General features: G+C 47.4%; 1 protein-coding gene and 2 long non-coding RNA genes across 3 annotated transcripts; 2 read left to right on the top strand and 1 right to left on the bottom strand.

The window, feature by feature from the left end:
• The first annotated feature begins 22,306 nt into the window (after positions 1 to 22,306).
• Positions 22,307 to 23,233, top strand: LOC109781415 (cell number regulator 10). Its single transcript, XM_020340014.4, has 2 exons — positions 22,307 to 22,554; positions 22,665 to 23,233. Exons 1-2 carry the CDS (start codon positions 22,389 to 22,391, stop codon positions 23,024 to 23,026), a joined length of 528 nt encoding a protein of 175 aa, XP_020195603.1. The 5' UTR covers positions 22,307 to 22,388; the 3' UTR covers positions 23,027 to 23,233.
• Positions 23,234 to 23,818: 585 nt separating this feature from the next.
• LOC141022640 (uncharacterized) lies at positions 23,819 to 35,720 on the bottom strand. The gene is made up of 3 exons (XR_012183792.1): positions 35,551 to 35,720; positions 35,201 to 35,427; positions 23,819 to 24,443 (listed from the first exon to the last, which is right to left on the bottom strand). It is a non-coding gene; the product is annotated as an uncharacterized lncRNA (long non-coding RNA).
• On the top strand, positions 30,308 to 31,672 carry LOC120965428 (uncharacterized). Its single transcript, XR_005758380.3, has 4 exons — positions 30,308 to 30,698; positions 30,785 to 31,080; positions 31,170 to 31,434; positions 31,520 to 31,672. It is a non-coding gene; the product is annotated as an uncharacterized lncRNA (long non-coding RNA).
• Positions 35,721 to 72,089: the final 36,369 nt, after the last annotated feature.

The raw sequence follows: 72,089 nt of genomic DNA, 5'->3' as shown, positions 1-72,089 counted from the left end.
CTGTGCGCGCGGACGCTCGCCTGGTTGCGGTCGTCATTGCTTGCATCCTTGGAACCTCGCGAGGTTTGCCCTGCCTTGATCTCTCCGCTCCTCGCAAGCCAGCCTGGTGAGGCCGCTCCTGAGGAGGTCTTGTGTCATCTGCCTCGCGAGGCTTGGCCCCTCGCGAGGGTCTTGAGTGCTTGCTGGTGAAGATGGGCCGTACGGGCCCGCTGGTGGAACCACGTCATGGGCCGCAGGCAGGCAAGTCTGGGGACCCCCGTTCCCAGAACGCCGACAGCTGCTGCGCTCCAATTCCACGCTTGGTTTTCTTCAAACACAACGTCGCGTGAAATCCGTAGACGCTTGGTTCGTGGAACGTAGAAGCGGTATGCCTTGGTGTCGGAACTCCTCTCATATCCGATGAACACCATCTTGGTGCTGCGGTCGGCAAGCTTTGAGATATGCGGCTCCGCCGTCTTCACATGTGCCACGCACCTAAACGTCCGTAGATGAGACACATTCGGCTTCCGTCTATAAATTGCTTCATACGGAGTCTTGCCGATCACTGCCTTCGTTGGAGCCCGATTGAGAAGATAGACCGCCGTCGAGACAGCTTCTCCCCAAAAAGTCCCTGGCAAGTTCTTGCTCTTGAGTAAACTTCTCGCCATGTCAACGACGGTTCGATTGCGCCTTTCAACAACCCCGTTCTGCTGCGGTGTATAAGGTGCCGTGAGGAACCTCTTTATGCCAATCTTCTCACAGTAGTCATTGAACTCGTTCAACGTAAACTCTCCGTCGTGATCTGTCCGTAGAGCGCGAACCTTCAGCTTGTGTTCCATCAATGTCGCAGCCTTCAGCTTCTTGAACGCTTCCAATGCCTCATCTTTAGATCGTAGGAGAACGACCCACATGTATCTTGAGTAGTCATCTAACACAAGAAAGAAGTACTTCTTTCCTCCGTGAGTTGCTGGGTGATAGGGCCACATAGATCACCATGGAGCAGCTCGAGTGCATCACTTGCACGATAGGTAGACTGAGCAGGGAACGGCCTGCGGTGCTGTTTTCCAACCAAGCACCCATCACATACTCGATCAACATGGTCGATAAATGGCATCCCAGATACCATCTCCATCTTCGACATCTTCTTCAAGGCGTAGAAGTTGACGTGTCCAAATCTAGCATGCCATAACCACGAATCATCATCACTCTTGGGGAGCCAACACTTCGGTTGAGAGTGATCAAGGTTGAGGATATAAAGCCTGTTCCGTGTGCGATTTACACAGGCTAGCACGTTTCGGAGGTTGTCGAAGATCGTCATCACTCCATTCTCAATATCCACCTTGCATCCATTCTCGTCAAGTTTCCCGACAGAGATGATGTTGTTGCGAAGCCTTGGGATGTAGTACACTCCGGTGAGTATGCGATGTTCTCCTGTGAGACCTTCGAAGAGGACAGAACCTTGCCCGCAAATCTCCACATTTGAACCATCACCGAACTTGATCGAGCCTTGAACATCATATTCCAGCTCAAGGAACTTTTCCTTGCACCCCGTCATGTGGTTACTAGCACCTGTGTCAAGATACCATGACACATTCTGGTTTCTGGATAACTTCGGTATTACTTTTTTCTCATGAAGTAGCACCTTCCGGCTTGGTTTGACAACCGCTGTTTGGACGAGATCACAAACTTCGGCCATCAAAAGACCTGGACGTTCGTCTTCCTGCTTCGCCAAATTTGCCTTGATCTCCCGTTTGTTAGGCTCCAGACAATCCTTCGCAAAGTGACCCATCTCATTGCAGTTATAGCACTTGACCTCGGAAATATCCAAGTTCTGTGGCTTCCGCTCTTTAGATCGGTCCGCCTTACCATGACCTTGTGGCTTGCCTTTTCCTTTGCCTTTTCCGGTTTGTCCGCCGCGCTTCGCGTTTCTTGAGCCTTCACCACCGTCACGCCTTCCTTTGCTAGTTGGGGCCTCCCAATCTGTGCACGAGTACATGAGTTGGTCACCACCTCCTCCCACTACTAGGAAATGGCTAATTAGTGCCGCACCTATTTTTGCCATTAATGGCGCACTATAGGTGTGCCACTATTATCACGCCATTAGTAACAAATAGTAATGGCGCACCTCTGGTGTGCCATTAGTATCCCGGATAGTAATGGCGCTGCGCACCAGAGGTGCGCCATTACTATGCCTATCTGGTGCGCCATTACTATCTGACTTAGTAATGGCGCACCACATAAAAGTGAGCCATTACTAACAATTTTTTCTCAAAAAAAATTTCAGAATTTTTTTTCAATTTTGTTTTGTTTTTTTCTTAATCTCAGGTCACTATGGCTTAATCTCGGGTCAATATGCTTAATCTCAAGTCAAATCGCACTCCATGGTCAAACTTCCCGAAAGGTCACCCATCCTCACACTACTCCAGCCCAAGCACGCTTAACTTTGCAGTTCTATCCAACCCCAGCACCAGCTCACTTCACAGGCACTTGTTGATATATCTATCATATCAATCCTATTAAACCTTGTTGATGTCTATGACTTTGTTCATGTTCATGAGTGTGATGAAATTTTGAAAAAATATTTCAAACTTCCCGGTCATATTACGTACCATATTTTGAACATTTTTTCCAAAAAAAATCGAAACCAAATTTTTGTTTCTGTTACTAGTGGCGCACCTAGCAAATGGTGCGCCACTAGTAAGTTTGAATTTTTTTTCCATTTTCCCCCTCTAGATCTTAAAAGCCCCGTATCTTTCGTTCTGTTAGGTTTTTGGGGATTCTGTAAATCTTGAACGAGTTCCCCCCGTTCAATTCGGATGGAACTTTTTGAGTAGATGATTTTTCATAAAAAACCTTTTTAATCCGAGTTAGTATGCAAAAGTTATGCCCATTTTACTAAATTCCAGAGAGATTTTGCAAATAAAGTCGAAATTCATATTTGTAAATTTTCCCGACAACTAGACCACATATCACATGGGAAACTTATTTTCTTTTATTTTTTTGACATTTCCATCATTTTTTTTAATTTTTTCTAAAACTGATAAGACGGTCCACAGGGGGGTGCAAAGAAAGTTAATAATGGCGCACCACCTAACAATGCGCCATCAGTAACCAGGGTTACTAATGGCGCACCTGTTACGTGGTGCGCCATTACTAGTTTTTGCAAAAAAAATTGTTAGTAGTGGCGCACCGTGGTTGTGGTGCGCCATTACTAGTTTGAACTAGTAATGGCGCACTATACACTGGTGCGCCATTACTAGTTTCTAAATAAAAGTACAAAAAAAATTGTTAGTAGTGGCGCACAGAGTGTGTGGTGCGCCATTACTAGTTAAAACTAGTAATGGCGCACTATGCCCTGGTGCGCCATTACTAGTTTTGAAAAAAAATATTAGTAGTGGCGCACCGTGGGTGTGGTGCACCATTAGTGATATGGACATTAATGGCGTATCTACACATGGTGCGCCACTGCTATACAGCAGTGGTGCATTAATGTCCATATTAGCTATAGCCCTTTTCCTAGTAGTGTCCTTTTCCTTTCCGACAGCCACGAGCATTCTCTTCCCATGTCCGCAAGCGTCCGATCACCTCTGTTATGGTCATGTCCTAAAGCTGCTCGAGCGTGCCGATGATGTACGTGAATTTATCAGTCACCGAACTGAAAAACTTCTCCACAATTTTGGCTTCCTCCAGCTTTGCACCAAGCGCGCGGATCTCTCCCACCAAAGTAGTCAGACGCATGGCATAGACGTTCACCGATTCAGTTTCCTCCATCTGCAACTTGTGAAATTGGCGCTTCAGCACTTGTGCCCGAGCCTTCATGACGCGATCTTCTCTGATCCTCATCTCTTTGAGTGCGTTCCACGCCTCTCTTGCTGTCTCGAACTCCGCCAATGTCATTAGCACGGAATCCAGCATAGACTGGGCTATGGCGGCCATGGCACCTTCGTCACACTCCTCATCGACGTCGTCGTCCGTGATGGCCTCCCACACTCGAAGGGATCGGGAAATAATCTTCATCTTGACCGCCCACACGCCATAGTTGGTGTCGGTGAGCATCGGGTACTGGATGGGGATGTTGCGATGCGCCTGCATGTTAGTGCCGCCCGTTCCGCCACCACTGGTGTGATGCCCCCGATTCAATCGTACACTAATCATACACGCAAACGTGTACGATCAAGATCAGGGACTCACGGGAAGATCTCACAACACAACTCTAAAATAAAATAAGTCATACAAGCATCATAATACAAGCCAGGGGCCTCGAGGGCTCGAATACAAGTGCTCGATCATAGACGAGTCGGCGAAAGCAAAAATATCTGAGTACAGACATAAGTTAAACAAGTTGCCTTAAGAAGGCTAGCACAAACTGGGATACAGATCGAAAGAGGCGTAGGCCTCCTGCCTGGGATCCTCCTAAACTACTCCTGGTCATCGGCGGCGGCCTGCACGTAGTAGTAGGCACCCTCGGTGTAGTAGGGTTCGTCGTCGACGGTGGCGTCTAGCTCCGGGCTCCAACCTCTGGTTGCGACAACCAGGTAAAAAGGAAAGGGGGGAAAGAGGGAGAAAGCAACCGTGAGTACTCATCCAAAGTACTCGCAAGCAAGGATCTACACTACATATGCATGGGTATCAGTGTAAAGGGGCAATATCGGTGGACTGAACTGCAGAATGCCAGAATAAGAGGGGGATAGCTAATCCTGTCGAAGACTACGCTTCTGGCAGCCCCCATCTTGCAGCATGTAGAAGAGAGTAGAAGGTAAGTTCACCAAGTATCATCGCATAGCATAATCCTACCCGGCGATCCTCCCCTCATCGCCCTGTATGAGAGCGATCACCGGGTTATATCTGGCACTTGGAAGGGTGTGTTTTATTAAGTATCTGGTTCTAGTTATCATAAGGTCAAGGTACAACTCCAAGCCGTCCTGTTATCGAAGATCACGGCTATTCGAATAGATAAACTTCCCTGCAGGGGTGCACCACATTACCCGACACGCTCGATCTCCCTTTGGCCGGACACACTTTCCTGGGTCATGCCCGGCCTTGGAAGATCAACACGTGCAGCCCTACCTAGGCACAACAGAGAGGTCAGCATGTCGGTCTAAATCCTATGGCGCAGGGGTCTGGGCCCATTGCCCATTGCACACCTGCACGTTGTGAAGGCGGCCGGAAGCAGACCTTGCCCCCTTAATACAAGCGCAGGCTTACGGTCCAATCCGGAGCGCGCCGCTCAGTCGCTGACGTCACGAAGGCTTCGGCTGATACCACGACGCCGGTTGCCCATATCTTGTCCCACGTGGCGGTTAGTGCATATAAGGTCAACGACCCAACTTAGATCAAATACCAAGATCTTGTTAAGCGTGTTATTATGAAGTAACCGCGGACGCCGACCAGGGCCAGGCACACCTCTCTCCTAGGTGGTCTCAACCTACCCTGTCGCTCCGCCACAAAGTAACAGTCGGGGGCCTTCGGGAACCCAGGCCCACCTCCACCGGGATGCAGCCACCTGTCCTTCCAGCCCCCACATCGGAATCACTTGCGGGTACTCTACGAGCCGACCCGACTTTAGCCACCACATGTATCATATAATATGTATGTAAGTATATACCCGTGATCACCTCCCGAGCGATCACGGCCCGGTAGTATAACATAGCAGACGGACAAGAATGTAGGGCCACTGATGGAATACTAGCATCCTATACTAAGCATTTAGGATTGCAGGTAAGGGTAACAACTGTAGCAATAATGACAGGCTATGCAGCAGAATAGGATAAACCGAAAGCAGTAACATGCTACACTACTCTAATGCAAGCAGTAGAGGGAAGGAATAGGCAATATCTGGTGATCAAGGGGGGGCTTGCCTGGTTGCTCTGGCAAGAAGGAGGGGTCATCAACACCGTAGTCGATCGGGGCACCAGCAGCGGCGTCAGTCTCGTAGTCTACCGGAGAGAAGTGGGGGGAGAAACAATGAATACAAGGCAAACAGATGCATATCAGTGCATGACATGACAAGTAACGGTGCCAGGTGTGCCCTAACACAATAGGAGGTGATACCGGCGAAGGGGGGAACATTCGGGAAAGTATCCCGGTGTTTCGCGTTTTCAGACAGATGAACCGGAGGGAGAAAGTTGCGTGTTTGCTATCCTAGGAATGTGTGGTGGACGAACGGGCCGCGTATTCGGACTCGTCTCGTCGTTCTGAGCAACTTTCATGTATAAAGTATTTTCATCCAAGTTACGGATTATTTTATATTAATTTTTAAAGTTTTAATTCATTTTCTAAATTATTTTAATTCGATTTAAGTAGTAAAAAGCTATGTGTACACAGTAGAGGCCAGCCACAGCCTATGACCTGTGGGGCCAGGAGACCCAGTTGACCAAGTCAACTGTTGACTGGTCAATGGTGTGAATAGTACATGTGGGACCCACATGTCATTGTCACATTTTAGCTAAACAGATAATTAGGATTAAGTAACAAGGTTAATTAAGTTAATTAAGTAATTAATTATTTTGCTTACTATTATTATTTTAAATTCTTATTTTTTTCTTTTTCATTCCCCTTGGCAGTGGCCCATATGGCCACTGAATCGGGCGCGTCTAACGGGCGCGGCGGGCGAAGGCCGAGCCCGCCCGGGTGCGGGGCGCGGCGGAGCGCTGGCTGTAGGCGGGAGGCAGCAGCACCGGCGGCCACCGCAGCGAGCAGCAGCAGCGGATAGGAGGCCAGGGGCGGAGCGCGGCGAGGGGAAGCGGAGCGGGCGCGAGCGGGCACCGGCGAGCATGGCTGCGGCCAACAGGAACAGAGGCGGGGCGTGGCCCCAAGCGGCGTGCGCGGGTGCGGGGGAGGAGGATGCGTGCGGGGGAGGCAACTCCGGCAGGCGCGGGCGCTAGGCGGCAGGGGAGGCCCAGCGGGCGTGGCCGTCGGTTCCGGTGAGCACAGGCGGGAGGTGAGCTACGACGGGGGTGGGCGCGGCCTGCAGCAGGAGCAAGGGCGCGGGTAGCATGCAGCGGCTAGCGGCGAAAGTAGCAGCAGGGCGCGGGGCTGTAGCGAGCGAGGGCAGGCGCGGTCACCGAGCGGGAGCGGGGGAAGCGGGCGCCGCGAGGAACGGCGGCAGTTGGCTAGCAGCAACAGCAGGCAGGGCAGCAGGTGAAAGCAGCAGCGGGCGGCGACAAGTGCGGGCGGCCGCGTGCGCTGTACAGGAGCGTGCCGGCAGCGGCGGCCACGGAGTGAGCTATGGGTGGCCAAACGGAGTGGCGCAAGCTCTTATAGAACCAGCGCGATGTGTTGCATCGAACCACGCCACAGGTGTAGGCTGAGGCGGACTAAAACAATGGCTCCGGCGAGGTCCCGCGGTGGTGGTTCGTTCCTGACGAAGAAACTAGCTAACGGGCGCGTGAAAGGCCAAGGAGAGAGGGGAAAGACGCGGAGCTCACCAAGGGAGCTCAAGGAGGCTCTTCAAGGAGTTTAGGAGCTGCAGAGGCGTCAATTCCGGCGATGGTGTCGCGGTGGCCGAAGGTGGAAGACGGCGTCGATCCGGTCGATGCGGTGCCTCCGGGCTTGATCTCATGGACGAGGAAGACGAAGAAGATGATGGCGGAGCTGCTGGACACCTTGGCGGGGCGCGGGGACGACGATGGTCGCCGGATCGACGAGGGCGCGACGTCGACTACGCCCAGGGTGTATGTGAGAGAGAGAAGCGGCGCGAAGAAGGGGGGAATGGGGCTAGGGTTCTCGGGGGAGTGCAAAGGCGATGCTCTTAACCTCCAGGGAAGGCTGCGGGATGGCCGGCACGTGGCCGGTGGCCATGGCGGATGGCCTCCACGGCGTCCTCTGCTTCTGTAGCAGGAGGTAGGGGAAACAGGGGGGTTGTTGGGCTGGTTTTAGTTAGTTGGGCCAAATGGCCCGGTAGGATAGTTTTTGTTTTGTTTTGTTTTGTTTTATCTTTTCTTTTTCTGCTCATTTACTATTCCCTATAGTTTTCAATTTATCTTTGACTTTAAAAATACGAAAACAACTCCTTATAGCTAAATATACTACTGCCACATTTAATTATGGCACCCAAATAAAATAGTCTAACATTTTATTAAGTACAAAAGGCATTAATTAATTGATTAAGCCATTGTTTTATTTATTTCAGTGCATTAGTTACTTTATAAAAATGTGGTTCTCCACCATATTACTTATGAATTATTTAACACATTTAGAACTTTTTAGTTTTGACTTTTGAAAACTTCAACTGTTTGGCTTGATTTTAAATTTGAAATTTGAACGAGATTTGAATCATCGCAAGATTAACAATAGTAATCGTGTGGACGTGGCATCATTAGCAAAGGGTTACTATAGCTAATTATTGTCGCCGTTCTTGTTCGCCTTCGAACCGCCGTTGCTGGACTTGTTCCCCTTGGAACCGCCGTTGCCGGACTTGACTGATTCAGTGTCGATGTCCGTCATTATAAATCGTCGAGGCTCTAGATACCAATTGTTGGCTTTTGATCGATAGATCAATTCACCTAAGCAGCAGGAGCGGTACGTGCAAGCTAGCTAGCAAGCAAACAGACGCGCTGCTTAATTGATGAACAATAAACCAGCCTGCGTACATATCTTGAGCTGGCTTGCGATCGGATCGATCGATTTACTTCGGCGGAAGCTGTTGGAACAAACCCGGATAGCTCTCTGCTCTTTATCTCACACTCGCTCAAACGTAGGTGGAAGAAGGAAAGGAACTCAAATATTTCTGGCGCACAAACGCCCCGCCGCACGAACGGTGCCTCGACCACACGAACAGCCTCAATTTACTAGGCACATACCCGGGCGTGGCAACACACCGCAGCCTACCCAGAGGAGCTCTCTCACAGCCGACCGGGCGCATACCACGGTCCCGGCGGAGACTACCTCATCTCTGACTCCTAGGCTCGGTTCATACCGGCGCACCGCAAACAATACATCAGGGGGCCTTTTTATACCTGACTGCACACACAGGCCAGCGGCCACACACCCCACGCACGCACGCACGCACCGGCCACTAACCAACTAACTAACTAGTCTACATGCACGTCCATATCCATGATGACCGGCTGCTTCACAGCTTGTGTGGCTAACTAACTTATCCATGCATGACTAGATAACAAAGTAGCACTAACTACTTTTATCTACATGCACACTCAACAGTCCACGACCGGGCCAGATCAACACACGCACATGCATGAACTGCCGCACGCATGCGCTATGTCAAGATTATGGCTGACAGAAGCTGTCGCAGCGACTTGCGTAACTCGGCGAGGAAACACAGCGAACACAAACGAATCAATGTATTGCCAAAGGCTCTTGACGTGCCTTGCTTTGTATTGCTTTTCTCGTATTCTGATTTTCTGGTTACAAGGAGCACCCCTGGGGTGCTTTTTATACACGTCCATAAGGGACTATGGAAATAGACTAGGACTAGGAATCCTAATACTAGTGACGTAGTGGTGGTGAAGACTTCACTGCTTGGGCACATGAGAATTCAGGCATTTACTCTGTTAAATCAGCATATCGAGCTCTAGTGAATCACAAAGAGCGATTGGCTCTAGGTGAGGGGCAGATTACCAGCACTTCAGTTGATCAACAACAGTTGTGGAATGCAGTTTGGAAACTTAAAGTAGTCCCTAAAGTCAGAGTTTCCTGGTGGCGGGTATTGAGGGGCATCTTGCCCGATGAGTGCACTCTTAAGTTTCGCCACATGAGAACAATCAGCACATGCAAGATTTGTCTTGCTATGGAGGAGGATATGGAGGATGCGATGTTGCACTGCTCGCATGCACGCAGGTTCTGGGAGGAGGCAAGATTGCTCTTTGATGTTCATCTACCTCGCCTCCACCCGCAAACGTGGACAAAAGATATTGTCTGTGATTCCCGGTTTTCGGACAAGGAAAGGGCGATCTTCGTAACCCTGATGTGGGCTATCTGGATGTCACGCAATCGCCTAACGCATGATCGGGAAGGATGGGATCCTGCAGCTTCTGTGAGGAGGATCCGAGAGGACCTAGCCATCCTCGAGCTACCCCGGCAACTTACTTCAACACTGCCAGGCTATGGTTGGCAACCCCCTGATGACTCGCATATAAAGATAAACACAGATGCTGCTGTCCATCTAGATGATGGGAATGCGGGGCTGGGTGGTGTTGCTCGTTCTTCATCAGGATTCAAGGGTGCATGGTGCAAGCCAGTTCCAGGTGTCACTGATCCTCTAATTGCAGAGGCTCTTGCGCTGAAGGAAGGAGCGGTTTTTGCTACACTTCGAGGCTACACATATGTGATCATGGAGACCAACTGTCTAGAGGCAGTTGACCGCTGGAATTCTCGCTATACCGATCGTTCGGTGATAGCACCTATTCTGTTAGAAATTGGAGAGCTAGCTCCTAGTTTTATGTCTTTTTCTATTCAACATGTAATAAGAACAGCAAATGGTCCAGCACATCTCTGTGCTAAGCGTGGGTTGATGCTTACAGTGACTGAAAGTTGGTTAGACTCTACTCCAAGCTTCCTGATCAGTAGCCTGTTGGCGGACTGTTCGGTGAATGCTTTCGTTGAACAAAGCTCTCACAAATTCCCTATTGGGGAACGTAGTAATTTCAAAAAAATTCCTACGCACACGCAAGATCATGGTGATGCATAGCAACGAGAGGGGAGAGTGTTGTCCACGTACCCTCGTAGACCAAAAGCGGAAGCGTTAACACAACGCGGTTGATGTAGTCGTATGTCTTCACGATCCGACCGATCAAGTACCGAACGCACGGCACCTCCGAGTTCAGCACACGTTCAGCTCGATGACGTCCCTCGAACTCCGATCCAGCCGAGTGTTGAGGGAGAGTTTCGTCAGCACGACGGCGTGGTGACGATGATGATGTTCTACCGACGCAGGGCTTCGCCTAAGCTCCGCTACGATATTATCGAGGTGTAATATGGTGGAGGGGGGCACCGCACACGGCTAAAAGATCGTTGATCAATTGTGTGTCTAGAGGTGCCCCCCTGCCCCCGTATATAAAGGAGCAAGGGGGAGGCCGCCGGCCTAGGAGGAGAGGCGCGCCTAGGAGGAGTCCTACTCCTACCGAGAGTAGGACTCCCCCCCTTTCCATGTTGGAATAGGAGTGGAAGAGGGGAAGAGGTGGAGGGGAGGAAGGAAGGGGGGCGCCGCCCCCCTCTCCTTGTCCTATTCGGACTGGGGGGGAAGGGGGGCGCGGCCCTGCCCTGGCCTCCTCTCCTCTCTTCCACCTAGGCCCACTAAGGCCCATTAAGTTACCGGGGGGTTCCGGTAACCTCCTGGTACTCCGGAAAAATCCCAATTTCACCCGGAACACTTCCGATGTCCAAACATAGGCTTCCAATATATCAATCTTTACGTCTCGACCATTTCGAGACTCCTCGTCATGTCCGTGATCACATCCGGGACTCCGAACAACCTTAGGTACATCCATACATATAAACTCATAATATAACTGCCATCGTAACTTTAAGCGTGCGGACCTTACGGGTTCGAGAACTATGTAGACATGACCGAGACACCTGTCCGGTCAATAACCAATAGCGGAACCTGGATGCTCATATTGGTTCCCACATATTCTACGAAGATCTTTATCGGTCAGACCGCATAACAACATGCGTTGTTCCCTTTGTCATCGGTATGTTACTTTCCCGAGATTCGATCGTCGGTATCTCGATACCTAGTTCAATCTCGTTACCGGCAAGTCTATTTACTCGTTCCGTAATACATCATCCCACAACTAACTCATTAGTCACAATGCTTGCAAGGCTTATAGTGATGTGCATTACCGAGTGGGCCCAGAGATACCTCTCCGACAATCGGAGTGACAAATCCTAATCTCGAAATACGCCAACCCAACAAGTACCTTTGGAGACACCTGTAGAGCCTTTATAATCACCCAGTTATGTTGTGACGTTTGGTTGCACACAAAGTGTTCCTCCGGTAAACGGGAGTTGCATAATCTCATAGTCATAGGAACATGTATAAGTCATGAAGAAAGCAATAGCAACATACTAAACGATCGAGTCCTAAGCTAACGGAATGGGTCAAGTCAATCACGTCATTCTCCTAATGAGGTGATCCCGTTAATCAAATGACAACTCATGTCTATGGCTAGGAAACATAACTATCTTTGATTAACGAGCTAGTCAAGTAGAGGCATACTAGTGACACTCTGTTTTTTCTATGTATTCACACATGTATTATGTTTCCGGTTAATACAATTCTAGCATGAATAATAAACATTTATCATGATATAAGGAAATAAATAATACTTTATTATTGCCTCTAGGGCATATTTCCTTCAGTCTCCCACTTGCACTAGAGTCAATAATCTAGATCACACAGTAATGATTCTTATACCCATGGAGTCTTGGTGATGATCATGTTTTGCTCGTGGAAGAGGCTTAGTCAACGGGTCTGCAACATTCAGATCCGTATGTATCTTGCAAATTTCTATGTCTCCCACCTGGACTAAATCCCGGATGGAATTGAAGCGTCTTTTGATGTGCTTGGTTGTCTTGTGAAATCTGGATTCCTTTGCTAAGGCAATTGCACCAGTATTGTCACAAAAGATTTTCATTGGTCCGATGCACTAGGTATGACACCTAGATCGGATATGAACTCCTTCATCCAGACTCCTTCATTTGCTGCTTCCGAAGCAGCTATGTACTCCGCTTCACACGTAGATCCCGCCACGACACTTTGCTTAGAACTGCACCAACTGGCAGCTCCACCGTTCAATATAAATACGTATCCGGTTTGCGATTTAGAATCGTCTGGATCAGTGTCAAAGCTTGCATCAACGTAACCACTTACGATGAGCTCTTTGTCACCTCCATAAATGAGAAACATATCCTTAGTCCTTTTCAGGTATTTCAGGATGTTCTTGACCGCTGTCCAGTGATCCACTCCTGGATTACTTTGGTACCTCCCTGCTAAACTTATAGCAAGGCACACATCAGGTCTGGTACACAGCATTGCATACATGATAGAGCCTATGGCTGAAGCATAGGGAACATCTTTCATCTTCTCTCTATCTTCTGCAGTGGTCGGGCATTGAGTCTTACTCAATCTCACACCTTGTAGTACAGGCAAGAACCCTTTCTTTGCTTGATCCATTTTGAACTTCTTCAAAACTTTGTCAAGGTATGTGCTTTGTGAAAGTCCAATTAAGCGTCTTGATCTATCTCTATAGATCTTAATGCCTAATATATATGCAGCTTCACCGAGGTATTTCATTGAAAAACTCTTATTCAAGTATCCCTTTATGCTATCCAGAAATTCTATATCATTTCCAATCAGCAATATGTCATCCACATATAATATCAGAAATGCTACTGAGCTCCCACTCACTTTCTTGTAAATACAGGCTTCTCCAAAAGTCTGTATAAAACCAAATGCTTTGATCACACTATCAAAGCGTTTATTCCAACTCCGAGAGGCTTGCACCAGTCCATAAATGGATCGCTGGAGCTTGCACACTTTGTTAGCGCCCTTTGGATCGACAAAACCTTCCGGTTGCATCATATACAACTCTTTTTTCAGAAATCCATTCAGGAATGCAGTTTTGACATCCATTTGCCAAATTTCATAATCAAAAAATGCGGCAATTGCTAACATGATTCGGACAGACTTAAGCATCGCTACGGGTGGGAAGGTCTCATCATAGTCAATCCCTTGAACTTGTCAAAAACCTTTCGCAACAAGTCGAGCTTTATAGACAGTAACATTACCGTTAGCGTTAGTCTTCTTCTTGAAGATCCATTTATTTTCAATGGCTTGCCGATCATCGGGCAAGTCAACCAAAATCCATACTTTGTTCTCATACATGGATCCCATCTCGGATTTCATGGCCTCAAGCCATTTTGCGGAATCTGGGCTCACCATCGCTTCTTCATAGTTCGTAGGTTCGTCATGGTCTAGTAACATAACCTCCAGAATAGGATTACCGTACCACTCTGGTGCGGATCTTAATATGGTTGACCTACGAGGTTCAGTAATAACTTGATCTGAAGTTTCATGATCATTATCATTAACTTCCCCACTAATTGGTGTATGTGTCGCAGAAACTGGTTTCTGTGATGATCTACTTTCCAATAAGGGAGCAGGTACAGTTACCTCATCAAGTTCTACTTTCCTCCTACTCACTTCTTTCGAGAGAAACTCCTTCTCTAGAAAGGATCCATTCTTAGCAACGAATATCTTGCCTTCGGATCTGTGATAGAAGGTGTACCCAACAGTCTCCTTTGGGTATCCTATGAAGACACATTTCTCCGATTTAGGTTCGAGCTTATCAGGTTGAAGTTTCTTCACATAAGCATCGCAACCCCAAACTTTAAGATACGACAACTTTGGTTTCTTGCCAAACCATAGTTCATAAGGTGTCGTTTCAACGGATTTTGATGGTGCCCTATTTAGAGTGAATGCAGCCGTCTCTAAAGCATAACCCCAAAACGATAGCGGTAAATCAGTAAGAGACATCATAGATCGCACCATATCTAGTAAAGTACGATTAAGATGTTCGGACACACCATTACGCTGTGGTGTTCCGGGTGGCGTGAGTTGCGAAACTATTCCGCATTGTTTCAAATGTAGGCCAAACTCGTAACTCAAATATTCTCCTCCACGATCAGATCGTAGAAATTTTATTTTCTTGTTACGATGATTTTCAACTTCATTCTGAAATTCTTTGAACTTTTCAAATGTTTCAGACTTATGTTTCATTAAGTAGATATACCCATATCTGCTCAAATCATCTGTGAAGGTGAGAAAATAACGATATCCGCCACGAGCCTCAATATTCATCGGACCACATACATCTGTATGTATGATTTCCAATAAATCTGTTGCTCTCTCCATAGTTCCGGAGAACGGTGTTTTAGTCATCTTGCCCATGAGGCACGGTTCGCAAGTACCAAGTGATTCATAATCAAGTGATTCCAAAAGTCCATCAGTATGGAGTTTCTTCATGCGCTTTACACCGATATGACCTAAACGGCAGTGCCACAAATAAGTTGCACTGTCATATCAACTCTGCATCTTTTGGCTTCGACATTATGAATATGTGTGTCACTACTATCGAGATTCATTAAAAATAGACCACTCTTCAAGGGTGCATGACCATAAAAGATATTATTCATATAAATAGAACAACCATTATTCTCTGATTTAAATGAATAACCGTCTCGCATCAAACAAGATCCAGATATAATGTTCATGCTTAACGCTGGCACCAAATAACAATTATTCAGGTCTAATACTAATCCCGAAGGTAGATGTAGAGGTAGTGTGCCGACCGCGATCACATCGACTTCAGAACCATTTCCCACGCGCATCGTCACCTCGTCCTTAGCCAATCTTTGCTTAATCCGTAGCCCCTGTTTCGAGTTGCAAATATTAGCAACAGAACCAGTATCAAATACCCAGGTGCTACTGCGAGTATTAGTAAGGTACACATCAATAACATGTATATCACATATACCTTTGTTAACCTTGCTATCCTTCTTATCCGCCAAATACTTGGGGCAGTTCCGCTTCCAGTGACCAGTCTGCTTGCAGTAGAAGCACTCAGTTTCAGGCTTAGGTCCAGACTTGGGTTTCTTCTCCTGAACAGCAACTTGCTTGCTATTCTTCTTGAAGTTCCCCTTCTTCTTCCCTTTGCCCTTTTTCTTGAAACTAGTGGTCTTATTGACCATCAACACTTGATGCTCCTTTTTGATTTCTACCTCCGCTGCCTTTAGCATTGCGAAGAGCTCGGGAATTGTCTTATTCATACCTTGCATGTTATAGTTCATCACGAAGCTCTTGTAGCTTGGTGGCAGTGATTGAAGAATTCTGTCAATGACGCTATCATCCGGAAGATTAACTCCCAGTTGAATCAAGTGATTATTATACTCAGACATTTTGAGTATATGCTCACTGACAGAACTATTCTCTTCCATCTTGCAGCTGTAGAACTTATTGGAGACTTCATATCTCTCAATCCAAGCATTTGCTTGAAATATTAACTTCAACTCCTGGAACATCTCATATGCTCCATGACGTTCAAAACGTCGTTGAAGACCCGGTTCTAAGCCGTAAAGCATGGCACACTGAACTATCGAGTAGTCATCAGCTTTGCTCTGCCAGACGTTCATAACTTCTGGTGTTGCTCTTGCAGGAGGCCTGGCACCCAGCGGTGCTTCCAGGACGTAATTTTTCTGTGCAGCAATGAGGATAATCCTCAAGTTACGGACCCAGTCCGTGTAATTGCTACCATCATCTTTCAACTTTGCTTTCTCAAGGAACACATTAAAATTCAACGAAACAACAACACGGGCCATTTATCTACAATTAACATAGACAAGCAAGATACTATCAGGTTCTAAGTTCATGATAAATTCAAGTTCAATTAATCATATTACTTAAGAACTCCCACTTAGATAGACATCCCTCTAATCATCTAAGTGATTACGTGATCCAAATCAACTAAACCATGTCCGATCATCACGTGAGATGGAGTAGTTTCAATGGTGAACATCACTATGTTGATCATATCTACTATATGATTCACGCTCGACCTTTCGGTCTCCGTGTTCCGAGGCCATATATGCATATGCTAGGCTCGTCAAGTTTAACCTGAGTATTCCACGTGTGCAACTGTTTTGCACCCATTGTATTTGAACGTAGAGCCTATCACACCCGATCATCACGTGGTGTCTCAGCACGAAGAACTTTCGCAACGGTGCATACTCAGGGAGAACACTTTTATCTTGAAATTTTAGTGAGAGGTCATCTTATAATGCTACCATCAATCAAAGCAAGATAAGATGCATAAAAGATTAACATCACATGCAATCAATATAAGTGATATGATATGGCCATCATCATCTTGTGCTTGTGATCTCCATCTCCGAAGCACCGTCATGATCACCATCGTCACCGGCACGACACCATGATCTCCATCGTAGCATCGTTGTCGTCTCGCCAACTATTGCTTTTACGACTATCGCTACCGCTTAGTGATAAAGTAAAACAATTACATGGCGATTGCATTGCATACAATAAAGCGACAACCATATGGCTCCTGCCAGTTGCCGATAACTCGGTTACAAAACATGATCATCTCATACAATAAAATATAGCATCATGTCTTGACCATATCACATCACAACATGCCCTGCAAAAACAAGTTAGACGTCCTCTACTTTGTTGTTGCAAGTTTTACGTGGCTGCTACAGGCTTAGCAAAAACCGTTCTTACCTACGCATCAAAACCACAACGATAGTTTGTCAAGTTGGTGCTGTTTTAACCTTCGCAAGGACCGGGCATAGCCACACTCGGTTCAACTAAAGTGAGAGAGACAGACACCCGCCAGTCACCTTTAAGCAACGAGTGCTCGCAACGGTGAAACCAATCTCGCGTAAGCGTACGCGTAATGTCGATCCGGGCCGCTTCATCTCACAATGCCGCTGAACCAAAGTATGACATGCTGGTAAGCAGTATGACTTATATCGCCCACAACTCACTTGTGTTCTACTCGTGCATAGCATCAACGCATAAAACCAGGCTCGGATGCCACTGTTGGGGAACGTAGTAATTTCAAAAAAATTCCTACGCACACGCAAGATCATGGTGATGCATAGCAACGAGAGGGGAGAGTGTTGTCCACGTACCCTCGTAGACCGAAAGCGGAAGCATTAACACAACGCGGTTGATGTAGTCGTACGTCTTCATGATCCGACCGATCAAGTACCGAACGCACGGCACCTCCGAGTTCAGCACACGTTCAGCTCGATGACGTCCCTCGAACTCCGATCCAGCCGAGTGTTGAGGGAGAGTTTCGTCAGCACGACGGCGTGGTGACGATGATGATGTTCTACCGACGCAGGGCTTCGCCTAAGCTCCGCTACGATATTATCGAGGTGTAATATGGTGGATGGGGGCACCGCACACGGCTAAAAGATCGTTGATCAATTGTGTGTCTAGAGGTGCCCCCCTGCCCCCGTATATAAAGGAGCAAGGGGGAGGCCGCCGGCCTAGGAGGAGAGGCGTGCCTAGGAGGAGTCCTACTCCTACCGGGAGTAGGACTCCCCCCTTTCCATGTTGGACTAGGAGTGGAAGAGGGGAAGAGGTGGAGGGGAGGAAGGAAGGGGGCGCCGCCCCCCTCTCCTTGTCCTATTCGGACTGGGGGGGAAGGGGGGTGCGGCCCTGCCCTGGCCTCCTCTCCTCTCTTCCACCTAGGCCCACTAAGGCCCATTAAGTTACCGGGGGGTTCCGGTAACCTCCCGGTACTCCGGAAAAATCCCAATTTCACCCGGAACACTTCCGATGTCCAAACATAGGCTTCCAATATATCAATCTTTACGTCTCGACCATTTCGAGACTCCTCGTCATGTCCGTGATTACATCCGGGACTCCGAACAACCTTAGGTACATCCATACATATAAACTCATAATATAACTGTCATCGTAACTTTAAGCGTGCGGACCTTACGGGTTCGAGAACTATGTAGACATGACCGAGACACCTGTCCGGTCAATAACCAATAGCGGAACCTGGATGCTCATATTGGTTCCCACATATTCTACGAAGATCTTTATCGGTCAGACCGCATAACAACATACGTTGTTCCCTTTGTCATCGGTATGTTACTTGCCCGAGATTCGATCGTCGGTATCTCGATACCTAGTTCAATCTCGTTACCGGCAAGTCTCTTTACTCGTTCCGTAATACATCATCCCGCAACTAACTCATTAGTCACAATGCTTGCAAGGCTTATAGTGATGTGCATTACTGAGTGGGCCCAGAGATACCTCTCCGACAATCGGAGTGACAAATCCTAATCTCGAAATACGCCAACCCAACAAGTACCTTTGGAGACACCTGTAGAGCCTTTATAATCACCCAGTTATGTTGTGACGTTTGGTTGCACACAAAGTGTTCCTCCGGTAAACGAGAGTTGCATAATCTCATAGTCATAGGAACATGTATAAGTCATGAAGAAAGCAATAGCAACATACTAAACGATCGACTGCTAAGCTAACGGAATGGGTCAAGTCAATCACGTCATTCTCCTAATGAGGTGATCCCGTTAATCAAATGGCAACTCATGTCTATGGCTAGGAAACATAACCATCTTTGATTAACGAGCTAGTCAAGTAGAGGCATACTAGTGACACTCTGTTTTGTCTATGTATTCACACATGTATTATGATTCCGGTTAATACAATTCTAGCATGAATAATAAACATTTATCATGATATAAGGAAATAAATAATACTTTATTATTACCTCTAGGGCATATTTCCTTCGTGCCCTACAAAAAAAGGAATCCTAATACTACTAGGACTCGTACTTACTCTTTTTCCTAATCCTACGTGTACTGAGGCGGCGTGGTTAACTTCTACAGCGACGAGAGGTGTAGCGACGGGTGGCTCGGGCGTGCCTCTGTTCTCACAGGGACGATGCCCTGATCCGTCTCTGGGGTCTGACCTCGTCGCACTCGTCCTAGCGGCCTCCTGGTGGCATGGTTGAGTTGCCGAGCGAATGCTCCGCGCCTTGGTGCCGATAACGGCAACACCCATGGGTGACGCACTCTTCCTGAAGACTTCGCCATGGTTCTTCTCTCCGTATCAGGGCTTCGGGTGAAGACCTTTGTCCGTTGTGGACTCGGCAGCGGCGACGCTCTGCGCCGTTTTCCCTCTTGAGGGCGTTGTCGTGGAGCTTAGGCGGTCTAGTTTGTAGTGTGACGGTGTATTCATTTGTTCCTTTGTTCCTTGTTGGTAGCGTAGGCGCGTGCATTCTGCATGATCCGATTATCCTGTGATCGGCTGTGTAAGAGGGTGACCTCATCATCTTGTATATCCTTTAAATGTGTACTTTTCTTTGTTGTTGCTTTATCTGTAAAGAGGGTGAAAGCCTGTTTCAAGGCTGCTTTTCTTTGTAGATATAAACCGATCTTGTGCAGCTGGAGTGTATGGACGTGTTCACGAGCAGATTATAACACTGATGATTGGTCTGCCAGAAAGAAATTCAGTTGGTACTAATTAAGCGTGAACGTACGTACTCACATGGACTTGAAAGTTGGCGCAAAAACCATTACCTACTACAGATTATTTAGAGAGCTTTTAGAGTAATAGTCAGCTGATGTTGAGCTAACTACCCTGCAAATAAATGATTAGGAGTTAGCATAGACGTGAGAGCGAGAACACAATCATATACGAACATTATTAACAAGCCAAGCCGTTGATCGAGGAGGAAAACAAGCGCGCACGTAGGGGAAACTCCAACGCTAGCCACATACATTTTCACAACAACTCATATCAACCGGACGAAATTGTTCAAACAAGTTCGGGTTTAATATAAACACGGCATGATTTCATATAAACATAACAGATTTCATATAAACATGATGGATATTATTACAAATACATCAAAGCGGTCCTAGGCGGGCTCTAGAGTATAATTAATACCTAATCTAAATAATCGCCGGCGTCCGGTCCCCGTCTCCGGCCATCAGCCCTGAGAACTGAGACTTTACCGTCTCCAGTTCCGCCTCGGCGCTCTCCAGTTTCGCCTCCGTGACCTCTGCCTCCGGAGCCCCAAAAACTAAAGTTGTTCGCCTCGACATCGCCGCCAAGCGACTAATCAGCCAAAGATGCTCAGCCCACCAAGCTTGGCGTCGACGGGAGGGGAGGAGTGGTGGCCTTCCTGGGACACGAGCGTCGGCGATCTATCGTGCAATACTCTTCCTCGCTGCCGGCGGCCCCGCGGACATGCCTGCTTCTTCGTGGTTGTGGCGCCGGGGTGCGGTCTCGGCGATGTCCTCCTCGTCGGTGTCGCCGAACAACGCCTCGCCCGCGTCGTCGTCACACCCCTTACTAGCGGCCGCCAGCTGCACCACCCGCTGTCGGTACTGCCAGCGGGCGAGGTGGATCTCGCGGGCGGAGCAGTAGAACTCGAGCAGCCCCTCCTGCTCCTCCAGTCCGCGTCTGGCGCGACCACCCTGCCGGCGGCGACCTGCTCCTCCGCATGTAGATGCTCCTGGAAGAGGTTGTGGTTGTAGTTGGCGTCGTCTTGTGCCTCCCGGAACTACTCCTCCCGCTCCTCCCGCACCATGTCCATATAATGGGCACGTGCCTCGCCGATGGTCATGCTGCAATGCACCGGCGAGGGTGGAGCGAAGGAGGAGGGCGCCACGGAGGAAGAGGGGGGTGGCGCTGGCTCGTCAGAGGAGGCGTCCTCCGGGTATCATTTGCACCTCCTCCAGTCGGTAGCAATGGCGGCCATGGCCTTCTTCTGCTCCGACGTAAGCCCGTCCCAGAGAGCTTTGGCCGTGGAGGGATCCATGACGGGGAGTGGTGTGGAGAGGGATGACTGTGACTATGGCCGGGGCACCGGGGCAGCGATTTATATACCACCGGTGGGCAGTAGAGGGACGGACGGGTTGCGCCGGAGGAGACGCATCGGCAACCGTGTGCCAATGCGGGCGGCAGACGGACGGACGGGCGACCGTCGTGTCGTTTGAACATGCGGCAGTCGCCTGCACTTGGAAGCTGCGCATGCGACGCTCTCTCGACCGGCGCGCTGCTTCCATGCCGGCACTAGTGAGAGGTCGCGCCTGCTCTGGCCGGGCATTAATGAAGGCGCTGACGCTCTGGAGCTGCGCTGAGCAAAAACGCGCGGGGGAGGGAGGGGTTTTTGGTGGGTCAGGACAGTCAGAAACGGGCTTGGGATCGGTCCAGACTCCCATAAACCTCTCCCATTTTTGTCTTCGGTTTGCGGGACTAATCGCGTCCGGACCGCGCTGCGGAGTTGGATTGCTTCCGAGAGCCGGACGGTTGCTGGAGGTTTGCGGGTCGGTGTTAGAGATACCCTAATTACTCGTGTTTTCTATCTCTAGAACATATTGAATGTTCAATGAAGAAGAAAAAACAGATGGAATGTTTATACAGGCACGTGCACCAAGGTAAAGAATTGTTCGGATCAAAAAAGTTACTGGGTCCATCGAGGAACACCGTTTACCACACGCAGAAGAATTGATCAGCCCTACGGTGTGAGCTTCCAGGCAGCTTGGCTGTCACCTTCAACGACGCGTGTACACTGCATACATACGGCTACTTCGGGCCAATGGAACGCCGCTTTGACCTGGCAGCTAGTTTCCCTGGTCTAGTGGTTATCGCCAATCAAACGCGGCTGGATTAATTAACACGCTGAACTTTTCGGGACAGCACACGCAGTCCTACCCATCTCCGCCCGGCCACGAGCCCACGATCGACCTATATATATATATATAAGCACCCGAAGCTTGCTCATTCCCGGCGCAAAACAACAGCTAGCAAGCCATCGAGATCACCAACGCACGTACAGAGACCTCGTCTCATCTTTCCAGTTCACAGGCCGTTGTCAAGAATGAAGGTGAAGCCCGGCACGGAGCCGGCCACCGGCGTCCCCGTCGGCGGCGCACCCGGCACCCCCACCGCCTGGTCCTCCACCGGCGTCCCCTTCGGCGGCGCACCCGGCGCCCCCACCGCCTGGTCCTCCGGCCTCTTCGACTGCTTCGACGACTGCGGCCTCTGTATGCACGCGCACACCATCTTCCTCCACGATACATGTCTTGAACTCTTGATCGCCATGAAACATACTCGTATCTGAATCTAATACATGTACTATATGATTTGAATGCAGGTTGCCTGACTTGCTGCTGCCCGTGCATCACGTTCGGCAAGGTGGCGGAGATCGTGGACCGGGGCGCGACGTCGTGCGGGACGAGCGGCGCGCTCTACGTGCTGCTGGCGTCGCTCACGGGGTGCCACTGGATCTACTCCTGCACCTACCGCTCCAAGATGCGCGCCCAGTACGCGCTCCCGGACGAGCCCTGCTGCGACTGCTGCGTGCACTACTGCTGCGAGCCCTGCGCGCTCGTCCAGGAGTACAAGGAGCTCAAGGCCCGCGGCTACGACCCCGAGATCGGCTGGCACCTCAACGTCGAGCGCCGCAACGGCGGCCCCGGCGTCAACCCGCCCGGCATGCAGCAGATGGGCCGCTGATCGAACCCGGCTGCTCAATGCCTTGCTCTACGTGTGAAGGGAGGGTCGATCGAGCAAGCGTTCTTTCGTGCTTGGTAAATTGTCGCATAGACTTGGTTAAGTTCATAATGTGGAGGGGTTTACGTTGTATGGTGAGTTCATGTGATGTCATGACCAGAAACGTGTGTACTTTTTTTTGTTTGCGATGGCAGAACGTGCGTACGTTAATGTCGCTGTGCATTTCATGATTGTACTTGTATGGCTGGCCAGCTGGCCGGCCTCTGGTTTTGAATAAAAATCACGTTTGCTATTCCTTAGACAACTGAAAAAAAGTATCATAAAAAAAATCAGTCGATTCTTATAGAGAGGATGAACGCACGAGCTCATAGGGATGACGTAGTGTAATTACCGTTGCGGTAGGGAGGGGGACAGTGGCGGAGCTAGATAGGAAATGCTGGAGGGGCAAAACCGCAAAAGGCAGGAGCTTTGCTACTCCCTCCGTCTAAGTGTGTAAGTCACCTTACGAAAACCAAATAATCCCAAAACACTTAGGCACGATACATTAACTCCCTCTTCGTTTATTGTTTTGTGACATATCAACCAATAAAAGATGTGGACGTGCATGCTTTTAATGACTTGAGACTATCAAACATGACATGCAGTGGTCAGTTCATTGCATGGAATGCTATTAATTAGCAAAACGACATTAAGTTTTCCCGTTTTCCTCTCCGCCTTAGTCGTGGTGCACAACGTAAAATGACTTACACACCTAGACGGAGGGAGTATACCTAGGTAAACATATGTAAGAAACTTATGAACGAGCTGATTTGGCCTTATTTGATTGGGACAATGCTACACCTATGTAATGGGTTAAGAGGTAGCTTTTGATTAGATGAATCAGGGAAGAGGGACCCACCCAATTAAAATCAGGGGGGATTTATTGATTAGGCAGTACTCTGCGCCGGCGCACCGGCGCAAAGTTTCGGCCGGTCCAACTCGAGCCGCTCGATCTGGACGCGCGGGACCGTCAGATCTGTCCCGCACCCCCTTTCGTCATCCTCCGCACAGGGAAAAAAGGGGGGGGAAGCGAGCGCCGCCACCGCCCGCGGGATCCCGCACGCTAGCCCCCGCTGCCCTCCTTTGGACCCTCGTTGCTTCTGCTCGCCGCCGGTGCTCGCAGCCTAGCCGCCGCCTGGCGAAGCAAAACGCCACCCGCCTTCACCGCCACCGGCGAAGCAAAAAATGCCGGTTCCAGCAAAATCAAACGACGGTTGGAGCAATTTTTAGGCTGGTTCCAGCAAAAATCGAAACAAAAATAAAAGGGGGTGGTAGCAAAAACTCCTGATGCTTCGAGCAAGGCTCTGGTAGTAGCAAAATGGCAACTCCTGTAGTAGCAAAAAATCCGAGACGGTTGCAGCAAAAAGAAAGCCATCGCCGCCTGGTGGATGTAACAAAAATTATCTTCGGTTCCTGGAAAATCAAAAAATGATTGTAGCAAAAATTGTCTTTGTTTCCAGCAAAATCAAAGCATGGTTGTAGCAAAATTGACTGGGAAAAACAGGCTATGTTATGGAGATGGATGTAGCAAAAAATCACAAAACAAACAATAGTAACAAAACCCAAAACGGTTGTAGCAAAGTGGTTCGCTGGTTCCAGCAAAAAATCACCATGATAGCAGATTTGAGGTGAGTGGGTGGTAGCAAAAACATGGGTCCGTTCCAAAAAAAAAGAATATGGTTCCAGCAAAAATTCAAGCTTGTTCCAGCAAACCAGAAAATTAGTGCTAATTTTTTTAAAATAATACATTTTTTTAAATTACAGAAATAATACGCAGAAAAAAGAATTTACAAAAATAATACACCGTCGGCCCACTGCAGGCCGACTGAGCCCAGTCGGCCCACAGCAGGCCGATCGGCTAGCAGGAGGCCGACTGCAGGCCCGGCTGGCACGCGGCGGCATGTGGTTGGTCGGGCCACGTCGCGAGGGGGAGGTAGTGGGCTGTCGGCGTGGTGCGCCCCTGTCGGCCTGCCGCCCGCCGATCGGCCACCTGGTGGCCGACAGGGTGCTGCCCACCTGACGTGCTGGCCGGCCCGGCCTTATCCTCTCCTTCCTCCATTCTTCTTCTCCCGTGGCTCATTTCTTCTGTGTTCTTCCTCCTCCTCTCTCTACAGAAAAATGGCACACATTTGTACACCTAAATGAGCTACATTTTCGCGATTTTGGCACCGTGAATGGGTTCAACTCATTTAGGGCAGCCAAAAGAGGTGTCGATCTACTGACGGGGTAGCTCGTGGTGGTCGTGGTGAGCATTTTGGTGGAGGTGGTGGTGGTGAAGTTGGGGCAGTGTGGTGGTGGTGAAGTTGGGGCAGTGTGGTGGAGGTGAAGCTGTTGTTTGTCGTTCTTCGTTGGAGCCGGAGCAGCGGCAGTTTTTCGTTTGTCGTCGTTCGTCGTTCGTCGTTCGTCGTTCTTCGTTCGCACGCACGCTTCAAGGGTATATTTCAGCCCACATTTTATTTTTCGTAGGTGCTCCGGTAGTATACGTAAATATTGTTATTTGCCCCGGTAGTATACGTAAATATTTGTGTGCAATTATTGTTATTTGGCCCAGTAGTATACGTAAATGTTGTTATTTATCCCGGTAGTATACGTAAATATTATTCGTTCGCACGCACGCTTCGTTCGATGTGAAATTAAATTTGTGTGCGATTATTGTTATTTGCCCCGGTAGTATACGTAAATATTTGTAGTTGCTACGGCAAATATTCGTAATATAGTTGTAGGTGTGTGAATTGTATTAGTTGTTAGTGGGGATAATAAGTCGTTGCTTAATACTTGACACGTACACAGGTGCGTGATAAGAAGTTGGAAACATGAATAAAAAGTTGGAAAGAAGAGACAAGTTTTTTTTAAAGAGTTCGGGTCGGCATGTGCATAGCATGTCAGTGTGATGGAAATTTAACAAGCAAACAAAAAATGAGAAAAGTAGAACTACATGTTGAAAAACGTTTCAGTCCGTATCCGATGCCAATATGAAGCGGATTACCCGCTAACCTTTATTATGTGTATTTTCTAAAGTTTAACCCATAACAAGCAATGCCACACTGTTTTTTTTAAACAGCCACGCTGTAGTTTAACAAAAAAACTTCGGATAAAAACTTCTTGAAGAATTTTACATGATCGTAGAAATAAGACGCATGCCTTTTTCTAAATTATTCTTAACATAGATTAAAATAAAAAATACATCAACATGGGCCATATAATTCAAATAAACTGAATTATCATATTTGTCGGTTATATTATTATTATTATTTGAGGCCTATTTATTATTAGTAAACATGGGCCTATTTATTATATTATTATTAAAACAAGAGTCAAGCAACTCATCATAATCGTCCACATAGATTAAATTATATTGATCGTGAAATTTACTATGGTCCTGGTAATATATATATATATATACATGTCTAATACTTGTATTTCGTTGTTGAAAAAAAAATAGGTGAGTTGAGATGTCCGATGTAGTGAAGTTGAGATTTTACTATGGTCCTGGTACTGTCCAAACAAATGAGTTGGGAGCAGATTTGAGTGAATTTACTCACATAGAGGTGGCAATCAGCGCACCACAAACATGGTCTGTTAGTCAGTTGAAAGAATGGATTGCGGCAAGTTTAGGTCTTGATACTGAAACACACACCGTCGGTGTTCATGCATTGTGGACACGGTCAAGTTCAAAAATTTACTTTTATTTGAGGCCAATAGAGGGAGACTCCGATTGGGTGCGGTAGTTACAAGGTTGTGAACGAAGGGGATGCAATCCTGTTGCTTTAGTGCTTCCCGTCGTGAAGGAGGTCACTGCACATGAAGGCGAGGGTGGCTACGAAGGACAGAGCAGTCATGTAGAAGGAGGAAATGCTTATGGTTACGAACAAGGATAGAGCAGTCAGGTAGAAGGAGGAAATGCTTATGGTTATGAACCAAGGCAGAGTAGTCAGGTAGAAGGAGGAAATGCCGATGGTGATTACAATGGCGAGGTGGACGCTGACGAGGTAGATGGGCACATGCAGAACCAGATGGAAGAAGAAGACATCGATGTTGAAAGGGGTCATGCCGATGATTCTGACGAGTCAGATGAAGAAGAAAATGCAGAGGAGGTCCCGAATCCTGCATGGTGGAATCATGACTTATCATCTGCAATGGCCGTGAATGATGGACATGATTCAGCCTGGCAATATCACCAGAACAATATTGCGACGGGTGCTATGTATCCGAACAAGCAAGCCCTGAAGGATGCAATAATTAATTGGGCAATGTCCACGCAAAGGGTTTTCAAAGCTGAGGTGTCCAGTCAGAAATTCCTCACAATGGTATGCAAGAACGCAGATTGTCCCGCAAGGGTGCACGGCTTTCTCCCTAAGTATGGCACAAGTTGGGTGATAAGTGACTTAGTTAATCACACTTGTCTTATTCCCTGCATCCCTCAAGATCATGCCAACCTTTCATCCACTCTTATTGCTCGATTGTTTTACGATGAGATAGTGCAAGGCAAAGCTATGGAAGTGAAGACAGTGCAGACAAAAGTGTTCGCCAGGTTGAAGTACAGAATTTCTTATGGCAAGGCTTGGAGGGCTAAGCATGCAGCGCTTGAGAGGAGATTTGGTTCTTATTTTGATGCATATGACTCTGTTGTCCACCTCCTCCACACCCTGCAGCAGCGGAATCCAGGCACCTATATCGATATCCAAGACATGTTCATGCCAGAGTTCCCAACTGTGAGGGTGTTGCATCATCTCTTCTTCTCTTTCGGTGTATGCATCGAAGCTTTCAGGCATTGCTGACCGGTGATATGTGTTGACGGTACTTTTTTCACAGGCAAGTACAAGGGTCAGATCCTGACAGCCATAGGTCAAGACGGCCAAAATCAAGTCGTCCCACTGGCATTTGCTTTTGTGGAGAGTGAGAACATTGAAAGTCGGACATGGTTCTTCAGGCAGTTGAAAATATCAGTTGTGAAGGAGAAGCCCAATGTGTGCATCCTTCATGACAGGCATGCAGGTATACTCAGTGCGATAAGGACACTGACAAACCCAGGCCCTGAGGAACAAGTTCCATGGCAGGACTTGCAGAGCCGTTGGTGCATGCGCCATCTCGGGGCTAATTTCTTCTCGCAGTTTAGAAATAAGAACCTGATGAATCTGTTCAAAAAACTCTGCAAGCAGAACCAGTTATGGAAGTACAATTTGATACGTGACAGACTTAATGTGTGCACGCAGAGACACGTGAGGGACAGGAAAGCTGCAAGAGATGCAGCGATGAGGGCACATGTTGAAGCAGTAGCTGCACAGTTGGCAACAGGAACAACGGCCGTGGAGGAGGAGGCTGTTGGGCTATGTGACCTGCCAGGCTTTGACCCACCTGGTACTAGGAGAAGGCTCGGGAGGTCGATTAAAACCTTCGAGCAGTGGATAGAGCATGAGCCTCTGGAGAGGTGGTCTTTGCTACATGACACACATGGAGCAAGGTACGGTGTCATGACAACGAACCTCGCGGAAACATACAACTTTGTCCTCAGAGGAAACCGGGCATTGCCACTTACAGCCATCGTTGAGGGTATTTTCTATGGCACCGTCAAGTATTTCAGAGACAGACGTCAAATAGCAGAGCAGCATATCTTGAACAACCCAAATACACGGTACTGTGAAAGAGTCACGAAGTACATGGACAACAAGATGCAAAAAGCTAGGTCACACACTGTAGTCGCCATCGGTAATCAAGAAAGAAGGTTTGAGGTCCGCTTAGCCAACAACAAATTCGGATGTGCAAATGAGTTGAGGACGCATGAGGTGAAAATTGGCAATGAAGCCTGGCCAACGTGTGAGTGCACATGCAATAAACCGAAATTGCTTCACCTACCTTGCTCACATGTACTTGCTGCTTGCGGGCAGCTAGGAATGGACGCAATATCGTTTGTGTCTCCATATTTTCTGAAAGAGGCTGTCCTCAATACCTGGACAGGTGAGCTGATGGGTTTTTGATCAATGGGTAATTTCAACAGCGTCAACCCCGTTGAAAGGCGTTACATTCCAAACCCAGAGCATATGCGTACAAGTAGAGGCAGACGGCAGTGTCAGCGCATCCGAAATGATATGGATGAATCTGAAGCAGGAGGTCCGACTAGGCAATGCATTCTATGCAATGAATTTGGCCATAGGGACACTAATTGTCCCACTTTCGTCACTGGACGTGGACGAGGCAACCGGGGAAGAAGAGGAGGTAGAGGCAGTAGAGGAGTAAGGGCGAGAGGAAGAAGCTAAGCTAGCACTAGTTTGTTCTGAATTTGTATTAAGTGTGGTGTGGCACTATGTTCTGAATTTGTATTAAGTGTGGCACTATGTTCTGAATTTTTATTAAGTGTGGCACTATGTTCTGAATTTTTATTAAGTGTGGCACTATGTTCTGAATTTTTATTAAGTGTGGCACTATGTTCTGAATTTGTAATAAGTGTGACAGTATGTTCTGAATTTTTATTAAGTGTGGCACTATGTTATGAATTTTTATTAAGTGTGGCACTTTGTTCTGAATTTTTATTAAGTGTGACACTATGTTCTGAATTTTGTATGTGCAGGAATGTCGGGATTGTGGTTGCTGAATGGGGACATTGATAGGGGTCATCGTGCTGCGATATGGTATGAGCGCAAGCTTGAGCCTCTGGTCACTCGCACTCCTAAGGAAAACTGGAAGATACACTCAGGATGGCTTCAGCGGTACGTGCTTTATTAATTTGCATACTGACATGCATATTAATGGTTGAAATGGGAGACACTAACTGAAAATTTCTCTGATGAAGGTTGAAATGGGCCGGCCTTTTACCTTTCGCGCGTCTGGTTGAGTCTATCCCGGGTGAGAAACGCCTCGCCATCGATGGGTCTTTGCTGAGCTGCTTAGTGGACCGTTGGAGGCCAGAGACCCACACGTTTCACTTCAGATGGGGAGAGATGGCTCCTACTCTGGAGGATGTGTCACTTTTGCTCGGACTACCGTTGGCAGGTCATGCCGTAGGACCGTTGGACGCACCGGCTGGTTGGGAGCGAGCTCTTACAGAACGTTTTCACGGTGTTTTTCCGGATGCTCCGGATCCGGTATGGGAGCATCATGGACCTAAGTATGAGTGGTTGCTAAATTTCCGGATAATTTCCCCTACCTATTATCTTCAAGTTATCGCGCATAAAGTTTTACAGAAAATAATTGCGGCTTACTAAAACTTTCTCTTCACTTAATGTAGATCCAGAACTTTCGGGCGCCGTTGACTGCGGAACAGATCACTCGGAGCCTCGAGGCCTACTTACTGTGGCTTTTCGGCAAGGTGATGTTCACGGAGAACCATGTCACCACTATTAGCGCCCTCTACATCCCTATGGCACTCGAGATAGCGAGCGCTCAGACGGCGGATCAGATCAGACAGAGGAGTTGGGGTTCGGCGGTGTTAGCGGCTACATACCGAGGTATGTGCAACGGTTGCCAGCTTACATCGAGAAAGCCAGCCCTTCTTGGATGCCCTCTATTCCTACAGCTGTGGTCGTGGGAGAGGTTCTCTATAGGGCGACCAGATGTACGTGTTCATGAGCCTATAGACGCCATGTTTGATGTTGACGGCATCGACATGCCTACTTTCGGTCTGTGTTGGACTCGTCGCAAGGTATGCACCGTGTTGTAGTTTAATGCAACTTTTTCTGCACAAGAGATAGTTCGATGCTAGCGGCTACTAACTTTTATTCTCTGCAGAGACGCTTTGCTAGTGATCAGACCAGGAAGGCATACACAGCATTGAACGAGCAGTTCGATGCGTACACCGGGGTCATCTGGCAGCCCTACACGGAAGCAGCCATACAAGCGAGATACCCTGCTGGTATGTCTATGCTATGCACAAGGGACCGAGATTACTGGATGACAAAATCTAAGATCATCTTCGATGTCTTCGTCGAGGAGATGGCACAACAGAGGGTTATGAGGCAATTTGGTCTTCTGTAGTTGGAGCTACCTCCCCCTATAGAGAACCCGGTGCCAGCACACATCCACAGGTATTAACCAGTTTTTTAATGTTGCATTTTCTTTCATAGTACTCCATTCGAAGCTTTAGGTAATTGTTGAACACACACTACAATTTTAGGACGACAAGGAAGGGCATGAACAGGACAACTACTGACTGGCTAGTTAGACTAGAGCCGTATGTTATAGAATGGGAGACAGCAAACACAAATCTATGGCACGAGAATCACAATTTCGATCTCGATGAATTCAATCTCTATTTGCGGCGCTACATGACCGGAAAACGGTTACGCATTGTTGAGTACTCCCACCCAGAGGAGTTACCGGATCCTACTCCGTCGGATATGTACCCGAGCTATGATACTTCGGGCTCTAGGCAGTACGCGGTAAGATATTTTTTCTTTACGTAATGTTGTCACATACTTTGACGTGCAAGAGACAGACATTATTAATCATCATGGAAATTTGCAGGCTACCTTGACACGCGAACTGTACGACGACGTGACCACCTTTGGACGATCACTATCGTCTGGACCTCTTCTTCATCATCGTCCAGTGGTACAGCCCTTCTTGGAAAGAATTCAGAATAAGATACGGACTGTGTACGAGGCTATCACGTGCACCCGGAGAACCGATTTTGTTCAGCACGAGCAGGAGCAGCCGCGTCACTCCATGCACCGACATCAACCACGTCCACGTCTAGCACAGCAGCCGACAACCAGGCCACCCCGTCCTGACCAACCTGGCAGTTCTACGTGGCACCCGCAGCACTATGGTCCCACGTCGAGCTTCGTGTTTTCTCCACAGCCACAGCAACACGATCCCTCGTCGAGCTTCGTGTTATCTCCACAGCCACAGCAGCACGGTCCCTCGTCCAGTTTCGTGTTTCAGCCAGAGCAGACGTCACACCCAGCAGGTATGTGTCTTCATATTTATTGTTTTCAATATTAATTGACGCGACCTCATTCTTCATGATGAAACGTTCCATCGCGTAGGGGCCTATGGATATCAGGCGTCTATGTCGGCATCACATGACACGTGGGGGAGTGATCAACATCCCGAGGACAACATACAGGCTCAGATGTCGCAGCACACCCAGTGGATGAACATGTTTTCGACTCCTCCACCAGGCCCCACACAGGATACACAGCATGACCAGGGAGAGTCTGAGATTCCTCCTCATCACATTAGGGCACCCGACAGGTTGGGATGGACCCCGATTCCAGATCCGCCTCCCCGGCAGGCCAGACGTCGTCACTGACGCTTCTATCTATTAGTAGAGACATTACCATCTATTTCTGTGTAAGACTTATGTCTATTCTATGTATGAGACAAATGACTATGTACTTATGTACGAGACATATGTCTACTCTATTTTAGTACTCTGTTATCGGAACTACAAGATCATATTTAGATAGAACATAATATTCATACAACGAGACATTGCAAACAATTAGATAGAACTACATCTAAATTAAATGGCACGTAACTGAACTCACAACATACAGCATAAAAACTACATGAAGTCATCATCGTCATATGTTCGCGCCAACTTTTTCCCGCCATATGTCCGCGCCAACTTTTTCCCGCCACCCGTTTCCCGCCACCCGTTTCCCGCCAACCCTTTCCCGCCATACCGCAGTCGTTCTTTCCCGCCATTTTCTCCTCTCTACCTATAAAACCCCCTTCAGACGGAGCTGGATAAGCATTGCAGTGTGCTGGTGGTGAAGTTGGGGCACTGTGGTGGAGGTGAAGCTGTTGTTCGTCGTTCTTTGTTGGAGCCGGAGCACCGGCAGTTTGGTGGCCGCCGTTCGTCCTTCTTCCTTCGCACGCACGCTTCAAGGGTATATTTCAGCCCACATTTTATTTTTCGTAGGTGCTCCGGTAGTATTTGTTAATATATTTAGATGTCAACTAATTAGTTGTGTAAAAATGTGTAGTTGCTCCGGTAATAATCCGTCCTATATTTGTTAGTGGGGATATTAAGGGCTAGGTTAGGTACTCAATGCGATTTGTGTGTTGCAGATGGCTGAGGGTACTCAGTGGGTGCTTAGCCCTATTGTTCATGTCCAAGGCTTGTCTCCAAGTGTTGTGCAAGTTAGTGAAGTGGACCTCACTTTTGATTGGTTGAAGACTAAATTCATGTTGAAGCAAGGGTTGAAGGAAGACGATTTTGTGTACTACGTCAGCAGGAAGCAGTCAGATGGCCCTGGGGAAAGAAAATTGATTGACATAACTGATGATGGAAAGATTCAAGAAATGCTGAGCGAATGGGAATGGAAAAGGGTTGTTCAGTTGCATTGCTACAGGAAACCGAGTTATATGTGATGAATTTGTCATTCGAGATCCGCCTCCCCGGCAGGCCAGACGTCGTCATTGACGCTCCTATCTATCAGTAGAGACATTACCATCTATTTCTGTGTGAGACTTATGTCTATTCTATGTATGAGACAAATGACTATGTACTTATGTACGAGACATATGCCTACTCTATTTTAGTACTCTGTTATCGGAACTACAAGATCATATTTAGATAGAACATAATATTCATACAACGAGACATTACAAACAACTAGATAGAACTACATCTAAATTAAATGGCACGTAACTGAACTCACAACATACAGCATAAAAACTACATGAAGTCATCATCGTCATCCTCGATCGATGCAGAACTCTTGCCCTTCGACGATGAAGAACTCTTGCCCTTCGACGATGCAGAAACCTTGCCCTTCGATGATGAAGAACTCTTGCCCTTCGACGATGCAGAAACCTTGCCCTTCGATGATGAAGAACTCTTGCCCTTCGACGATGCAGAACCCGGAAGCGGCGGCATGAAGATATCATCTTCGTCCTCGCTCTCCTCAGTCCATAAACATGGATTATTTGCTGCAATCCTTCTGAAAGTTTCACTCTTTGGCACCACTACCTGCTTCCACCTGTCATGCAACCTAAGAAGTTCTTTACGTACCTCCTCATAGGTCCTTTCAGGCCACCCAGACCTACGTAATTGGTGAGCCAACTCATTCATTATGGTGTCACTACCGGTGAGTTCGTCCCATGGAACCATCCTATTATCCATCCTAAAATCGGTAGCTAGCCTCAGAAGAGTCCTGCTCATCCCAGGGTGAAAACTACGATCGAAAGGATAATGGGACATCTCAACTACACTACACTGCAATGCTTATCCAGCTCCGTCTGAAGGGGGTTTTATAGGTAGAGAGGAGAAAATGGCGGGAAAGAACGACTGCGGTATGGCGGGAAAGGTTGGCGGGAAATGGGAGGAGGGAAACGGGTGGCGGGAAACGGGTGGCGGGAAAGGGTTGGCGGGAAATGGGTGGCGGGAAAAGCGCAGTTTGGAAATGTCGATAACTTTTAAAACAAATGTTCATCACAATGGAAAAAGGTTCCCTCCTTTCAAAAAATGCATGCAATTTTTTTGGAACATATGAAAAGAATGTTAAACAATGTTTGCATAATGTAAAAGAAATGGTTCGTGCCACTAAATGAATGTACGTCACCTTTGCTGGAAATATTCTCGTGTTTCCAAAAAATATCCATGACATTGTAAAAAATGGTACTCCCTTCATCCCATAATATAAGATGATATTACAATCAATATACTCACATATCACGTGGGTTAACAAATGTTTAGATGGATCATGACATTTTAAGAAAATATTCGCGTGTTTCTAAAAAAAGTTTGTGAAAATTTCAGAAAAGCTATACAATTTTAAAAAATGTTGTGTGGTTTAAAAAAATGGTATTTCCATTAAAAATGTATTTGAAGAAATGTTACCATGTATTCATAACGTGTTAAAATATATACTTTTAAAAAATATCATCATGTATTATTAAAAATAGGCATGCACCAGTCGGCCCACAGTAGGCCAACTGAGCATAGTCGGCCCACTGCAGGCCTATCGGTGTACTGCAGGCCGACTTGATCTGGTGGCCGACAGCCCAATCGGCCAGCAGCAAACGGATGGGCCACCAGTCGGCCTGCTGTGGGCCGACTAGGCTCAGTCGGCCTGCAGTGGGCCGATGGTGTATTATTTTTGAAAATTCTTTTTTTTGCGTATTATTTCTGTATTTTAATAAAAAAATGTATTATTTAATTTTTTTTAGCAAAATTAGTAGTAGCAAACTTACAAATTTGGCGGTGGTTCCAGCAAAACCAAACGCCTGTGGTAGCAAAAATGATTACTGGTTCCAGCATCAACGGATGCCGGTTGCAGCTTTCCAGTCGGCCGGTTCCAGCAACGAGGTGTGCCGTTTCCTCCATCGTTGCCCCAGCCGGCACCGGTCTCTGCCATCGCACACCATGGTAACGCAGCGGGTGCACGAGCTTGCATCACGGTCGTCCTGCCCTTTGCACGCTGCTCCAATATAAACGGAAAGAAAAGAAACATCAATCTTGTGCTTGAGCCCAACCTCATGGGATCCATGGCGGACTGCACATGGCATGAGAGAAAAAAGCAAAAAAGCACGGACGAGCTCACCCCTCTCATGGATCTATGGAGGAAAAATGTTGCGCGGAGCAGAGAAGGCAACAAAAACGAGCTCAATTTCATGGGGATTAGGTGTGGATTTTGGAAAGAACACAGGAAGGAGGAGGAGAGATTGAGAACTTGGGGACTGAAGAGCGAGCAGGACGAGGATGCCTCGTGTGGTTTCCAGAAAGAGCGAGGGGATAAGATGGAAGTGGTGGGGTTAGAGATAAGTTCTGTGGTGGGTGGGCTAGGCTGCCCAGCGACGCGAGCGAGGGGACCGGCCGAACGCTCGGCCGGTCGACCGGCTATAAACGTTTCCCTTATTGATTAGGGTTGGAAAGAAACGTAACCATACGTAGACTTTACGTACGTTTAGCATTATCGATTGGATTGATAGACAAAAAGGCCCAGGCCCACCTCACGGAACTCAGGGGGAAGGGGGTTGATTACTTGAGGAAGGAAGGAAATGTAAGTTTACGTAGGTGTAGCATTTTAAAAATGCAAGCCAGAGACTATACTTTTCCCAATTAAGCATTTAAAAAAAAATCCAGCCATTTTGTCAAGGTGGGGGGGGGGGGGGGGGGGGGTGTTGGCCTCAGACGAAGTCATTCGAGTGACACATAGGTGCTAACACAAAAAGGAAAGATGTACGTCCTTCTATTCTTAGAGATAAAAACATAGCTTATCTTCATGCTTATGCCCTCTAATACATTATTCTTGTCATCCCTGATGATCAATTTGTTCAACGAATAGTTTCTTCACGTGTCACGCGAATTATATCATTCCATTCGTATTGAAATGTATTTTGCAGCAGTGTAATTTATACTCCCTCAAACTGCGTCAATTAATTAATTTAGATCGAAGGGAGTATGACAAAGAATTTTAAAATTATTAATAATATTCCTTGTCAAAATTTGAATCATCGGGCACCATGTAAATGGAGGATGAGTAATTCCTAACCTGGGTGTCCATCCATCATCATCGAGCCCACGGTCTTCCGTAGACCGTAGTGGATGTCGCTGCTTATCTAATCTAAACTGCTAAACTAAATCCAGTTGGCGTGGTTGGGCACATGCAACAGACTGATTTCCACGACCTGATCCACCGCCGGCGGCGGCGATGATTGGTCAACGGGCCGGAGGTAGCATTTGCATTTCTTTGTGTGATCAATTAAGCAGTTGGCATTAAACAAGCACGGTTCTAACATAATCTCTGGCAGGTCTGACACGCAACGCGACACTCAAGTGGAGCCGTGGAGGGGTCAAGCTCATTCTTGATGACGCCGTCCCTCCATGTCAGTAAAACTGTCAAATGCGCGTATTCCCTTTTTTTTTGAGTTGTTTGGATTACTTACCACATGTGTCACATGGTTTCTTGTTTTCTTCATTTTGTTTGCGCGTATGCCTCTTCAAAGAAAACGGCCCGACGCTGTCATATTGCTTTTGTTCTGTGCCACACAGTCGGCAAATAGGGGTGGCGACGCCTCAACCAAGCCTCTAATGGACCGGCCCAGTCTGGCGCTCAGTAACACAGCTTTGACTTGTCTTTTTCCTCTAAGTTTTTTTCTAGGAAAACCTACTGCTAGACTTTTTAGACTGATCTAAATACGAAAACCTATTTAGCGCAATGCAAAAAATAATAATTAAACTTCAGTGTGTATTTTTAGAAAATCAAGCATGTATTAGAAAGAAAGTTCACATATTGAAAAAATGTTTATTTTAAAAATAATAATTCACCATGTATTAAAGAAAGTTCAGTGTGTATTGAAAAAATGTTCACCGCATATTAGAAAATTCTTCACCATATATTACAAATAACTAAAAAGACTATGCAAAAATAAAAATAAATGGAAGAAGAAGAAACCAAATGTGAAAATATTAAAAAGTAAAAATAAAAACCAGTGCCGAAAACCAGAGAAGGAAAAAAACACCCAGTGAACGTACATGCTGCTAAGTTGTCGGTGCACCTCCATCAGCTGCGGTGAAGGCACCCTTATTTGCCGCATGCGGGCATCACATAAGTTCCAGCAACGCCATATCGTATTTGGCACCTCAAGTTAAAGGGCATTTCGCAATTGACGCCCCCCCCCCCCCCTACATGTTGGCCTTGGTCTATCTAAGTTTATTTTTGTTTATCACTAGTGTAAATTTTGAACGTTCAGTCGTTTTTTCTGCACATTGCTAGAGTGGTGCGCCCCGTCCGCCACCTTCCTCCAAATTTTGATTTTCCTCCCACCATGGGTTTTGGACGGTTTTCGCATTTTCCTTTTATTTTTTATTTTCTATTTCTTTTTTATGAAATGTGTGCTTTTTTTTCAATTTCGTTATCTTCTCTCAAATTCATGAAGTTTTTCCAAATTAAGTAAACTTTTTCAATTTTTTTCATTACTTCCTTTTTCATTTTATTTTTCTTTACTATTTTACAAATGCATGCATTTATTTTTCAGTTTTGTGATTTTTCTCAAATTCGCTAACTTTTTTATTCATTTTTTCATTCCTTTTTTCTACCTTTTTTCAAATGCGTGAATTTTTTTTCAATTTTCTGAAATTTTCTCTAATTCATGAACTTTTTATCTTTCTTTTTTGGTTTTATATTTCTATTTTCTTCCTTTTTTTAAATGCGTGAAGTTCTTTTCCAATTTTATGGAATTATGTCAAATTCATGAACTTTTTTAAAATTCCATTTTCTGCCATGTTTTCATATTTTTATTTTTCCTATATCTTTCAATTATTTATTCAAATGCATGATTTTTTTTTCAATTTTGTGGACTTTTCTCTAAACCGCAAAGTTTTTCCATAATTCATGACCTTATTTTTACCAAATTTCTTCTCTTTTATTTTAATTTTTTCGATATCCGTATACTTTTTTCAAATTCACAAACTTTCCAAAAATTCATGAGCTTTTATCAAATTTATGAACTTCTTTTCAATTTTTGTGAACATTTTCTCCAAATTCATGATTTTTTAAAATTAGTTTTTTTCGAATCTGTGTTTTTTTTAATCCACGAACTTTCCTCAAATGCATCAACATTTCCACCTCCACGGATTGTTTTTCAAAACCATGAACTTTTTACTAATTTGCTCTTTTCAAAATCCTTGAACTTTTTGATACACTTGAAGTATTTTTTTAATTTATGAAATATTTTTAAATCCACAATTTTTGTCAAATTCATTTTTTTCAAAATGTTTAACCTTTTCATATATATTTTTTTCTATTGATGGCAATTTGTAACATTTGCATGTATGGCATTTTGCATACAACCAGAACCTTTTTTTGTGTGTGTATTAAATATTTTATTTTCATTAAAGATTTTGATTTTATATTTGTTTTCATATTCAAATTGACGTCCAAATACTGCTAGATGTAGCACGAAATTTGGCTTATTATATAAGAACAACATGAGCACCACATTTCGTGCCAGACTTGACCGTCGGTTGACAAAGATTGGACCCCATAGACATGAGCACCTATTTAGAATGTCGATATATCAGGAATACACAATTTAGGTGAAGAAGTGGGGGAGGGGTCGAGATGAGATTAGGCGACTAGCACCACCGACTTAAGAAAATCTTCTTCCTTCCTCCGTCTTCCTTTTCACATGGTTGATGAGGACTTCTTGCCAATAGAAGATGCCCAGGAGCTACCTAGGACCTAGTATAGATGCTCTGCAAAAGTAATTTGATAGAGACTCACTGTGTGCGACATAAATGTGTGACAATGTAGTTGAGAAAAGAGGAGAAATTCATCCTCCACGTGACATGGCTTGGTTGTTTCTTCACCTGAATGTGTTCATCTCATCCATTGTCCTCTTGAGCCGATGGCTTGGTCCAGAACGCAAGGATTCATCGGACTCAACGATGTCGACTGGCATCCATTTTTCTCTATACATTTTCTTCCGATGTAAGTTTTTCTCTGTAGGTACTCCTTTGTGCGTGGTGCGGCTTTATTTGTGGTCGGGGGCGACAAGGAGGAGCACCGTCGGGCTAGGGACGGCGATGAGGAGCCCTATCGTGGCCGGAGATGACGAGAAAGACGAAAACGTGAAGAAAAAAAGTTCAAGGGATTCTCATCTGTAACATCCCAAATTTTTAATTTGGAATTTTATACATAGGTCATTCATGCATATCATATTTTATTGCATTTCATTTTGCGATCCTCGAAATTCTAAGCAACTCAAGGACCCTCGGAGAGAGTTGGGGATTTCACGTTTTTCATATTTGACTTTTATCAAATATTGAAACAAGGATCACTTTGGTTTTACTTTATTTTCTCTCCGAAAATATTTGATATTAAAATATATGAGAAGAGATAATATGACTTCTCCAAAATAAATGAAATATTGGAGGAAAAATATTAAAATCAAATATCTGATTTTATTCGGATTTTATTTGAATTAGGAAAAATTACGCGTTTTTCAAAATTTCATTTTAGGCCCAAATAAATGTTTACCTTGTCCGGCATATTTTTAGACGACGGGGAAAATTTATTTCGGGATTTTTGGAGTCCGTTTAGTACTCTTTTTCTTTCTTTTTCTGCGCGTCGGAATTATTTTTTAGAAAAGAACAAGAAAGGAAACCGACCTACGGTATCCGGCCCGGACTCCTCCCCAGCCCCTCCTTATAAGACGGCCCCCTGCTCCCGCAGCCCACCGCCACCGCCAGCCCACCCCGCGCCCCAAACCCTAGCGCCGCCCTAGCGCGCCGCCGCAGCCAGCCGCCTCGCGCGTCGCGCCGCGCCGCCGCCGCCGCGTCGGATCTCGTCGCCGTTGACCGGTCGGTTTTCCACGCTTAACCCCGGTTTTTTTATTTTTTCGGTTTATTTCTTTAGATCGGTTTTTCCGTCGGTTTATTTATTTTGCGGACGTTCGTCCGTTCGTTCGTTTAAACGAGCACCGTTCACCCGTTAGTCAGAGACAGCGAACGTTCGTTGGTTAGCCTGTTCGTCAGTTTTTCTTTATTCAGGGTTTTTCGCGATTATTTTCGATCGCGGTTTCTGACCCGATTTTCGTTTTAGTTTATCTTTTCGCTCGTTTATCGGAATCAGGCGATTCAAGCGCCTAGATCTTCGTCTCGAAGCCCTCTTTCTGTTTAACCAACTTGAACAAGATTTTGGTACTATAAAATTTGACTTTATTCCAGATTAGTAATCGGATCTTATTTATTTCGTAGTTGAGTTTCGTTGCTCCGTTTGATTTGATTTTTTTTACAAAACCTCTTAAGTTCAACTTTCTGGTTAGATCTTCTTATTTGAGTTTTACCCGTGCATCTTTGCTTGATTGCTTATGTAGTAGAATTTCCGGAGTGCGAAGCGTGCTACTACGAGTCCCTAGGTTTTGCGGATCGTCAGCAAGGCAAGTAACACATTGATCATACCCCTTTATTACCCAGTTTTTATGCATTAGTTACAACCCTCAAACATTGCATGAGTAGGAGGTGATTAACTTGTGGGTATTGGGAAGTAGATGATGAGGTAGAACCTATTACCTGTTTTAATATCAAACCCTTGGGAGTTACTTCTACGTATGCTTATATTGCTATGCTATGCTCGTAGACGTGGATTGGGTTTGAGTGTATCCATGACAGATGTGAGTTGTTAATTAATGGTTCAACTTAAGGTGGCAACTTTAATACACATCTGGGTGGATTGCTTGTTTGGGCACCTGGAGAATCCAGTGTTGTCCTAGGATATCCCCGAGTACCCGTGTGATCATCCTACGGTCCGCCACCCAGGCTCAAAGGGATCATGAGATTTTTCATGCTAGAAACTTCCGTGTGCAGCCACAAGCCATTATGGGCTCTGGCATAGTTGAGTATGTTGTGTGACCTCTTTCAGTGGTGGGCTAGCAGATGTAGAGGGAAAGTAGGTGTAACTGTCCACCCAGAGTAAAGAGTTAATGCTTCTGAAAGACTGTGTCTCGGTCATCCGTTTCTCAAACACCCTGTAGTGCGAGAAATCCAACAGAGGCGATCGAGTCTTGTGGGGAAAGTGCGCAAACCTCTGCAGAGTGTAAAAACTAATCATGGTTAGCCGTGTCCCCGGTTATGGAAATCTTAAGTATCTAGTACTTGGATTATCCTATTGTATCTCATCACTTTAATTTAATTTGTTGGGTTGGTAATTACCTTTAATTGGGATTGAGTTGGAGGAACCTTCTCAATGATGTTTCAACCACCATGATAGTTAAATAAAATTTATTCCTTTGTTGTAGGGAAAAATTGGCTTTTCGCAAAAACAATATAACCATAGAGCCTCCACCAGCCATATATGCATGTAGTGATAGCATTATTCTGTTCATTGCTCTACTGTGTTATATTACCAGCATATTCCATGTGCTGACCCGTTCTCGGGCTGCAACGTATTATGTTGTAGACTTTTCAGACGAGGAGTAAGGTTCGCTAGGCCGTTGTCATGCACTCAGCTATGCCGTTGGAGTTGATGGACTCACTTTATCTTTCAAGCCTTCCGATGTTATCGTGTTAGATGGCCTTAAGCCATATTTATTGTAATAAGTTCTATTTTGAGACATTCGATGTAATAAGTGTGTGATTGCTACTCTGTTATAAATCCTTCGAGTACTGTGTGTGTCAGCATTACCGATCCAGGGATGACACTGAAGCACAGAGACTTGACCGTTTGAGGTCGGGTCGCTACAAGATGGTATCAGAGCACACGCTGAATGTAGGACACGACCACTAAGAAAAGCCGTAGGTCACTCTTCTCTACTCATTTCTTACTCCTCTCCATTTTCTACTGTTTAGGATGGCGGACTCGAGGAACAAGTTTGCACAACCGGATGAAGATACACCTTTTGGACGACAACTGAAGGAAGTCACTAGATACCTGAACATCGAAATACCAAGCTTCACCGGGACCTACAACGCCACATTACCAGAAGAGGAGCGCTGGATGATTCGAGTTCAAGTTCCAGGAAGGACATTCACGCCGGTCACTGAGCCCATAGAGTTTTCCTTTGATGCACCCACCTAGATTCTAGGAAAGAGTATGGCAGCCCACATCGCCATGGGACGCATTGGGGAAGTTTACCACAAGGATATCAAGGATACTATCTACCAGATATGCGGGCGCCGAGATGAGCAATGGGAGATCATCAGCACTAGGAAGGACAGGTCCATTGCAGCATTCATCCAGGAGTTAAACCAACACATTCGACGCCAGGAGAACCAGATGTGCGCAAGCATGATAGATTTGAAGAAGGAAATGACAAGGATCACCGAGTTAGAAGAGGAGCTCAAGTCTACACGCGATGGATGTGAGGAAGAAATCGCAACACTATTGGAGAAGAACGACGACCTGATAAAAAAGATCGGAGTGTTCATGGGAGATCCCGCACCAGGAGGAGAAGACGATGATTCCACTTGCCCGGAGAACTACATCATCATCGAAGACACCGATTTCGACCCCGATGATAGTGATGATGATTATGAAGACGAAGCTGGAGCGGACATCATGGAGTCTTCCACCGATCAAAATTTCTAGTAGACCACCATATGATTAGTAGTATTCCCCCATGTATATAGTAGTAGTCCGAGCACTTTAACGATAGTTCTAGACCGTTTGTATGCCCTTGCTTGATTGATTGAGTGATATGATTGTGTTTGTCTCATGTGCATATGGGTAGTGCTTTCTCACTAGACCTCTATTCTATTCTAATCTCTTCCCTCTAAACCCATCAGATGCCTCCGAGACGTGACACCGGATTTGTCTTCCCACCGGAGATCACTCAGTTGATCCACCAGCAGAATGCCGTGATGTAGATATTAGTCCAGAACCAAGGCAACAACAACAACAATAACAACAACCCTCCTCCAGTTGACAACTTAGCCCGTTTTCTGAGGTTACAGCCGCCGGTGTTTTCCAGTAGCACCGAGCCAATAGTTGTGGATGACTGGCTACGCAGGATAGGAAGGGAGTTGACCACCGCAGGTTGCACAGATGCAGAGAAAGTGCATTTTGCCGCACACCAATTAGATGGACCAGCAGCCTCATGGTGGGAAAATTTCACATCCACTTTTCCCATAGCCAATGTCACTTGGGATCAGTTTCAGCAAGCATTCCGCACAGCCATGTCTCAACTAGAGCAATGAGCATGAAGAAGCGTGAGTTTTGCAACTTACGCCAGGTAAATAGTACTGTGGCTCAGTACGTAGATGAGTTTAGTAAGCTATCTCGTTATGCCCCTGATGATGTGGCCACAGATGCCGCGAAGCAGGAGAAGTTTATGGAAGGGCTAAATGATGAGATGAGCATGCAATTGATGGTGGCAACATTCAACAACTACCAGGAGTTGGTAGACAAGGCTCTTATGATTGAAGGGAAGTAGCAGCAGATTGAGAGCCGCAAGAGGAAGTATGGACAAGGAAAGTACGATTTTGGAGCCCAGCAGAAGCCTCGTTTCACCCCGAACTCGGGAGGACTTGTCCATAACCATGGAGGCCACACTCACAATGGAGGGAGTTCTCACAACCACAATGGCCCCAAGAATGGAAACGGGAATGGAGCAGGCAGCAATCAGAACCGCTCTAACCCAGCCACACCCGCCAAGAAGGACCTAAGTCACATTACTTGTTTCAAGTGCGGGAAGACTGGACACTATGCCACTGAGTGCCCTGAAGCGAAGAACAGCAGTGGCAATGGAAGCGCTGGGAAGAAGCCCAACCCTTTCAATAGGGGACAAGTGAACCACGTGAACGTGGAGGAAGTTGAGGAGCAGCCTGATGCAGTTATTGGTAAGTTTATGTTAAGTCTTTTACTGCAATTGTTCTTTTTGATACTGGTGCATCGCATTCATACATATCAAGGGGATTCGTGGATAAGTATAAGTTTCCCACTAAGGTACTTAGGACACCAATGTTAGTAAGTTCGCCAGGAGCAGAATATATGGCAAGTCAAGGATGTTTTCAGATGCCATTGACCATTGGAAGCCATGTTTTCCCCTCAGATCTGATAATTTTGGAATCACAAGGTTTGGATGTGATACTAGGTATGGATTGGCTATCGATGTATGGAGGAAACATCGATTGCGCGAGTAAGTCAATTTTACTCACCACCCCGGAGGGAAAAAAGGATCAAGTATGTTTCCAGGCATGCGCCAAGGAGGACCCAAGTAAATTCTCTCACGGGAGTTGTTCATGAGGAAGTGCCGGTAGTAAAGGATTACCTGGATGTATTTCCGGAGGAGTTACCAGGCATGCCACCAGATCGAGACATCGAGTTTTTGATAGAGCTGTTGCCAGGCATCGGACCAATATCAAAGAGGCCATACCGGATGCCCGCAAACAATCTGGAGGAGATTAAGAAGCAGATTAAGGAGTTATTGGAGAAAGGTTACATCCGACGAAGTTCATCACCATGGGGAGCCCCAGTGCTCTTGGTTGAGAAGAAGGATGGATCGTTAAGGATGGTTGTTGATTATCGTGCGTTGAATGAAGTAACAATCAAGAACAAGTACCCACTGCCGATGATCAATGACTTGTTTGACCAGCTGCAAGGAGCAAAAGTGTTTTCGAAGATCGATCTGCGATCGGGATATCACCAGCTGAAGATTAGGGAAAAGGATATACCTAAGACAGCCTTCACCACAAGGTACGGTCTATATGAGTATACGGTAATGTCCTTTGGACTAACTAATGCCCCTGCCTATTTCATGAGTATGATGAACAAGGTGTTCATGGAGTTCTTGGATAAATTTGTCGTGGTGTTCATTGATGATATCTTAGTATACTCGAAGAATGAAGAGGAGCACAAGGAACATTTGCGTTTGATTCTCGAGAAGCTTAGGGAACATCAGTTATATGCCAAGTTCCGCAAATGTGAGTTTTGGTTGAAGGAAGTGGGACTTCTTGAACATGTTATATCAGGAGAAGGTATAGTAGTGGATCCCACCAAGATTCAGTCAGTCACTGAGTGGTTGGCACCCACCTCAGTTGGAGAGATCCGCAGTTTTCTTGGACTCGCGGGATACTATCGGAGATTTATTGAGAATTTTTCTAAGATTGCAAAGCCTATGACGGCATTGTTGAAGAAGGACACCAAGTTCCATTGGACTGAAGAATGTGAAGCAAGTTTCCAGGAGTTGAAGAAACGTTTGACTACAGCCCCAGTGTTGATTCTGCCGGATATACGCAAGAATTTCCAAGTATATTGCGACGCCTCTCGCTTAGGACTTGGAGGAGTACTTATGCAAGACGGGAGAGTTGTTTTGTATGCCTCACGACAACTGAAACTGCACGAATTGAATTATGCCACGCATGATTTGGAGTTAGCAGCTGTGGTGCATGCGCTCAAGACCTGGAGACATTTTCTCATTGGAAACCATTACGATGTGTACACGGACCACAAGAGTTTGAAGTAAATCTTCACACAGAAGGAGCTGAACCTCAGGCAGAGGAGATGGTTGGAGCTCATAAAGGATTATGATATGAAGTTGCACTATCATCCAGGCAAGACCAATGTCGTAGCAGACGCTTTGAGCCGAAAGAGTTATGTCAATACCCTCGTAAGCGGAGGGATGCCACAGGAGTTAGTCGAGGATCTCAGGGAACTTCATTCGGAGATTGTTCCTAGAGGTTATGTTGCAACAATGGAAGTTCAGTCTACATTGTTGGGAAAGATTCGAGAAGCTCAGAAGGATGACATGGAGATTGCCGAGATAAAGGAGAAGATGAGTGAAGGGAAAGCCAAAGGTTTTCGTGAGAATGAGCACGACACCTTATGGTTTGAGGACCGTATTTATGTGCCCAATAATGCAAAGATCAGGAAGCTGATACTTCAGGAAGCTCATGACTCGCCATACTCGATACACCCTGGAAACACTAAGATGTATTTGGATTTGAAGGAGCGTTTCTGGTGGACTGGTATGAAGAAGGATATTGTCGAGTATGTAGTTGTATGTGATGTATGTCAGAGAGTGAAGGCAGAACATCAGAAGCCAGCAGGATTACTGCAGCCTATGCCGATACCCGAATGGAAGTGGGATAAGCTTGGCATGGATTTTATCACCGGATTGCCTAGGACCCGATCGGGATATGATTCTATCTGGGTAGTAGTGGATCGCTTGACCAAAGTAGCTCACTTTATCCCAGTGAAAACCACTTATACAAGTGCGAAGTTGGCCAAGATATACATGACCAGGATAGTATGTCTGCACGGAGCTCCGAGGACCATCGTATCATATAGAGGAACACGGTTTACTTCAAAGTTTTGGCACCAGCTGCACCAGACTTTGGGAACCAGGCTGGAGTTTAGTACAGCTTTTCACCCGCAGACAGATGGACAGGCCGAGAGAGTCAATCAGATTCTGGAGGACATGTTGAGAGCTTGTGCACTAGATTACGGATCTAGTTGGGATGACAACTTGCCCTATGTGGAGTTCTCATACAACAACAGCTACCAGGCCAGTTTGAAGATGGCACCTTTGGAAGCCCTGTATGGAAGAAGATGCCGAACACCGTTGCTGTGGGATGAAGTTGGAGACCGCCAGTTGTTTGGACCGGATTTGATTAAGGAATCTGAAGAGAAGGTTAAGCTGATTCGAGATAGACTGAAGGTAGCTCAGTCCCGACAGAAGAGTTATGCAGATTCAAAACGCAAGGAGGTAGTCTATGAAATCGGAGACAGAGCGTATCTGCGAGTGTCACCTCTTCGGGGAGTTAAGCGTTTTGGAGTTGAAGGAAAGTTAGCCCCGAGATTTGTGGGACCGTACCGTGTTTTGGAACGCATGGGAGAAGTTGCCTACAAGTTGCAATTACCCGAAGGACTGTTGGGAGTACATGATGTGTTTCACGTTTCCCAGTTGAAGAAGTTCCATGTAGAGATGGCCGATATTCCTCTGAGAGATACAGTGCCCCTGGAAGCGATTCAGTTGGACAGTGATTTGACATATGAGGAGAAGCCTGTCAAGATTCTAGAGTTTGCCAGCCGGGTTACTCGCAGCAAGATTATCAAGTTTTGCAAAGCTCAGTGGAGCCACCATACGGAGGATGAAGCCACCTGGGAACGAGAGGATAATCTACGCAAAGACCACCCGCACCTATTTTCTAGCCAACGCGAATCTCGAGGGCGAGATTCATCTTAAGGGGGGTAGGTTTGTAACATCCCGAATTTTCAATTTGGAATGTTATACATAGGTCATTCATGCATATCATATTTTATTGCATTTTGTTTCGAGGATCCTCAAAATTCTAAGCAACTCAAGGACCCTCGGAGAGAGTTGGGGATTTCACGTTTTTCATATTTGACTTTTATCAAATATTGAAACAAGGATCACTTTGGTTTTAATTTATTTTCTCTTCAAAAATATTTCATATTAAAATATATGAGAGGAGATAATATGACTTCTCCAAAATAAATGAAATATTGGAGGAAAATATTAAAATCAAATATATGATTTTATTCGGATTTTATTTGAATTAGGAAAAATACGTGTTTTCCAAAATTGCATTTTAGGCCCAAATAAATGTTCACCTTGTCCGGCATATTTTTAGAGGACGGGGAAAATTTATTTCGGGATTTTTGGAGTCCGTTTAGTACTCTTTTTCTTTCCTTTTCTGTGCGTCACAATTATTTTACAAAAGAAGAAGAAAGGAAACCGCCCTACGGGCCGTATCCGGCCCGGACTCCTCCCCAAGCCCCTCCTTATAAGCCGCCCTGCCCCCGCAGCCCACCGCCACCGCCAGCCCACCCCGCGCCCCAAACCCTAGCGCCGCCGCCGCCCTGCCCCCGCAGCCCACCGCCACCGCCAGCCCACCCCGCGCCCCAAACCCTAGCGCCGCCGCCGCCCTAGCGCGCCGCCGCCGCTAGCCGCCGCCGCCGCCTCACGCGTCGCGCTGCGCCGCCGCCGCTGACCGTGCCCGCCGCCGCCACCGCGTCAGATCTCGTCGCCATTGACCGGTCGGTTTTGCACGGTTAACCCCGGTTTTTTTTTATTTTTTCGGTTTGTTTCTTTAGGTCGGTTTTTCCGTCGGTTTATTTATTTTGCGGACGTTCGTCCGTTTGAACGAACACCGTTCACCCGTTAGTGAGAGACAGCGAACGTTCGTTCGTTAGCCTGTTCGTCAATTTTTCTTTTTCCAGGGTTTTTCGCGATTATTTTCGATCGGGATTTCTGACCCGATTTTCGTTTTAGTTTATCTTTTCGCTCGTTTATCGGAATTAGACGATTCAAGCGCCTAGATCTTCGTCTCGAAGCCCTCTTTCTGTTTAACCAACTTGAACAAGATTTTGGTACTGTAAAATTTGACTTTAGTCCAGATTAGTAATCGGATCTTGTTTATTTCGCAGTTGAGTTTCGTTGCTCCGTTTGATTTGATTTTTTTTGCAAAACCGGAGTTCTTAAGTTGAACTTTCTGGTTAGATCTTCTTATTTGAGTTTTACCCGTGCATATTTGCTTGATTGCTTATGTAGTAGAATTTCCGGAGTGCGAAGCGTGCTACTACGAGTCCCTAGGTTTTGCGGATCGTCAGCAAGGCAAGTAACACATTGATCATACCCCTTTATTACCCAGTTTTTATGCATTAGTTACAACCCTCAAACATTGCATGAGTAGGAGGTGATTAACTTGTGGGTATTGGGAAGTAGATGATGAGGTAGAACCTATTACCTGTTTTAATATCAAACCCTTGGGAGTTACTTCTACGTATGCTTATATTGCTATGCTATGCTCGTAGACGTGGATTGGGTTTGAGTGTATCCATGACAGGTGTGAGTTGTTAATTAATGGTTCAACTTAAGGTGGCAACTTTAATACACATCTGGGTGGATTGCTTGTTTGGGCACCTGGAGAATCCAGTGTTGTCCTAGGATATCCCCGAGTACCCGTGTGATCATCCTACGGTCCGCCACCCAGGCTCAAAGGGATCATGAGATTTTTCATGCTAGAAACTTCCGTGTGCAGCCACAAGCCATTATGGGCTCTGGCATAGTTGAGTATGTTGTGTGACCTCTTTCAGTGGTGGGCTAGCAGATGTAGAGGGAAAGTAGGTGTAACTGTCCACCCAGAGTAAAGAGTTAATGCTTCTGAAAGACCGTGTCTCGGTCATCCGTTTCTCAAACACCCTGTAGTGCGAGAAATCCAACAGAGGCGATCGAGTCTTGTGGGGAAAAGTGCGCACACCTCTGCAGAGTGTACAAACTAATCATGGTTAGCCATGTCCCCGGTTATGGACATCTTGAGTATCTAGTAGTTGGATTATCCTATTGTATCTCATCACTTTAATTTAATTTGTTGGGTTGATAATTACCTTTAATTGGGATTGAGTTGGAGGAACCTTCTCAATGATGTTTCAACCACCATGATAGTTAAATAAAATTTATGCCTTTATTGTTGGGAAAAATTGGCTTTTCACAAAAACTATATAACTATAGAGCCTCCACCAGCCATATATGCATGTAGTGATAGCATTATTCTGTTCATTGCTCTACTGTGTTATATTGCCAGCATATTCCATGTGCTGACCCGTTCTCGGGCTGCAACGTATTATGTTGCAGACTTTTCAGACGAGGAGTAAGGTTTGCTAGGCCGTTGTCATGCACTCAGCTATGTCGTTGGAGTTGATGGACTCACTTTATCTTCCAAGCCTTCCGCTGTTATCGTGTTAGATGGCCTTAAGCCATATTTATTGTAATAAGTTCTCTTTTGAGACATTCGATGTAATAAGTGTGTGATTGCTACTCTGTTATAAATCCTTCGAGTACTGTGTGTGTCAGCATTACCGGTCCAGGGATGACACTGAAGCACAGAGACTTGACCGTTTGAGGTCGGGTCGCTACATCATCGAAATTCGGGAATCAGAGGCAAGTGGGTTAGGGGGGTATCGAATGGCATGCGGGGTGGTCGCCAAAATCTACAAACACAGCGAGGCAGCACTGACGTGCACTTGGTCGAGCAACACTGAGAGGCGGCCGTGCGCGTAAGAGAGAGAGAGAGAGAGAGAGAGAGAGAGAGAGAGGGAGGGAGGGAGGGAGGGAGAGAGAGAGAATTTTTTGAAAAAAGGCCAATGGTCATATATTACTAAGTGGAAGAAAATCTTACAAAAACAACGTTATCAAAATTGAAAAATGCATCCAAATCCTTAGGGATGTGAAAGTTTTGTTCCATCTGCATCCATTGGAGACACACCATAAGAAAAGCATGTTGTCATCTCTGGGCCTCCATCTCAGCGGATCACACATAATGAAAATGAGGAGCTCATTGAAGCAGTGACCAGTAGGTCGTCGATATAGACCAAAAGATGTCGGTGGCTGCGATGTCCATTTTGGAGAAGAGCACACTGGAGAGAGATTGTATAACACTCTGATTTGGTTAAGCAGGTTGGGAAACACAACACTAAAACGCTCCCGGACGAGGCCGAACCTAGCAAACCTTCGTAGGTCGGAAATGGAGCCTCCATAAGAAGACACACAATAGTTCAGTCCACGAGACAGCGCCATCGACGCAAAGCCGCAGAGCAAAAATTCAAGTAGGAGAACTAGATCTGGGGACACACCACTGTCCATAGATATTCTAACGATGCTAAGAATCATCATCGAAACAGACACGAGGTGGGGAAGGATTATTCCATCCCCATTAAGATGCCATGGCCTCACCATCAACGACTGGGAACCAAAACCTAAACTACAAAACCCATCGTAGATAATCTATTTTTTTTACAAAGGATGAATTTTATTGACTCAAAATGAAGCATCAAGAGGATACAAAAATGATGAGCACACGTCTGGCCTTTGTATAGTTAGGATGCACACAACCATCAGTACCACATAGAAAATATGCCGACAATTAATGAAGCCATATAAGACCAAAGCTATGCCTAGGTGAGAAAAAAACCAAAACGATCAGATCCGTGATCGGAAAACTACATTAGTGACCATATTCACATCAACAATCTCATGACACCACATAGGCGACGAGATTCTTCGGCAGAAACGCCTTTAGGAAGGGAGTGATGCTCAGGCGCCGCCGTTAGCAGATCCAATCACCAAGGCCACAATCTAGGTTTTTACACTGAAGAATCAATCTGAGCATATTTGAGCAATGCCTTCAACAAGGTAACGACGTAAGAAAACATCACCATTGCCAGGTATAACCAACTCGGGGCAGGCCTAAGCTTTCACCCAGAGCTCGAGACCGAATGCTCGAGTAAGACCACCACGAAGTAACTCATGTGTTCTCGCCACCATTTTTCCGTGATCCAGCAGCTACATGTGATGTGCGACCGCCGCCACTGCACAATCATTCCTCTGCGTCAAGCCATCATCCGTAGTTTGGATATCACCGTCGAAGTCAACAATCGGGTCTGGAGAGATGGGCCCTTCTGAAGACCTTTTGATGCCAACATCGTGCAGTCGCAGAAGGTCGCTGCAGCACAATATGCAACCACCAACACTGAGCCCACCGGAACTGGATCACCACCACCAACCAGTCAAAATCTAAACAAGGGTAGCCACATCGGGGCGACTATGGACGACGCCGAAGTTGCAGCCACCCGACAGATCTGACCGCCACGTGATCCGCATGGCCGAGGATAGTCCGAGACCTAAAACAGGACAATAACCGAGTCTTTGTCATGTGATGTGCAAATTATATTTCTTTTAGATCAGCGATGTGCCATTATTGATTAGGAAAAGTGCAGACCAAGATTTTATAGTACATCTTAGTGAATCACTAATCTACTAAATTATGCGCATGTGGGGTTACATTATACTATCTAATCATAAGTGAAAGTACTTTTGGATAACGATGTGGTCCTTACATCGAAACATGTCACTTAAAAAATAATTGGCCCAGCTGAGGGAGTCCTGGATTAGGGGGTCCTCGGACAGCCGGACTATATACTTCTGCCGGACTGTTGGACTATGAAGATACAAGATTGAAGACTTCGTCCCATGTCCGGGTGGGACTCTCCTTTGCGTGGAAGGCAAACTTGGCAAATCCGGATATGTAGATCTCCTCCCTTGTAACCGACTCTGTGTAACCCTAGCCCCCTCCGGTGTCTACATAAACCGGAGGGTTTAGTCCGTAGGACAACAACAATCATAACCATAGGCTAGCTTCTAGGGTTTAGCCTCTACGATCTCGTGGTAGATCAACTCTTGTAACACTCATATCATCAAGATCAATCATGTAGGAAGTAGGGTATTACCTCCATCGAGAGGGCCCGAACCTGGGTAAACATCGTGTCCCCCGCCTCCTGTTACCATCCGCCTTAGACGCACAGTTCGGGACCCCTACCCGAGATCCGCCGGTTTTGACACCGACATTGGTGCTTTCATTGAGAGTTCCACTGTGCCGTCGCGATAAAGGCTTGATGGCTCCTTCGATCATTGGCAACGATGCGATCCAGGGCGAGGCTTTCCTCCCCGGACAAATCTTCGTATTCGGCGGCTTCGTACTACGGGCCAACTCGCTTGGCCATCTGGAGCAGATCGAAAGCTACGCCCCTGGCCATCAGGTCAGGTTTGGAAACTTGAACTATACTGCCGACATCCGCGGAGACTTGATCTTCGACGGATTCGGGCCCATGTCAGGTGCACCGCACAATCACGACGAGCATGACCTAGCTCTGCCATTGGACAGTGTTCGGGAGATCACACCTGCAGCTACTCCGGCCCTCAATCCGGAGCAGATCGCGCCGTCCGAGGACAGGTGGATAGACCCCGCCACGGAGGCCGCACACGCAGCGGCGGTAAAGCCTAATGCTGACTTCACCTCCTATGAGACCCGTGTTTCTGGACACTTGGATTCGTCCCCGGTCACGGACTCTGAACCGCCTGCATCCGTGCCTATCAAATCTAATTGGGCACCGATCATGGAGTTTTCCTCCGTGGATATCTTTCAGCACTCACCACTGGGCGACGTGCTAAACTCATTAAGGTCTCTCTCCTTGTCAGGAGACCCTTGGCCGAACTATGTCCGGCTGCAGTGGGAGGCGGACGACGAACAAATTCGTTCCCCACCCACCACCCACTTGGTAGCCACTGTCGACGACTTAACCGACATGCTCGATTTCGGCTCCGAAGACATCGACGGTACGGACGACGATGCAGGAGAAGAACAGAAACCGCCGCCCACAGGGCGCTGGACTGCCACCTCATCATACGATATATACATGGTGGACACCCCCAAAGAAAACAACGACGAGGAACGGGAAGAAGCAGCGAAGGACAGTTCCCTCGAGAAGCAACCAAAGCGACGGCGTAGGCGCCTCTCCAAACCCCGCCTCGGCAAAAACAGCGGTAACAGCGCAAAAAAGAATAATACCCCGGACGACTCTAGAGGAAACGATGACCACATGGACCCAGCGACAGAGCAGGATGAACCAGCGGACGGTGAGCACGGTACGGAGCCGCTGTCCGACAACGGTGACGCCGAGGGTAAAGCTAATCAACCTCTCTCCGGAGAGGAGAACAGTCCGGATGACGATGCACACATCATCCCGGAAAGGCACTTGGAGCAAGAGAACCTCCATAGAAGGCTTCTTGCCACCGCGAGGAGCCTAAAGAAGCAGAAACAAAGGCTCAAGGTCGCGCAAAATACACTCAACAGTAGATGGAACAAAGTGCTCGACACTGTAGAAAAATACGATGGCAGACGCCACACAAAGAGTTATCCAAAGCACAAGCTCTTGCCTGAATTCAATGACGAGGCTTTAGAGCCCACACAGCCGAAAAATAAAACGGCCAATCAGCCGGATTGACCACCCCATGGCCGCGATAGGGCAGCTAACGATGTCGGTATGACCAGGTCCATCTACGGATCTAGGAAGCGCGCTCCGGCACAGAATCAAAACCGAACACTAAAACCGTCAGAACGTCACGACACATCCAAGTACAGGGGTGCCGCACACCCCCTATGCTTCACCGATGAGGTGCTGGATCACGAATTCTCAGAGGGATTCAAACCCGTGAACATAGAGGCATACGACGGAACGACAGACCCTGGGGTCTGGATTGAGGACTTTATCCTTCATATCCATATGGCTCGCGGAGATGATCTCCACGCCATCAAATACTTGCCCCTCAAGTTGAAAGGACCAGCTCGGCATTGGCTGAAGAGCCTTCCTGAAAACTCAACTGGAAGTTGGGAAGAGCTTGAGGATGCTTTTAGGGCTAATTTTCAAGGGACCTATGTCTGACCTCCGGATGTAGACGATTTAAGTCATATAATTCAACAACCTGGAGAGTCAGCCCGAAAGCTTTGGAACAGATTCCTCACTAAGAAGAATCAAATCGTCGATTGCCCGGACGCCGAAGCTTTAGCAGCTTTCAAGCACAGTGTCCGGGACGAATGGCTCGCCAGACACCTCGGCCAGGAAAAACCGAGGACAATGGTAGCCCTGACAAGCCTTATGACCCGCTTTTGCGCGGGCGAAGATAGTTGGCTGGCCCGTAGCGGCACCAGCGACCCAGGCACATCCGAAGTCAGGGATGGTAATGGGAAACCACGATGCCATAAAAGCAAGCGTCGAAGCAATGAAGACAGCCCAAACAACACGGCGGTAAACGCCGGATTCAGGGGCTCTCAACCCGGTCAACGGAAAAAGCCATGTAAAGGCAGCCGAGATGGACCGTCCAGCCTAAACAAGATTCTAGACAAATTATGTCAGATTCATGGCTCCTCCGACAAACCTGCAAATCACACCAACAGAGAATGTTGGGTCTTCAAGCAAGCCGGCAAGCTAAACACCGAGCACAAGGGGAGGGAGACACCAAGTGAAGACGAGGATGAGCCTCGCCGGCAAAACACTGCGGGACAGAAAAAATTCCCGCCAGAGGTTAAAATAGTGAACATGATTCACTTAATGAAGAGGAGGAGCAAACGCGCACTCCGAGACGTATGCGCCGTGGAGCCCGTCACCCCCAAATTCAACCCCTGGTCGGCCTGCCCAATCACTTTCGATCGTAGGGATCACCCGAATAGTATCCGACACGGAGGATCTGCTGCCTTGTTGCTAGACCCAATAATTAACGGATACCATCTCACCCCAGTCCTTATGGACGGCGGCAGTAGTCTCAATCTGATATATCAGGACACAATCCGCAAAATGGGGATAGACCCGACAAGAATTAACCAAAGCAATACTACCTTTAAAGGAGTAATACCAGGCCCAGAGGCCCGCTCCACGGGCTCTCTAGTACTAGAGGTTGTATTCGGTTCTCCCGACAACTTTCGAAGTGAAAAGTTAACCTTCGACATCGCTCCATTCCGAAGTAGCTATCAAGCACTACTCGGGAGAACGGCCTTTGCTCGTTTTAACGCAGTACCGCATTATGCTTATCTTAAGCTTAAGATGCCTGGTCCACGTGGCACCATCATAGTTAGCGGAAACGCAGAGTGTTCCTTGCGTACGGAAGAATGGGTGGCGGCTTTAGCAGCCGAACACTGACTGGCCTCTCCAACCAGAATAAATGATCTGTCGTCAAGACCGCGGACACGGCTAGACGAGTCCGGCGCAACACTGGCTGTAACAGCTCAGATAAACCTGAGATTGGGTTGACGGATATATCCCCATAAGTGGCGCTAGGGGCTTCCCGCATGTAAAAAAGAACTACAGTTTGGGTTTCCCTTATTTAGATTGAATTTTAATGGTTTATTAAGAATAACCAATTTTTTGCACGAATACTTTCACTTGAGTTTTTCTCTTTTACAGATGATAATCGTGCTACACCCTTGCAGGATACAGCACAACGGAGACACAGGCGCAGACGTGCAGCAGGGCCCCGCTCAAAGGTTTCTTTTTAGATTAAGACCCTGTGTAAACCTTTCTTACTGTCTCTTGTTGCTTTACACCCTCCGGATACTAAACACAACCGAGAGGGATGCTGGCATTATTGGCATTACGCCACGCCAGACTAATGCACATACCTGGAAATTCAGGGTTCATTATCAAGGGCGTTACTCAGCCCGGGATATGTTGTAAAGACCGAATACCTTAGGGAGTGTTCGGCGTCACGAGTTTGGCCTTATATGCATCAGCTCCGAATCATGTCTTTGGTCAATAGTTGGGTTTGCCCGGCTCCCATGTTTTGGTACCTTACGTTCCGCTATATCGGCTAAGGTAGCACTGGGAGAACTACTGCGATTGTGCCCTGGTTCATCCGGACGAGCACCTCAGTAGAGAAAGCCGAAAACTGACTATCATGATACAGCGCGAGACTGGTCAACCACTCGATGACTCATCGGAATCTTCATGATTCCTCCGCATTAACGAAGGACCGGTTTCCCGGTCATGTATGTATGCGCACCCTCTTCGGATAGACGCGGAAGTACCAGGGGCTATATAGTAGCCCCACCGTCAAACTCCTATGGCTAAGTGAAAGTGTTAAAGCAATATAGTCCGATTGCCTTGTTCGCCGTGCTATCACACTAGTAGGAAAAGGGGCTTTTACCCCGGTTCATAAGGGCCTTTAGTCCCGGTTCTGGAAGCGGGACTAAAGGGTTGTTACTAATGCCCTAGCCCTTTAGTCCCGGTTCTTACACGAACCGGGACTAAAGGCCGTCCACGTGGCCGGTGCGGGGAGCCCAGGCAGTAGGGCCTTTGGTCCCGGTTGGTGCCACCAACTGGGACCAATAGGCAGGGCCTTTTGTCCCGGTTGGTGTCACCAACCGGGACCAGTAGGCATCCACGCGTCAGCAGCTGGCAGGAGCTGAGGTTTTTGTTTTTTTGAAAGGGGGTGGTTTAGGGGTTTTGGGGGGTTAATTTAGGTGTTTCATATATTGTGTTAGCTAGCTAATTAATAGAGAGAAGTGTCCTCTCTTATCTCCGTGCTTGGTCGACGCTACGTACTATATACGTATGGAGAGGAGTAGACACGCTAGCTAGTAATCAAATGAAGGAAACAGAAGATCGTCATGAACATATGCATACAGAGAGAAGTGATATCGACCACCTCTCCTTCTCCGAGATATTGGTCGAACAACAAGTTCTCGTATATCTATCCGACACTACCGGCTACATATATACAATAATTATCTCTTACAATACAATCTCCTAATTAAATTGTAGGAACACAGGGTCCACATAGTATTCTCCGTTTTCAGCGATCACGTGGTCAAGGAAGAATGCCGCCAATTCCTCTTGAATTCCTCGCATACGATCTTCTGCTAGGAGTTCATCCCTCTTCCAAAACATCTAATTTGAAGAAGGGGGTCAATACATATATATATGAATAAATGAAACTCAACACAAATGATGGTAATAAAATAAAATTGTGAATATTATTGCTTACGCACTTCATATTGTTCTTCAGTGTAGCCCCGCTCACAGGTCGTGTAGCGGATGGACTCGCAAACGTAGTATCCACAGTAATTATTCCCGGGTTCCTGCCACAACCACTTTACAAGAAATAGAGGTCAATCTAACTGATAAGCAAGCATGCTAAATGGTATTGATGAAACTAGCGCTTGAATCACTAGGAGATGCGCGGAACATGCTACTATAGTACTTACTTTCGGGTGATTAAATTGCAGCTTCTTCGGCAGTCCCGGAGCTTTTGAGGTGAATTTTCTCCAAACCCTGCCAGACAAAGAAAACAATTACTTGATATCAGGAAATGAACAAAGTTGCTGATATGGTGGATAATGATCGATTTAACTTACTTCTTGAGCATTTGAGTCATGTTCGCATAGTCCTGGGGATCTTTTCGTCTCGAGTCTAAGACGGTTACTACTCCCTGCTCAAGCTTAATCTCTAGGAGAATATAGTGGAAGCTGCGCATGCATGCATAAGTCATCAATTACATTACCATAACCTAGACTAATAAGGGAAACCGAATATGAACAAGACAGTAGCACTCACTTGAAGTTGTAAGGAAAGAGTATTATATCTTTGTTTTGATTTAATACCAACGATTGTACCAAGTTGGCCTCAGCTTCTTTGGGATGTTTTTCAACCATATATGCATCTATGAGATTTGTGTTAATGAACCCAATATCACCGATTTGTTTTTTCTTCAATTCGGCGATCTTCAATCTGCATAATATAGTGAGGATAAGTATAAATACATGCAATGAAAGAGCTGACCTATATAGAGAGACTTAATGACAGAAGTAGTACTACTTACAGACAGTAGCAAGTGATCGTTGTTTTATCGAGGGCCTTTTGATTGTAAAACTGGAAGAAATCCTCAAATGGAACATTCAGCAGATCAATTCCAACGAGGTCATGCTCCGGTTTAACTCTCAGCGTCAAAGTACCAATCCCATCAGACTCTCTGCAGGTTTTCATGTACCAATCATGTAGTCTTCGCATCATCGTTGATAGAGATCTTTCATCTTTGACGAGAGGCTTCCCGTAATGGTATTTGTGTTCGTCCACCTCCATGATTTCATAATGTACATCGTCGGGCAGGTAATCTCCAAGATTGCTATAACCGGGCACCATACTCGGATCATTAGCGACGATGTCTTTTGACACCTTGAGCGGGGGGCACGATTGGTTCGCTTGTTCGCCGAGCTGGGCAATTTTTTTCCCAGCTCATCGTTCTTTCATCCTTTTATCACTGACAGTACTTCCCGACCGCTCCGCTTCGGCATATGTCTTTGCAAGAACGCGCTCATAGTTGCCTCTCGGCGGAGACTTTGGTGGTTTTGTCAGGGCAGCCAGAGTGCACTTTGCTTTCACCGGATCTACCTTCTCCTCTGGAAGTGGATGTTTCTTTGCTTTCACCCCTTCAAAGAAGTTCTTCACTTCGGCTCGCACGATCTTCGCGTTCTCCTCCTCGGTCCTCTCGTATGGTAACTTCTCTGGAGTCTTCAGAGAAGAACCGAATCTGTATTGCCTCCCGCCTCTGGCAGCTGTACTGCTAGACGCCGACAGAGCAGACGGAGCGGCTGCGGCTGTCTTCTTTCCTTGCTTACGAGGCGGAGGAGAAGGACTACGACGCGCCGGAGCAGCCGCAGCGGCGGCGGGTCTCTTCCGCCCTTGCTGACGAGGCGGAGAAGGAGGAGGCTGGCTGCTCTGGCGCGCCGGCGCTGGCGGAGAAGGTGGCGGAGTGCCGCCACGCGCCGGAGAAGGAGGCTGAGTGCCCTGATCACTCGCCGGAGGAGGAGGCGGAGGAGGAGGCGGAGGAGGAGGCGGAGTGCCCTTACTCGTCGGAGCCGTCCAGTTCGGAAGCTTGATGAGCTCCTTCCGCCATAGGCACGTAGTCTTCAGAGCTAAACCCAGCCGAGTCTCCCCTTCACCGGTAGGGTGGTCAAGCTGGAGGTCCTCAAATCCCTCCGTTATTTCATCCACCATCACCCTAGCATATCCTTCTGCAATCTGCCGGCAGTGGTAGGTTGCGCCGGGTTCAGGAGGTAAAACAGAGCCAACAGCCGCCTTGACTTTGAAGTTCTGCCATTCCGCCATAAGGTGGCAATGTTGAGACTCCGTGATAGCATCCACGGGGTAGCTAGCAGGAGCCGCATGCTCCAGCTGAAGCTGCTCGGTGGAAGCCACGCTGCTTCTCTGCTGAGATGGCGGTGTAGCTTCGGAGGCAGTTTCGGCATCTCGATTGCCGTCTCGTTCGTCTAGCGCTTGAACCCTTTCGTGCAGCTTCTGAATTTGGATCTGCTCCACTTTTTTCCTCCTCTCCTGGGTTTTGTAACCGCCCGCGTCCGGGAAACCAGCCTTCCATGGAACGGAGCCTGGCATGCCTCGTGTCCGTCCAGGGTGCTCAGGATTCCCGAGGGCCATTGTGAGCTCGTCGTTCTCTCTGTCTGGAACGAACGTCCCTTGCTGCGCTGCATCGATATAGTGCTTAAGCTTCTTGACGGGTATTGCAAGTTGCTCGTCCGTCCAACGACACCTCCCTGATACAGGGTCCAAGGTTCCGCCAGCCCCGAAGAACCAAGTCTGGCAACGGTCTGGCCAGTTCATTGTCTCTGGTTCGATCCCTTTATCAAGCAGATCCCTCTCAGACTTGGCCCACTTAGGCCGGGCTTTGAGGTAGCCACCTGACCCCGTGCGATGGTGAAGCTTCTTCTTCGCAGCATTCTTCTTGTTTGTCGCTGACATCTTCTTACTCTTTTCCGATGTCTTGTGGGCCACAAATGCGGGCCAGTGATCTCTGATCTTCTCATACCGGCCGATGAATTCTGGTGTCTCTTCTTTGTCGACAAACGTTTTCAGCTCATTCTTCCACCTCCTGAATAGGTCTGCCATCTTCTTAAGAGCATGAGACTTGATTAATTGCTCTATAACTGGCTTCTCCGGATCCTCCTCTGGCGGTAGGGTGAAATTTGCCTTCAGCTCAGTCCAAAGATCATCTTTCTGCATATCATTGACATAAGACATCTCAGGGTCTTCCTTCTTAGGCTTATACCATTGGTGGATGCTGATCGGGATCTTGTCCCTAACTAGAACCCCGCACTGAGCAGCAAAAGCATCCTTTGTCCGGAGGGGTTCAATCGGTTGGCCGTCGCGCGCGATTGCTGTGATCTCAAACCTTTCATCCGAGCGCAACTTTCTCTTCGGGCCTCGTCTCTTTACCGAAGTTGTGCTCTATCCGGAGGGCTAGAAAAAAGAAGAAAGACGAGTGTTAATTAATATGTGTACATACCAAAACAATGAATGCATCAATTAGCTAGTCAGCACAGGCTTAACTAATATATATACCTGGCCGGACTCTGTTCGGTCACCGGAGCCGTCACCACGGGCTCCTTCTTGCACCAGCATTGGGTCACCGGAGCCATCATAATCATGTCTTTTCTCCTCCACTCTTCGATCACCGTAGCCTGCTTCTTCACCCTGTTCTTCCAGACCATCATTGTCGTTAAGATACGACAAGATATCACCTCCGGCTAAGATTATGTCCCCCAACACCTCTTCTACTTGCTCATCTCGTCTGTGCTCCATTGTTTCTGCAAATATTACAACATGGCAATTATTACACAAACATGACAGCAGGTGGATATATTAGTGCAAACGTAGACCTAGCTTATTCCGGGTTTGGGGTGGCCTAGGCAACGCTTCAAGGGTAGGGGCGCGGCGGGAGGGGGTAGGAGACCGACATCATTTTTTTCCAGGGTTTGGGTGTCCTCGAGAGTTTTGGTCCAGCGAGAGGGCCGGGGGGTGCTCCCATGGTATAAGTTATCACGGTCGAGAGGGGGTATACATATCGACCGTCCATCATGTCAAAGTTATCTGGGAGGGAGTTATATATATCGACAACGACGACATACTACATACACGGGAAAATAATGTTATCGGGGAGGGGGTATATCGACCCCCCCCCCACGTGTTGAAGTTATCGGGAGGGGGTTATATCGACAACGATGACATACATACACGGGAAAATAATGTTATCGAGGAGGGGGTATATCGACCCCCCTCGTGTTGAAGTTATCCCCCCTCATGTTGAAGTTATCGGGAGGGGGTAATATCGACAACGACGACATACATACACGGGAAAATAATGTTATCGGGGAGGGGGTATATCGACCCCCCCCCCACGTGTTGAAGTTATCGGGAGGGGGTTATATCGACAACGACGACATATATACACGGGAAAATAATGTTATCGGGGAGGGGGTATATCAGGCCCCCCTCGTGTTGAAGTTATCCCCCCTCGTGTTGAAGTTATCGGGAGGGGTATATATCGACGACGACAGACCCGATAAAACATAAGAAAACGAAGAAGAAATAAAAAGAGGAGAAGAAGAAAGGAATAGAGGAGAGGATTGAAGAAAAAAAAGAAGAAAAAAAAGAGGAGAAGAAGAAAGGAATAGAGGAGAAGAAGAAAAAATAGAATATTCTTCTTCTCCTCTATTCCTTTCTTCTTCTCCTCTTCTTTTTCTTCTTTTTTCCTCTTCTTATTTATTTCTCCTCTTCTTCCTCTCCTCTTCTTCTTTCTTTCCTCTTCTTATTTTCTTCTTTCCTATCCTTCTTTTTCTTCTTCTTCTTCCCTTCCTAGCTAGATATATAAAACTTTTCTAAAATTGTAACTTTTGCATATATAAAACTTTTCCATGGATCATCAGTTCTCATATATATCGAATATATATCCATTGCCATATATAAAAACTTTCTATATATGAACAAAAAACTTTCTATGAACAAAAAAACATTTTTGACATATATATTCATACATTTTGAACATCTACATACATACAAATTTTTTTGTTCACATATACATTATAGCCACATACACATATACATCACATATGAACAAAAAAATTAAACTAATAAAAATAAAAAAACATATAGCCACATATGAACAAAAACATATAGCCACATACATACACATATACATTATATATATATGATCAAAAAACAATTAAACTAATAAAAAACAGAGCCGGGGCGGCGGCTCTCACAGCGGGGGCGGCTAGGACGATGGCGGCGGCGGGGGCGGCGAGGGCGCCGGCGCGCGGGGGCGGGACGGGGCGGGGGCGGCGAGGGCGCCGGCGAGCACGCGCGGGCCGGGCAAGGGGCTCGGGGCGCCGAGGCGGCGCGCGCGAGCAGGGAAGCACGAGGCGGGGCGGCGCGTGGGGGCAGGGCGACGGCGACGAGCACCGGGCGGCGACCCGTCGAGGCAAGGGCGCGGGGCGACGGCGACGAGGAGCGGGCGGCGACGGCGAGCACGGGCAGCCTGGCGGCGTCGGGGGCAACTGGCGAGGGATCTGAAAATTTCCCAAGTGTTGCCTTATATAGGCACACCTTTGGTCCCGGTTGGTGGCACCAACCGGGACCAATGCCACCCTTTAGTCCCGGTTGGTGCCACCAACCGGGACCAAAGGCCCCTTTTCAGCAGCGCAAAGGGCGGGAAGCGGCGGCCTTTGGTCCCGGTTGGTGGCACCAACCGGGACTAAAGGGGGTGCATTGGTCCCGGTTGGTGCCACCAACCGGGACCAACGCCCCCTTTAGTCCCGGTTGGTGCCACGAACCGGTACCAATGCCCCCTTTAGTCCCGGTTGGTGGCACCAACCGGGACCAAAGGCCTTGTGCTGGAACTGGCGCGGTGCGGTGGGATGTTTAGTCCCACCTCACTAGCCGAGAGGCTTCGACAGTGGTTTATAAGCGCAGCTGCGCTGACCACTTCGAGCTCCTCTGAAATGCAGGCTTACGGGCCTATTCTGTCACTATTTGCATGTGGGCCTACTGGGCCTTCTGCGGGCCTGAATCCTTGCCCATGGATGGGTTTCTAGTCGTATTCAGGCCGTGGTGGCCCAGTAGGTGGCATAATTTTTTTCCTCTGTTTTTTTTCTCTTTTGCTTTATTTGTTTTGTTTTGTTTCTACTTACAACAAAAAACTTATTTATTTTATTTCTAATTACTTATGTATTTTACTTTAATTATTTTATTTTTATTTATTTTACTGCTGGTATTTTTATTTATTTTACTGCTGCTATTTTTACTTAATTTATTAAGGTTTATTTATTGTAGTTACTATAGTTTATTTTATTTTATTTTATTAAGGTTTACGAGCTGTGGGAGGGACGAGGGGTGGCGACGTGCTGTGGGACACGATGCAGGGGCCGAGGAGGGAATTTAGGGTTAAGTTTTTATACGGGAACGGTTAGACGGGCTTTAGCGGGCTTTCACCGGGCTTGTGGGGTTTTACCAGGTCATCGATGAGAGTTTCCAAAAATGTCATTAGAAATCCGTCATGGATTAACAGGTTTCTTGTAGTGATATGTCGAGCACAATGAGTGGTGATCCTCCGGCCTCCCACTCGCACGCAGCCGCCGCCACCCTCCCGCTCGCTCGCCGCCGCCGTCGTCACCAGTCTCGGCCATGGCGCCGCCGCTGCCGTCGTGCCCCTGAAGACCTATTCATCTTGCCTGAAGGTGATCCTGTGTCAGATCCTCCACTTAACCCGCGTGGACCGGCTCGTGGGTCACTGACAGTGGGTCCCTTGGGCCCACTGGTCAGGTTTGACCAGTCGCCCCTGCCTCCTTCCTCCTCTGGCCGAATAAAGGCGGGGCTCCGGCGATCAACGCCGGCGAACGGCGGCTCCTCGCGGGGTCCTGAGGGCGGGGATGGATCCGCCAGGCCGGGGCGGTCCTCCCGGTGGTCGAGGAGGTGGCGGGGATGGAGGGAGTCACCGGCGACGAGCTTCGCGGCGGACGGCAGTTTCGGGAGGTTTGGGGCTTTGGCCTACGGTGGTTCCCCGACGCAGCTGAGGGTTTGGGCGGCTCCGCACGGTCGAGGGGAGGAGGATGGTGGTGCTATACGGACGGGGGGGCTCTGGTTGCGACTGAATGGACCGGAGGGCGGCGGCGGCTATACTGGCCGGAGATGGGGAAGAAGACCCTCCCTGGTCGATTGCCTGCTATGGGGGTGCTAGGTGGGGTGGCTTGAGGTCGCCTGAGGGACTGGACGGACTCGGGTGCTCCTTATATAGGCGCCCGGAGTCGGTTCCAACGGCGGCCGTGGATAAGAACGGCGAACCGCCGTTCTCTAGCCTGCAGGACGTCGTGGCGGCGACGGGCACTAGTGGACGAGCTCGCGGATAAGCTTGGACTGCTCCAGAGGCGAGCTGACGAGCGGCTGTGGCTCAGGCAGCGCCGTCCATGGCAGGGGCCTGCTGTGGCCGGCCGTCGTGCCCCTGAAGACCTATTCATCTTGCCTGAAGGTGATCCTGTGTCAGATCCTGCACGATACCTCATCACTACAACACGTCGGCGGCGGTGTATGAGGCGTCCATGGCCCTGGTGGCGCCTTCAAGGGAGGACGCATGATCTTCAAGGGAGGACGCCCTTCTCTATCCCAGATATGGCGGTTATGGAGTTGATGGCTCGTGTTTTTTTTCCTCTTTTGCTTTATTTGTTTTGTTTTGTTTCTACTTACAACAAAAAACTTATTTATTTTATTTCTAATTACTTATGTATTTTACTTTAATTATTTTATTTTTATTTATTTTACTGCTGCTATTTTTATTTATTTTACTGCTGCTATTTTTACTTAATTTATTAAGGTTTATTTATTGTAGTTACTATAGTTTATTTTATTTTATTTTATTAAGGTTTATTTAGTTTTATTTATTTTATTAAGGTTTATTTATTTTATAAATATAAAAAAATGAACATAGATGCGCTTATAGAGAAAATTAAACCTAAATTCACAGTAAATTTCAATTTACTGTGAATTTAGGTGAAATTCCCTGTATAAGGGCATCTATTTTCACTTTAAGAGAAGCTCAACAAGGCATAGAGGGACGGGCTTATAAACTGGTGTGAGCGCCCTTCGGTTGGCGAGGTGGGACTAAACACTGGCCGCAACTAGGACCAGCCCTTTAGTCCCGGTTTGTGGTATGAACCGGGACTAAAGGGTGGTGGGCCAGGAGCGTGGACCTTTGGTCCCGGTTTGTCCCACCAACCGGGACCAAAGGGGTCGGACGAACCGGGACCAATGCCCCCACGAGGCCCGGCAGGCCCCTGACCGCACGAACCGGGACCAATGCTCACATTAGTCCCGGTTCGTGACTGAACCGGGGCTAATGTGAAAACTGCCCTGTGACCTAAGCCCTGTTTTCTACTAGTGTCACCTCCTTAATGGACCAAGACGTTGGATCAAGAGTGAATACACGCTTTTCCGAACACCCCCGCATTATATGCATGGGGGCTGAAGCCGACGACTGCAAACTTTCAGGTTATATACATACATAAACGGCGGCATAGGAGGCATAATAATACTTTCAGGCAAAATTATAAACACAGCCTTTATAATCCTAATAGAATTGTTTTTACAATCGGGTTACATGTAACTAGAACATGATACTCTTCGAGCACTGAGCCTCAATTAAATGAGCGCCTTCTAGGACTTCTTCAAAATAGTGCTCGACCGATGCCTGGCCTACGGCCGGACTCTGGGTTGCAATAGCGGTGGCCTCCATCTCTGCCCAGTATGTCTTAACACGGGCAAGAGCCATCCGCGCACCCTCTATGCACGCCGACCTCTTTGTAGCGTCGATATGCGGCACAGCACCAAGGAATCGTTGCACTAAACCAAAATAACTATTCGGCCTTGGTCCTTCCGGCCAAAGATGATCCACGACAGACCTCATGGCAAGCCTGGACAACCTATGGAGCTCAGCCCACTCGGCCATTTGCTCATTTAGCAGCAGCGGACGCATTGGAGCACTGAACTGCGACCAGAACAACTTTTCCACTTCATGATCTTTTTGATCTTTGAAAAATTTAGTCGCATCAGCAGCACTCGTTGCCAAGTCCACGTACGCGTCTGCAGCACTCCATAATTGATCCAGAGGGGCATACTTCGGATCTCCGAACTTCGTCCGCAATAAAAAGGGCTTCACAGCCGTGATATCTCCGGCTTGACGAAGCTCCTCCTTCGCCGCTCTGATTTTTGAGCAGGTCTCCTTGGCTGCTACCATGGCTTTCTCCAGGTCCGCCGCTTTCGCTTGACTTTCCTTTTCGAGAAGCTCATACCGGTCGGCGGCATCCTTCAGCTTAACAGCCATCTTGGCTATTTTATCTTCGCTCTGGCGATGAGCAGCCTGTTCGGCTCTCAATTCTTCGACCGCCTTTAGGGCGGCCGCATCACTTCTCCTGGCTTGTTCCTTGGCTCGGGCAAGCTCCGCCCGAAGGGTCTCCACGGCGGCAGCTCCATCTGCAGTCATAACAAATTATAGATACTAGCATCATGCTCCTCTTACATATCTGTTGACCACCGGAGAATACATACCCTGTGCCTCGTCAAGACACTTGTTTACAAGCACGATGTCGGCATCTGCTGCATCAAGTTGACGCTTCAGTTCGGCAAACTCACTAGTTCGGCTAGCCACCGGACCCTCAGCCGCCTGCACATAAAAGCAGCATGATCATTACCTGGGACTATGATCCCCTGTTTGCCGCCTTTGGCCAGCAACCAGAGTCTCAGGGGCTACTGTCTGCATAGGGCACACCTAGCGTGTGCGGTACCGTCAAAAAAAATATATTACTTTGCGTACCTCAAAACCTCTTAGCAGGCTCATAAAAGCCTCATCCAACCCACTTTCGGTGGATGAGATCCTCTCAACCACCGTACCCATTAAAGTACGATGCGCCTCTGAGATAGCCGCTTGCTCCAGAAGACTCATCAGCGCGTCCGGTCGTGCACCGGACAGTCCCAGACTCTTTCTGTTGCTCTCCTTAGGAGCCGAATACTCCGGACTTCGGGTGGCCGGGGGGTTACCTTCCGGCCTTGGCGGTTCAGGAGAAATTCTCCGCGACGACACCTCAGGGTCGTCTGCCTCATGGGGCGAGGAGACAGGGGGAGGCGTTTCGCTCTCCATCATCTTCGGAAGAAGATCCCCCGAAGACAAACTCTGTCGAGAAGGGCTATGATCCGAACTGCAAGACATACGTCTCGATTATTGTCCTCGGAGATGAAGCAGGATATTTTTACCAAAAGTACTCTTGTTCACTTACAGCTCGGTGGAGGGTTGATCCCCTTGTGGGCACTCTGCGGTAAGGATGCCCTTCGGGGCAGGACCCCCTGGCGAAGGTTTCTTCCCTCGTTTCCAAATCTTCAGAGGCGGTCCTCTTCCATCCTTGGGGAGAGGGAATTTTAGATTCTTATCCCCGGTTATCCTCCTTCGTGGAGACACTAATTCCCCCGGTTCGGATGAGTAATGCGTGAGGCCCGCTTTCGGCTTCCTTATTCCTCCCTTTATCTTCCTCTGATGGCACCTGCTGAGGTGCATACTCAAGCATCCTGGCTAGTACAGGATCCAGTGAGCCTTTAGGAAGAGGAGCCGAACACCTGATCATCTTCGCCTTTTTTATCCAGTCCTGGTCAAAGAGCGACTTTTCAGAATGATGTTGTGATAAATAAAAAGATAGTGTGTTCAGCCGCATAATTACTTACCTGGGTATCTGGACGATTGCAGTTTAGACCCGCATCCTCGGTGGCGTCCGGACACTTTATTCGTGGTCCGAAGAACAATCCATACATCCCTTCGAGCGTCACGCCGAAGAATTGTTGAATAGTTCGCGGTCCTTCCGGGTTGAACTCCCACATACGGAGAGGTCGGTGTTGGCATGGCAGGACCCGACGAACTAGCATGACTTGCATTACCTTGACAAGGCTGACATCTCTCTCGAGGAGATCTCGGATGTGACTTTGCAGTATCGGCACGTCGTTAACCGGCCCCCAGTCCAGCCCCTTCTTGACCCACGACGCCAGTTGTGGCGGGGGGCCCGAACGGATGGCGGGGGCAGCTGCCCACTTAGTACTTCGGGGATCCATGATGTAAAACCACTCCTGCTGCCATAAGTTGGACATCTCCGGGAAGGAACCCTTCGGCCATGGAGCATCGGCGCCTTTGCTTATTATGGCACCTTCGCACTCTGCGTGTCGCCCCTCGATCATCCTCGGCTTCACATTGAAGGTCTTGAGCCATAAGCCGAAGTGTGGGGTGATGCGAAGGAAGGCTTCGCACACGACGATGAACGACGAGATGTGAAGGATGGAATCCGGAGCCAGATCATGGAAATCGAGCCCGTAGAAGAACATAAGCCCTCTAACAAAGGGATCAAGACTAAAGCCTAGCCCTCGGAGGAGGTGGGAAACAAATACGACACTCTCGTTGGATTCGGGAGTAGGGATGACCTGCCCTGGAGCAGGCAGCCTGTGCGAGATTTCAGCGGTCAGATACCTGGCTTCTCTTAGCTTCTTGATGTCCTCCTCTGTGACAGAGGAGGCGATCCACCGGCCATGAAGGTTGGATCCGGACATGATTGAAGGTCCGAAGCACTTAGCCGGAGCCTCGGGTATTGGAATTCGAGGTGGGGGAAGGGAAGGATCGAGCGCGAGAAGAAAAGGACAGGCCTTGGCCCCTTTATAAAGGGGGTGAATATCGAGCGTCCTCCGCGTGGCCGTTTGGAACTTGCCTAAATCGAGGAGTCATACCAACATGCACGATTGGGTTAGCCACACCCTTATTGATGAGAATCCTGTGATAAGAGGAACACAATCTCTGCTTCGACAAGACGTGCCAATAAAGCCGCCTCGCAACACATGCAGTGGCAGGCTGGGAAAAATGGTTCGTCATGACCAGACCGCGGCATAACGTCACGCTATGAAAAGTTGTCAGCAGATTAGATTTGTGGAAATATTATACTCTCTACGGTGGTATGTGGAATTTGTTTTGCAGAGCTGGACACGATCCTTGTGTTCAAAATCTTTTATGGAGTATTCGGAGGAGGAACCCGCCTTGCAATGCCGAAGACAATCTGCGCGCCGGACTCATCGTCATTGAAGCCTAGTTCAGGGGTTACTGAGGGAGTCCTGGATTAGGGGGTCCTCGGACAGCCGGACTATATACTTCTGCCAGACTATTGGACTATGAAGATACAAGATTGAAGACTTCGTCTCGTGTCCGGGTGGGACTCTCCTTTGCGTGGAAGGCAAGCTTGAAAAATCCGGATATGTAGATCTCCTCCCTTGTAACCGACTTTGTGTAACCCTAGCCCCCTCCGTTGTCTATATAAACCGGAGGGTTTAGTCCATAGGACAACAACAATCATAACCATAGTCTAGCTTCTAGGTTTTAGCCTCTACGATCTCGTAGTAGATCAACTCTTGTAACACTCATATCACCAAGATCAATCAAGCAGGAAGTAGGGTATTACCTCCATCGAGAGGGCCCAAACCTGGGTAAATATCATGTCCCCCGCCTCCTGTTACCATCCGCCTTAGACGCACAGTTCGGGACCCCCTACCCGAGATCCGCCGGTTTTGACACCGACACCAGCAATATCAATTTCATTTATCAATGGAAAAACAAATTCTATAGTGATGGTGAAACTTAATACTTTTTTGACATTTCCAGTCCTAAAATTACATGCATTTCCCTCGGAGGGAGGGTCAGTTCATATATTATTATTTTTGCTAAATATTGTCATGAAACTTTTTATTGAGGACCAACAAGAAGGGCATTTCTTTTGCTAAGTATTGTGGTGATATTTGTTTCATGTGGAATTGTATAGTTTTGGAAATCCAAGCAGGGGAGGCTATCAGGTGGGTCCGACGCGGCTTAAGAAAGGAACTAGTCTGACAATGCAACATGACATTTGGACCACACAACGTTGGTTCTACTCAGATTGCTTTTTCTCTAGGATGAAACATTATGCTCCAAGCTTTCTTTTCGATGAACTTTGTAATAGTAAGTTGTGTGTTGGCTAGGTGCATCATCTTAATGTAGAGGTCTGAAGTTCAATAAAGTATTTCCTTCCAAAAAAAGAAAAGGCTCGGGGAATTCCTCGTTTGTTTAAAGCTGTCACAGCCTCCGACCTATGAGGAACAAGCTCATATTCAAGGGATGCTTAGATGTTCGCCTACCGGAGGATCCATGACTTCATATCAATGCTACCACTCAAGTATTTTATAAGGAGCAAGCTCACAATTTGTAAGCAAAAGAAGAATAACATGTTTATCATTTTACTTCTTTGTCTTAGAATTATCCAGTCTTATTCGTGCATTATTTGTTGAGCATCCACATAATAAGTATTGGAATTTTACAGAGTGAGCATAGAAGGAACCGGGAATTAACAATCCGTCACCAAAATTACAATGTGCACAGATTAGTTAAAATTCTTGGTGTTCCCTCCTCCTTAATTACTTTGCAGTTTCAGCGCCTCTCTCACTGCTTGTGCTGATGGTGGTTTCTCCTACAAAGGTTGTGATGTACGTGACACTCTTATGCCATCTTGATGAAGTAATGGCGTGATCTTTATTTTCTTGCGTGGGTTGGAATGGTGACCAGTGGAGACCAGTTCATGCCAGTGCGGATGAGAATAGGATGGTGAGAGAAATTGAGGTCGTTCTTTTGCTTGAAGGTTCATGAGAAGCAACAGACATGACATCATGGTACAAAAGTGTTGGGGAATGTAGCAATTCAAAAAAAATTCCTACGATCACGTAAGATCTATCTAGGAGATGCATAGCAACGAGACTGGAGAGTGTGTCCATGTACCCTCGTAGACCGAAAGCGGAAGCGTTTAGTAACGTGGTTGATTTAGTCGAATGCCTTCAAGATCCAACCGATCCAAGTACCGATCGTACGGCACCTCCGTGTTCTGCACACGTTCAACACGATGACGTCCCTCGACCTCTTGATCCAGTTGAGGACAAGGGAGAGTTTCGTCTGCACGACGGCGTGGCGACGGTGATGATGAAGTTATCGGCGCAGGTCTTCGCCTAAGCACTACGACGATATGACCGAGGTGTTAAACTGTGGAGGGGGGCACCACACACGGCTAAGATAAGACTTCTTGTGCTTTGGGGCCCCCCTGCCCCCGTATATAAAGGAGGGGAGGAGGAGGCCGGCCGGCCCTAGGGGGCGCGCCAAGAGGGGGAGTCCTACTAGGACTTCCTAGTCCTAGTAGGATTCCTCTACAAGGAAGAGAGGGGGAAGGAAGGAGAGGGAGAGGGAGTAGGAAAGGGGGCGCCGCCCCCTTCCCCTAGTCCAATTCGGACTGCCAGGGGGCGCGCAGCCAGTCCCTTGCGGCCCTTCTCTCTCTCCACTAAGGCCCATGAAGGCCCATTAGTTCCCCCGGGGGGTTCCGATAACCCCGGCACACCGATACTTACCCGGTACCTCTCGA

Source organism: Aegilops tauschii, chromosome 5 (genome assembly GCF_002575655.3).
Source record: "Aegilops tauschii subsp. strangulata cultivar AL8/78 chromosome 5, Aet v6.0, whole genome shotgun sequence".
Lineage (NCBI taxonomy): Eukaryota > Viridiplantae > Streptophyta > Magnoliopsida > Poales > Poaceae > Aegilops > Aegilops tauschii.
This window is presented reverse-complemented; position numbering and strand designations above follow the sequence as displayed.

Bases quoted from the DNA above. Each gene is read 5' to 3' on its own strand.
- LOC109781415 (XM_020340014.4), top strand. From the start codon at position 22,389: ATGAAGGTGAAGCCCGGCACGGAGCCGGCCACCGGCGTCCCCGTCGGC. The intron at 22,555-22,664 runs GTATGCACGCGC...ATTTGAATGCAG, and splicing joins CTTCGACGACTGCGGCCTCT to GTTGCCTGACTTGCTGCTGC.